The sequence below is a fragment of the Salvia hispanica genome, chromosome 5, assembly GCF_023119035.1.
Source record: "Salvia hispanica cultivar TCC Black 2014 chromosome 5, UniMelb_Shisp_WGS_1.0, whole genome shotgun sequence".
Classification (NCBI taxonomy): Eukaryota; Viridiplantae; Streptophyta; class Magnoliopsida; order Lamiales; family Lamiaceae; genus Salvia; species Salvia hispanica.
The window spans coordinates 27,243,956-27,316,044 of NC_062969.1; the positions used below are offsets into that span (position 1 = coordinate 27,243,956).

The window sequence follows — 72,089 nt, forward strand, 5'->3', positions numbered from 1 at the left end:
GCTCTCCTTGATGATTCTGGCGTCAAGCCCGACCAAGATTTTATCTTTTCGGCTATCTGGGCTTTGAGGGAAGAGTGGAAGCTGGCATTCTTGGTGTTCAAATGGGGTATGAAATGGGATTGTGTGGTTAACAAGATTTGGTGTTTGATGATTTGGTTGTTGGGTAATCACAACAAGTTTAGCACTGCTTGGACTGTTGTACACGAGCTCTATCGGGCTTCGAAGGATGCTCGACAAGCAATCCTGATCATGATCGACAGGTGAATTTTGAAAACACTACTAGTCATTCTCTTATTTTGTGATTTGCAATGCATGGGAATGGTTTACTGGCATCGCTGGATCATCCTTTTGAGTATGACTTAATTTAATGTGTGTTGAGTTAAGATTTCAGAACTGTAAGTTTGAATGGTTTAGGTCTGAAATGTGCATTTTTTATGTTTCTTCCTTGAATTTTGAATTTTTTGTATCTGTAGATTTGTGTAGGTTTCTGTTTTGAGAATTCTTCTGAATATGTAATGAAAGAGATGAAGAGATAAAAAAGGCAAGTATGAATCTAAAGAAAATAGATAGCTAAAATACATAAAAAGTAGAAAAAAACACTATGATACAGTCCCTCAGACCAGGGTGCGTTTGCTTTAACATTTTGCTTGCTGAAGACACGAAGAATATGTTCATCGCGATGGTGCCACTCTTTTAGGTGGTAGGTGGCTTCGTAGCAGGGGTTTCTGGTTGATTAATCCGATGCAAAATCTGAAACGAGAGGAAAAGGAAAAAGAAAATAGGATAGAGTGGAATTAGAAGGGAAATTAAGCACTACTAAGTTATGAAATTTTCTCACTACAAATCTGCCAAATCCATGCGACTATCATCACTCTGCCTTTGAGCTGAATGCACTTGTGTGGCTTTTGGGTTCTCTTAACCCATCAGGATACTTCCCATAATGTCAAAACATCCAATTTTCATATTCTCGAAGGTGTCGTTCGGTTGCCATGACTTATTATCATATGATTATTCATCTAGGATTCAGTTGTGTGATTATTTTAGTTGGAGGTGGTGGCTATGGCTTATCCATCTAGGATTAAGTTGTGATTCAATCTCATGAACCAAACGTAATACATATTTAATCATGTGATAAAATCTTTCAAAACGAACATGCCCTAAGTAAACTATGGGTTCTAGTTGTATAGATTTCTTAGAATGATATGAAATAAACTGACTTCACATCTCTGCACTAGAATTTCACTGTCTTCTTCATGTGAACAAATATTACAAATCAACTCCTATGAATATATTTAACTGAAAGTGTGATTGGTCTGATCATATTGCAATCTGGAAATAAATTGATATTCAGTGTGGAAATCTACTTTCTATGAATTGAAGTGATTTTTGAAGCTAAATTTTCCTTCTATTATAAATTGGCAAATATCTGAAGCTAGCATACTTTATGCCACTTATGCATTCATAATTTATGATTTCACATTTCTGCAAGCATGTTCTTTAGTTTTTATTGTCTTGTTTTGATACTCGACAGGTATGCAGCTGCCAATCATCCCGACAAAGCCATAGAGACGTTCCACTTTATGCAGAAGTTCACTTTTTCTCTTGAACAGAAAACATACTTCACGTTCCTCAACATTCTTTGCACACACGGAAACATTGAAGAGGCTGAAGAGTTCATGTTTCTGAACAAGAAGTTCTTCCCTTTGGAAACAGAGAGCTTCAACATAATTCTCTATGGCTGGTGTAATATAACGGTTGACATATATGAAGCCAAGAGGGTGTGGCGGGAAATGTCCAAATGCTGTATTGAACCAGACAGGACTTCCTATATACACATGATCTCCGGTTATTCCAGGGTACACAATCTATATGATTCATTGAGGTTGTACGATGAGATGAAGAAAAGGGGTTGGGCTCCTGGATTGGAGGTGTATCATTCATTGATTTATGTGCTAACTCATGAAAATTGCCTTACTGAAGCTCTTAAACTCGTAGATAGGATGAAAGAATCAGGTCTGGTGCCTGACTCGACCACTTATAATCTTATCATACGTCCTCTCTGTGAAAATGCTAGATTTGAGGAGGCAAGAAGTGTTTTAGCTAGGATGTTAGGAGATGGCATCAGTCCTACTATTGACACCTATCACGAGCTATTGAAGGGAGAGAACTCAGAAGGGGCTCTGGGAGTGCTGGATCATATGAATAAAGCTGGTTTGGGTCCAAACCACGATACCTTTACTTGTATTCTTGATGAGTATTTCAAATCAGGCGAACCTGATGATGCGTTAAAGATATGGTCAGCTATGAAGGTATATGAAGTAAAGCCAGATCGTGCGTTATATGGCATTATGGTTGAAGGATTGACAAAGTGTGGATTGACTGATAAAGCTCGAGAGTTCTACTCAGAGATGAAGTCTTCAGGACTAGAAGATGATCTATCTCTTAGAAAGCTCGTGGAACAACCCAGTCCTGGTCAGTGTAAAGGAAAGATGAAAGTTGTGAGACGTATCAAGAGATGCAAAGGTCTCAGACATGGTGGAAGTAAAAAGAGAAACCATAATAAGCAATGAGGACATAAGGGAGAAAGTCAAAGTTTGTTTGAAGATCGCTTATTTTATGCTAGTAGGAATCGGTTTGGAAAGCTTCTGATTGTAAAATGGAAGTGACAAATGTCGCAAGCCACAAGATCATGCTCCGACCTGACCTGACCCGACCCGACCCTACCCTACCCAAACTGGTATTGTAGATCATGCTTATACTTCAATTTATTCTCAAACTATATGCTTACTTGATTTGATATTCACTAAAGAGGCTTTAAGAAGCACCAAAAGACGCAAGAAATATGCTAAATGCAAGTTTTTTTTCCATGTAGTCTAAAATATCGAAGAGTCGTATTATTATGCTAAAATGTTGGCTATGGCGGACCTAGGATTATTATGATAATTGTTGCACATTTTCAATGTCAATCACGACAGAAATACTTCTTACTTAAAAAATACATTAGCTGAGACAAAGATGGATAATGAGAGATGAATAACTTTAGAATGAATAGTGATAGTGTCGAAATAATTGAAGAGTATATTTTTAAAAAAGAAAGCATAACTTTAAAATTAAATTTACATGATATATATGTATATTTATGGGGCTAAAGAATTTTTTTATTATTATTCTTAGATTATAGAGAATATTACTTTGTAATTTTATGATAACAATATTTACATAAATGGGAAAATAAAAAAAATACACAAAATTAATAGTGTGAAAAAAAAACAAAATAAATTAATTACTAACTAATGAATTAACTATGAAAATCATAAAAAATGATTAAGATACTAGACAAATGAATAAATCTAGCCACGAGAAAATCTACTAGTATGATAGAAAAATACTATAAATAAATTAATAATGAATTAAGAATCAGATTAGGTGTGAGAAAATCCAAGAAAAACACAAATTAAAACTCCCTCCGTCCACGAAAAATAAATAAGTTTTGTCATTTTAGTCCGTCTAAAAAAAAATAGACTAAAAGGAAAATTTTCAACTAATACTAACTCTACACATCATTTTAAATGTGGACCTCACAATCCAATAACACTTATTTCACTACCTTTTTCCTCCGGTGGCAGACACAGTACGTAGTGGTGAGGGGCTTAAGCCATTCCCAAAAGTTATTTTTTCATATTTTCCTTCTAAAATTTTAAAAATATTCAAAACTTTTCAATAGCCCTTCCTAAGATTTTACCACGAGTAAGTTGCAGGCTCCTAAATGCTCTCTATTTAGTTTTTTTAAAATACTATTCCACTTTAAAATGTGGCGTGACACTTTAAGTTAAATAGACACAGCATATTTTAAATTTATACTACATGTAATAGTAATTTTTTGTTAATGTGACAATATTTTTGTTAGAAATTACTACGAGTATTTTAATCTATATAGATGTGCTTAAAAAAACAATTTCTTCATTATTTTAACATAACAATTTTTAATGGTTCGCTTTTTTCTATATTTTTCTTTCAATTCTATTATTAAAAAAAAATGATTTTTAACAATTATTTATATTTATTTTATTATAAACAATTCACAATAAAAATTAGAGTTTGTAGTTTAAGAATATACTCCATCGTCGCATTCTAGTAGACACATTATTAAAAAGGTAACGTCATTATTTCTATTTTATACCAAATAAAATATGTTCCACTTAAAATAGAATGAAAGGAGTATAAGATTAGTGATTATTAAAATTGATGTTTTCCTATTTAATTTTTATCTTATAGGTTTAATACAACAATTATTTAAACAAAATACTCACTCCGTTCGTGAAATAATATCACATTTTGTAATTTTGATAGGTCCACAATTTAAACTTGATTCACTTTTTTGGATAAGTGAACCCTTCAATTTACTAAATAATTATATTCATATTTTAATATAAACTCTATATACAAAAAAGTAAGACACATACTCCACTTACTTTTTCCATTTATGGGGCGAGAATGAAGTTTACTCTGGAGCCTAGGGGTGGGTCGATACGATATATCGTATCGAAAACGTTGTATCGTGTATCGTATCGAAAATATCGATATGAAATAATTTCATATCGATATCGTATCGAAAGTTTCGATATATCAAATTTCAATATATCGAACTTTCGATATGGATAATATCAATATCATTATCATATCGATATTTCGATATATCGTTAAGAATGATATATCAAAGATCGATACGATATATCGAAATATCGTTATCGTATCGAATACCTATATGTCGAAAAATATAATTTCAAAACTGAAAAATAACAAAAAAATTAATAAAACTTCAACACAATAAAATAAATAGTGTTCTTATTAGGATTTCATATATATATATTTTCTAAATATATTAATAAATTAAATGGATTTATATATATTTATAATTTTAAACTTCAATATGTATTGAATTTCAATATGTTTCGATATATACGATAGAGTCTTATTCTAATGCTTATAAGCACTCTAATCCAAAATCAAGACTAAATCTCCACCCTTGGATTTTAAAATGAGTGGATGAGATTAAAGCTCACAAAATCTCAATAAATAGTAGACAAAATAGCAACAAAAGGGTAATATCGTCATTATGTTATCATATGATAATTTTCATGAGTGTTTTTTTATATCAACATTGTGTATTACAAATATCAACAATATGACATTAGAATATCAACAAAAGGACAAGAAAATATCAACACATTTTTATTGAGATTGGACATGCATAATATTGAGATTTTGCCTACAATATATTGAGATTTTTTGTTTCAATATGTATTGAATTTCAATATGTTTCGATATATACGATAGAGTCTTATTCTAATGCTTATAGCACTCTAATCCAAAATCAAGACTAAATCTCCACCCTTGGATTTTAAAATGAGTGGATGAGATTAAAGCTCACAAAATCTCAATAAATAGTAGACAAAATAGCAACAAAAGGGTAATATCGTCATTATGTTATCATATGATAATTTTCATGAGTGTTTTTTTATATCAACATTGTGTATTACAAATATCAACAATATGACATTAGAATATCAACAAAAGGACAAGAAAATATCAACACATTTTTATTGAGATTGGACATGCATAATATTGAGATTTTGTCTACAATATATTGAGATTTTTTGTTGCATTTGTTGAAAATAGCTGCTTATCAACATGTACGAAAATTGAAATATAATTTATCAAATTTCATCACCCGAACTTCGTCGGATCATATGCAATTGAGATCTCATTGGAATCCTTATTAAATTATCTTTAATTTGATATATTTTTTGCAAAAAAATAATTTAAATTGAGAGAGTTACGTAAATTTAAAGATTTGAGATGATTTTGAGGAGAAAGAAAGTAGTTAGTTATAATTACTACATGACATTAATACCCTTTTAATTTGATTAATAATTATTTAAATTTAAAATATATTACACTTGGGATTATATTAACCACAAGATCTTCTAATCTAATGGTTGAAAATTGGTCTCAATTTGGGATTGGTAATTAGTTAGCAATTGATTACATCCCATATACGATATATATATATCGTATATATATATATATATATATATATATATATATATATATATATATATCGTATATTCGATATAAAACGATATATCAAAAATATCGATATATATCGTATATTCGATATAAAACGATGGGTCATATTCTAATGCTTATAGCACCCTAATCCAAAATCAATACTAAATCTCCACCCTTAGATTTTAAAATGAGTGGATGAGATTAAAGCTCACAAATCTCAATAAATAGTAGACAAAATATCAACAAAAGGGTAATATCGTCATTATGTTATCATATGATAATTTTTATAGGTGTTTTTTTATATCAACATTATGTATTACAAATATCAACAATATGACATTAGAATATCAATACAAGGACAAGAAAATATCAACACATTTTTATTGAGATTGAACATGCATAATATTGAGATTTTGCCTATAATATATTGAGATTTTTTGTTGCATTTGTTGATAAAAGCTGCTTATCAACATGTACGAAAATTGAAATATAATTTATCAAATTTCATCACCCGAACATCGTCGGAACATATGCAATTGAGATCTCGTTGGAATCCTTATTAAATTATCTTTAATTTGATATATTTTTTGCGAAAAAATAATTTAAATTGAGAGAGTTACGTAAATTTAAAGATTTGAGATGATTTTGAGGAGAGATAAAGTAGTTAGTTATAATTACTACATATAGGATTTGACATTAATACCCTTTTAATTTAATTAATAATTATTTAAATTTAAAATATATTACACTTGACATTATATTAACCACAAGATCTTCTAATCTAATGGTTGGAAATTGGTTTCAATTTGGGATTGGTAATTAGTTAGTAATTGATTACATCCCATAAAACGATATATCGCGATATACGGAAATTCATATTGTTATCGTATAAAAAACTTACGATACGATACCGTAACATATCGAAAATTACGATATACCGAAAATTCGATAATTTTTCGATATTTTTCAATACGATATGAGCGATATATCATTTTTTCGATATTTTTCCCCAGCTCTAGTGGAGCCCTGCCAAAAAAAATTCCTGCGTCCACCAATTTTTCCTTTTCTCTTACTCTTTATCTTGCTCTTATTTTACCAATTATACATTAAAAATTCGTGCCATTCACAATTTTGTCTATTTTTCGTGGATGAAGGGAGTAAATAAACAAGTAGTGGGATTTCAAACACCATATCTCCTGGATGCAAGTCGCATTGCCAATCATATGCGCTATGTAATTATGTGAATTATTACATGTATATTGAATAAGCATGACTTGAGGAGAATTGCAGTTCGTGGTAAAAATAAATAAAAAAAGTTCGAAGTTGAGATATTTTCGGCAATTATAAAATGTTTTCCATGATATACATATATTTCCACATCACACATCAACAAGCCTTGTGGACAATTGTAGAGCCGTGTTGGCAATCAGACATCTACGTTGGAATTTAACTCAGAATAGAAAATGTTATCTTGCTCATAAATTAAAGGGGTAAATTGTTGAATAAATTATTAAATTTGGTCAATAGTTTAAAAAATGAAACTATAAATCACAAAGTTTGCAATGATCTATTTTTTCTTAATTTAGGCGAAGTTAACGCTGAATATCGCTGAATATCTATGAGGGCAAGACAACGAGTAGACAAAAGAATGTCGTTCAGTAATACTTTGTCAAATATATCACCAAATTTGGTCAAATTTTGATTGATATAATCATCAATTTGAAAATTACTCAATCATCTCATCTCTCTTATTTAGGGTGAATAAGCGTTGATGTAAATATCATGTGGAAAAATTACAAGAGGCCAAAGCAACGTTGTCCGATGGCACTAAAAATTGATGTTGCATTATAAAAACGTTTTTTTTTTTAATAATCATTTTCCTTTTTCGTTAGAGGCATTTTCTTTTTTCTTTTTTACTCTATCTCTTATGTCTCTCTATCAATCACCCTCACTTTTCTTTCTTCTTTGTTAATATAGGATTGATCCGATCCAATCCAATCCATTCCAATCCAATCGCAAGACTCATCTTTCAAAAGGGTCTGAGAGAGAGTGTGGCAAATGAAACTGTTGTGACATAATAAAGCAATTGTGTAATCGAGACAAACAGAAACATAAAGAGACACGAAATTTACGTGGTTCACCAACGTTGTGTTGACTACGTCCAGGGTAAGAACGGAGAACAAATTGTATTATAACTACGGTGTTTAGATACATAATTATGTGCTCTACTCTCATATATATATATAGACACACATGAGATAGACTGGGCCTAGGAAACATAATCCTATCCCAAATAGGAAACCTAATCCTATATAAATTCAAGGCATAATAACAAATCTCCACCTTGACTTGAATTCTCCCTTCTTCCAAATGCATCATCATAATACTAGACGAACAAACTTCTCCATTCTTACCTCAGATTTGCCCTACACGGGCAACTAACAACTCATGACATTAAGCAAGTCCAAACAATGTTGAAACTTGCTCTGCGGGACTGACTTGGTGAACATATCAGCAGGATTATCAGAAGTGTCAACCTTCTTCACCTCAATTTTCTTCTCATCTCTTAGAAAATGATACCCCACATCAATATGCTTAGTCCTCTCATGATGGACTTGATCCTTGGCTAAACAAATAGCGCTCTGACTGTCACAGAACACAACAACTTGATGTTGATGTAAACCAAGATCACCAACTAGCCCTTGCAACCATATTCCCTCTTTAGCAGCTTCTGTCAACGCCATATACTCTGCTTCAGTAGTAGACAAAGTAACTGCAGCCTTCAAAGTTGCTTTCCAACTAACAACAGAACCACCAAGAGTGAAAACATAACCATTCATAGATCTTCTACCATCGACATCTCGAGCATACTCAGAATCAGAATAACCAGTCACTACACAATGAGTATCACTTCCATAAATGAGACCAACATCAGACGTACCTCTCAAGTAACGAAAGATCCTCTTCACAGCCTGCCAGTGCTCCTTTCCAGGATGTCCCATGAACCTGCTAACAACGCTGACAACATGTGCAATGTCTGGTCTAGTACAAACCATGACGTACATCAAACTCCCTACTGCATTAGAGTACGCGACTCGAGATATGTACTCCTCCTCAACTTCGGATTTCGGTGCATGATCAGATGACAAATGAATGTTTGTGGCACTTGGAGTATCAATAGCCTTAGATGCAGACATGCCAAATCTTGACAAAATCTTCTCAATGTAGCTCTTCTGTGACAGAGAAAGATTCTTCTTTTCTCTATCTCTAGAAATCTCCATGCCCAGAATTTTCTTCGCAACACCCAAATCCTTCATATCAAACTTAACACTAAGATGAGCTTTCACCTTCTGTACTTCAGACTTCGACTTCGCAGCTATGAGCATATCATCCACATACATAACAAGATAGACCATAGAACCATCATCAGCTTTGTTGTGATACACACAGCAATCATACGGACTCCTACTTAATCCCAGCTTGATCATGTAACTGTCAAACCTCTTATACCATTGCCTCAGAGACTGCTTTAGCCCATACAGGGACTTCTTCAACTTGCACACATAATCATCCTTGCCCGGAACCACAAATCCTTCTGGCTAAGTCATGTAGATATCTTCCTCAAGCAATCCTTGTAGAAAAGCCGTCTTCACATCTAGTTGCTCAAGCTCCAAATCATAATGTGCAACTATCGCAAGTAACACTCTGATGGAAGTGTGTCTGACCACTGGTGAGAATATATCATTATAGTCAACTCCCTCCTTCTGCGTGAACCCTCTTGCAACTAGACGAGCCTTGTATCTAATCCCCTCATCTGGTTTAGTCCCTTCCTTCTTACCCAATTTCTTCTTTATCCTTGGACAATCAGCCTTCCAATGCCCTGGTTCCTTACAATATCTGCAGATGTCATCTGGCTTAGGGCCTTTAGGACCTTTTGAACCTTTGAAGTTCTGCTTCTTCTGTCCAAATTTCTTATGTCCTTTACCCGTAACAGATAATCCTGATGTCAAATTTTCTGTGCTGAACTCGTTGCCTGTTGACGACCCTCTCTAATGTGAAGAGCAGATCGAACATCCTCCAACAACAAAGTTTCCTTGCCAGTCATAAAAGACTCAACGAAATTTTCGTATGATTCAGGCAATGACACAAGCAAAATTAAAGCAGCATCCTTATCTTCTACTTTAACTTCAACATTACGCAAATCTAGCAAAATTTTATTCAAATTTTTCCAGATGATCCCGAAGGGGTGTACCTTCCTGCATGCATAACCAAAACAAACGTTGCATCAGAAGCAACTTATGGATTAGAGACTTCGTCATGTATATACTCTCCAACTTCGCCCAAAGCGCAGCAGCCGTCTCCTGATTCGCAACTTCGATGATAACATCGTCAGACAGGCACAACATGATGGTCGAATGGGCCTTTTCGTCTAAGGTTGTCCACTCCTCATCATCCTCATTTGCCTTCTTCGTTTTGAGCGGCGCCCACAAACCCTACTGCTTCAGCAGGGATCGCATCTTGATCTGCCATAAACCAAAACTATTTCTCCCGGTGAATTTGTCAACCTTCACGTTCAGAGCAGACATCTCGATTTACCAGACAAAAACCCTCGCAACGAAATTCAAATCCTAGTCCGAAAACCAGGCTCTAGATACCAGTTTGTTGTGAGCAATTGTATAATCGAGACAAACAGAAACGTAAAGAGACACGAAATTTACGTGGTTCACCAATGTTGTAACGCCCCGTTTTTCAAACCCTAATTTTTGTGACGTGGAAAATTTTGCATTAAATGATTTTAATGCTATGATATATGTGGATTAGATGTCGAGTGATAAATTGCAATATTCTTTGTGACCTAATTGCGATATGGAGTTGAGTTTGAGTTGAATAGTCAAACTTGTTGAATATGTGACGTGGCTATTGAATAGTCAACATGGTGGAAAATATGACGTGGCCGTGGAACGGTCAAAGTCGTTGGAAAATGTGAAGTGGAGGTGAAATTCGAATATGTGGATATTTTAATGTGGCGAGAAATAATAATTGTGGTGAATTATTTTCCTAAGAGATGAGTGAGAATTAAATAGGAGCATTATTTAAGTATGTGGAATTTTCGACCCCTCCTATTTATTGGGAAGAAATCCTATTTTTCTTGGATTTAATTATTGCTTGGGATAATTATCCAAATTAAATCCAAAGTTCGAATATTCCTTATTTATTGATAAAATTTTCGAAACCCTATATTGTCTCGAGGGTGATTTTCGAAAATCCCTTATATTATGGGGGAAGGGATTATTTTTATTATATTATTTGATCCCTTGTTTATTCTCTTCCATAAATAAATTCAAATATCCTAGCATATCTTGCAAAATCTAAGAAGATCTTACCATATCCTATTTAAATTAGGATTTTAATTAATTCCTTGGGGTAGGAATTTGAAAATCACGCCTACTACCATATCTTTGGGAGATTATTATTATTTTCTTGCTCCATGATATTTTATTCTGCTCCGTGAAATATTCAAAGTAAATCATAAGCTAATTAAATAGCCTAAATTTTCGAAAATCCCCTTTCTCCTCAACCAAATTAACGCCAACTACTCTCCCTAAATCTCTCTAAATCTTTAATTTATTTAATTAAAGATATTATATCTTGCACTCTATAAATAAGAGAGAAGACCTAACCCTAGCACATCAGAAAAATCGCCCCCACTCCCAAAATCACGTCTCTCTCTTTCTCCCCACTCTCTCAAATTTTTCTTCTACTTTCTCCATTAATTTTTCATCTTTGGAGAAGAATTGAAGCTGAAATTCAAGTTTTTGTTGAAGAATCAAGATTCTACTTGTTTCCTACCGATTGTTCTCTTGAAAAGGTATTTGTATTTTTGATCTTCTCTTCTTCTACCGATCAATCGGTGTTCTTGAGTCCACATGCATTTAGATCGAGTGAAGGGGGAAATTAATCGGTGAAATTTGGATGCATGTGATAAGTGGGTGTGTGTGTGACCGAGTGCGTGTGTGTGTGCCCGCCTCGGTAGGCGTGCACATGCGTTGTGTGTGTGTGCGTGTGTTGTGTGTGGAAACACTCATGCATGACACGATTTGATGATAAATCTAGAGTTGTTGTGTGAATGAAAACGATATGATAATCGTACTTTGATTTTGATTGGAATATTGAAATTAATCGATGGGAAAGGGAAACGTGAGAACATGCATGATTTTGATCCATGATTGAGACTTATTTGAAATATATGAACTAAAGGTGATAGTTCGCGTTCCCGGTGTGATAACAAGAAGAAGTGCGTTTTTGAACTCGAAGGAAATCGAGGTGGGCTTTATTCTTAAACTCTCTCTTATGTTGCAAATTTATGAAAGTGGAGCAATAAGGGTGGATTAAACTGTTATGCCATGCCTATGATTATTTTGGATATTGTGTGTGCCTGATGCCTAGTTTGCGAGTGCGCTCCATTAGGCTATAGGGCTATATAAACGAATTCGGGTCTGAGTAGGGCCGCAAACCCTATCAGGCTAGTGTAACGGGAGATCGGGAGCCGTCCTTGCTAGTCGGCCGATCTCGTGGGCGAAAGTGTGGCCACACTTCGTCGCACCATATGAAATGATGATTGATGAGAAAATGGGAGGTATTGTTTGACTGGCCAGTCCATGAAATATTTTGTGATACTCGATGCTTATCTTTAAATAAATGCAAAATCTCGAGTTCACTATGGTAAGGGTGGCATAACTATAAAATGATTTGGCATGAGTCCACTGAGTATGTTTAAAATACTCAGCCCTGCATGTGTTTTCCCTATGTGCAGGTTGAGCGGCGACGGGCGGTCGGTGGTGTTGAGACAATTGAATCGAATAATATGGATGGTTGGGATTTTGAGTGTAGTCGTGTCCTCATACATGGCTTCGCTTTCTCTTGGAATGCTTCCGCTGAATATTTTGAAACTTATTATCTTTGGTTGTTGTGAACTTATTTCTTTGATTTGGAATAATGAGAATTTTTGCGTTTTGTTGGAATTATGCTAAACCTTTGACTTTTGAGCCTAGTCTATTAAATCTTGATTCTCGTAAGTTAGCCGTTGACTTCTTGCCTTGACAGTTCATTAAACACTTGGTCAAATCTCTTTAAATGAAACCCTAGTCTACATTTTCGTCGCCTTAAGTTCGCCTAGTTAACAGTCGCCGTATTTATTATACCCTAGAAATGTCGGGCTGTTACAAATGTTGTGTTGGTTACGTCCACGGGCAAGAACAGAGAACAAATTGTACTATGACTGCGGTTTTCAGATACAGAATTATGTGCTCTACTCCCATATATATATAAACACACGTGAGATAGACTGGGTGTAAGAAATATAATTCTATCCTAAATAGGAAACCTCCTATATAAATTCAAGGCATACTAACCTAAACAAATACAAGTATCAATAGTTCTACATCGGTGTTAAGTGAACTGGAATTAGTCTCATGACTATTCATGCCATAACCAATTTAATTAATTTAGGATGGAACCCTATAAATTTTTATAGATTCATATTACATTTACATGTCAGAATTAAGTCCAAACATATTACTCCGTATACATCATTACACAATAATTTGACAAACTATAGCACTCGATTAATCGGATAAGGTAAACAATACTTAATATTTAAACACAAAATTAAGGGTAATAAGGAAAGGCATGTCATGTGAACTAATTTTGGGTGGTGAACGAACATTTGATCGGGCATGATAGGTGTTAAAGCTGAATGCTAACACGTTGATTGATTCTTCGAAACCATTTTTCTAATATTATTTTTTTTATTATGTGTGTATGTGTGTGTAGTTGGGGTTGTTGCACTGAAATCAGCCGAAAGGGCGATAAACTTTCTCTTTCCCAAAGAGAGTAGGGGACCAAATATCACCTTCATTTGCTAATGACACACGTTCATTAACAAATTTTAAATTTTATTCATATACATCAAGATTTGATGGATCAATTATAGATTATATAAATCTTGAAATGAGTGTGTTTGCGCCTGCCTATGTGATATAGTAATAGTACTTTTTTTCTTTTCCATAATCTATTGCGAATCTTTAATTTGTGTATATCCTTACTTATTTTAAAAGTTAATTAATTAATAGATGAATACTGCTATTTTTGTGGCCTTTAATGAATTTTATCAGCAATTCAACATTATTAGTTCCTGGATATTAAAATAACAAAAACTAACGAATAATTCAATATCATTTCAAGTACTTTCTAAATAGTGGATTTATTCCTTGAAAAAAAAAATTAAAGAAAGGCCAAAAATATTAATAATGAAAAATCATTCCTAACGGTGTTATATTAAGAGCATTAGTAATAACAATGTTCATTCCACAGTCCAGCCACAGTTGAACCACAGATACCTCCAGCTACATCATCAAAGTCCTACTAACAACCCTCCCAACAGCCTTCCTAAAAACTCTTCAATTTAATTTTTTTAGTTGTTGTTGTTTATCAAATAGTAAAAAAATAAAATGCAATGAGTTGTACATATATAAAGTAGAAATAAAATAAAATTATGGCTCGGCGCGGGACAGCCTAGCCCGTGCTCTCGAGCGCCCCTCCCCTTCCCCCACGGCTCGGCTCCCACAATAAGGCCCTTCCCAACCGCCGTTCCGCTAGGCGGTGGGACGGGCCCACAAAGGTGAATGTAGAAATGTGCAATTCATCCTAATTAACCTATGATAATTAGTTATTACAACAAACTTTTTGAAAAACTATCTATTCTTGAAAAAGACATATTTTTAAATATACCCCCACCCCAGCTTCCCAATCAACCAAATCTAGTGGATAAGGATAATAAATTGTCAACAGATAGTAAAATTCAACCAAGGAATTGTCCAGATGTTACATGTGGCAATTTGTTTTTGTTTTGCAGTACTAGAAGTAGAAACGGCCGTGTACAAAATCCTAAACTCCTAAGTTATCCATTACTTGGCAGAATTGGAACAAGCTACAACATTATCGTACATTAATTTAAAACAGCACAGTTTATTAATTATGATCAAAGATCGCGTGGGTCAACAAATATAGTCGAAGTAGGAGACTTGTACCAATCCTGATTGACTTTTCCAAATCTCTTTATACACCAAATGTCTTCATCCCACGAGAATTTCTTCCAATGCGGAACAGCTTCTCGAACGGGGTCGTTCTGGCCCACCTCAGCCACCACGACCCTACAATCAGAGTCATTCCGAGCCATATTATGCACCAAATTACATAGCGATTTCATTAGTCTCGGACCGTCTTTACCTTCCATGTGAAGTCCGTACATGAAGTAAAATCCGAAATTCTTGAAAATGTTAGGAATTGATGGGATTTTAAGCCATGGTGCCATAACATCAACAACCCTAGTTCCTAGGCAGGCAGCATGTGTTAGGCTCGACACTCCCTTCACTCTTAACCTAAACACTTCCTTTGTGTCCCAAACACTAAGTATGGCGAAAGCCGCGGGTAATTCACCGGTGTTAGGGTCCCAATTTGGGAGTAATTTGTTTGGTAACGCCATGAAAGTGCCCAAATTGAGTTTGTTACTTAGTAAACGGTCGATGTCTTTAGGGAAGAATTCCGAGCCTGAAAATATGTTCCAATACAATGACTCAGCTAGAGTGTGAGGAACTTGGACGACTGTGATCTCTGATGGCAACGGCTTGTGGTGAAAATGAACAGGCTGCACGAGGACCGTTGGATTTCGGAATTTGACATAGTTGCATTTTTGAATGAACAAGTTCAAGGATGCTTGATTGCTGCATTCTGTAGCCATGTAGACATATTCTGCTCCATTTTTTTTGCACCACTCCTCCAATTCTTGGACAAGTTTTGTTGCAATGCCAAGCCTCCTGAGCCATACAAAAGTATAAGCATAATCCATCAATTCTAGAGTTACTTAGAGCATCTCCAAGGGAGAGGTAAATGGAGAGGTAAACTAATATAACTACCATATTTACCTTTTCTTTATGAAAAAACATTCTCCAGGGGAGAGGTATTTGAGAAGGTATTATACTTTTTTTTTCCATTTTGAAGAGGTATCTTTACCTCTCCATTGATGGAGAGGTAAAATCATATAACCACCATATTTACCTTCTTTTCATAAAAAATCATAAAAAATCATTCTCCAAAGGGAAAGGTATTTGAGAAGGTATTACACTTTATGTTTTTTTAATGTTTGTACTATTATTTTATTTTTTTTAAATGATATATCTTTCTATATACCTTTTATCCTTGGAGTTGATTGATTTTTGGAAAGGTATATTGCAATTTTTGAGAAGGTATAAACATGATATACCCTTTTCATTTACCTTCTACCCTTGGAGTTGCTCTTATGTAAAAAAAATTTTATTAATGATAGCTTGGAAGTATATATCCAAGTCTTATCTGCTACATATATATGTCTAAAATAGTGCACGAATATGTTCATTTTATATAGATTATATATATACAACGAACCAAAAACAGGAGCAGACAGGTTGCATCTACTTATCAGTTTGTGTCTAATGTAAAATAAACCGAATCACATCCTAATTTAGATTTCGGTCACATCATATATGCACACTTTTCGTTTGACATTACAAAACATATGAATTCTTAACTTTCAATATTATAAAATCCTACTGATATTCATGAATCAATAAACAAAGACAAGAACTGAAATTTTTTTGATGACAACTGATATTAATCAATCAGTAAACCAATTTAATTGGTTCTCAGTTTCCATTTTAATAGCGGTATTGGGAAATGTGCATGTTAAATTCATCAAAAAAGAAAATAAGATAAGACAAAAGTATTGCATGGAGGGGAAGAGGTTGACAAATGACAAACCTGTGTGAGGATGAAACCCTTAATCCAAGAATATAAGCCAACTTCACATAAATTGGAGAGCTTGACCTTCTCTTTCCACTTGTCACCGTTTTGATGCACCCTCTTATCACCCCAACTATTTCTTTCCCATCATCGTATTCAGCCACCTAAAAATAAATAAATTTTATTTAGTAAAATATTTACATGCATATATCTATTTTAACATGAGGCTGTGCTATAGGCGGAACTAATTCTTAATGCTGAATCGTCAAACTAAAATATTAGTTCATTATTGGATAACATTGACTAGTTCATTTTAAAATCATTTTAGGCCAGTGACCTTTGAAATTAATTCGACATTGAATACAATCCTTTAAACATGACTATATATATACCAGCATAATGTGGGAGACGAAGTTGCGGACTCTGGCAATAGGGTCTCCCATGAGGTCGGTCACCAGCGAGGGCTTCCCGGGCTGCCCGACCTCACACCGGCGCTCGAGTTCCTCCACGGCCGCCTTGTCTCTCTCTTGCTCGTACGGCCTCACCACCACCAAGCTAGGTACATAGTTCTCCGCAGCTATTTTGGACAAGGGCATGGTTAATTTTGAGAGAGAGTGATAAAATTTGATTGTGTGTTGTTAAAGAGAGAGGGTTATATATAGTGAGTGTTGAGGTGGCCTTCCTTTGCTACTAAGCCATGTCATGAGGCATGCGTGGTCCATTCGCCTACTCACTCACCAAAAATATTATCTCTAATTAAATTGTATTGTTATGATTATGATGTATACATGCATTGTATGTCATGATATCACACCTCATATATTAATCTCATTCTCTAATAATTTCATTCCTCATGTTCTCTATTATTTTATAAGTATATATCTCAATCTTATATTTCTTATTTTTTAAATAAGATGCACTTTTATTACAATGACTATGCTTTTTATACGAATAAATTAATCTTTTCACTATTATGCTTTGTTAGACAAAAGGGAGGATACTATGCTCAATTGGATTACTTTACAATGATATGAAGTGCTAATACTCACTACTTTCCGTCACTCCCTCCATGCACTTGGGTTGATTAAATAATAATGATCCCTATAACTTTTAAAAAGAATAATTCAATCCATAAAATTATTGATCCTAAGGCCACATACTATTGTGATTCTGTAAGCCAGAATAATATGCATGTAAACTTTTATTATTCTACAATTATTTATAAAGTAAATATTGACCAAAGAGTGTTCCAATTATTGCTGGGAAGCTAAAGTAAGGGAGTCTTTATCTTGTAATAGAATGTCATTAGCTCGTTTATGGTTGTGGCGGCGAATATCGAATCTTTTAATTATTATTAAACTTACATCTATTTAGCTTTAAATGTGAATATAGAGTTAATTTATGCAACGGTTCTGTTCCACTCCCTGCCGATTCTCGTTCTCCACAACCACCAAATCTAACTAAAATCATATTTTCACCAAAGATATACTCCTATATAACTCTAGAAATTGATTATGAAAAAGAATTAATTGTTGATTTTAGTACTATATTTCTTAGAATTTGCAATTACAAATTTAATTAATTTTGGGCGGTTTAATCTCTATAATCTATATTTGATTCAATAATAATGCTTTACATACTCTTGTAAGGTAGAAATACATATGCATGATAAATTTGAACTATAGGATCACGATCTCCTAATTTTTGTAATATAATCATTCTCCTAATTTTTCTCCTTATATTTTGAATGTTAGATTTCTTTCCAAAACTCCCTTCAAGTTGAGAAATGAGATTTCTGAAAATTAACTTGACTAATACTTCATGAAAGATCTTCAAGTTCCCTGCCTTTGTTAGAATGTATTTCAGCTAATCTTCAGATTTGACAATAGGAAGTTCTATCACCTATGCTTCAATCTTCTCTTTTTATAAAGTGGTGATCCTCCATTTATTTGGTTTGATCGTGCTGGACTGGATTTTTTGAGATGTAAATGGGAGCCTTATTATCACAGAACAACTTACTCGTAGTTGATGACCCAAGGCCTAGTTCAGTCATTAACTTCTTCAACCATGATATCTCGATTAAACCACTTTTTATACATAGCTTCAGCATGCAAGATTTCCTCTCACAAATGTAAAGTATCATGTTGTGGATTTTCTGTTATTTGGATTTCTAGCTCAGTCAACATCAATATATCCATGTAGTTTAAAAACTGAGCTCAAGGTCCCTTTATATAGTTGGGGATAAGTTGAAGTTGAAAATGCAATAAATACACGTCATTCGGATGAGCCGCAACAATCCAGCGGGTCACAAGGGTGCGATCTCAGTGGTTGCTAGTTGTCTTTTGTTTTATTGAAGCTTTTCAACAGGTTGCTGGCTTTCTATGACTCTTCTGGAAACCTTCGAGCAGGTCGCTCGGTTGGAGAATTGCGAACCCAACGGGTCGCTCAGTTCATTTTGTTCCACATTTGAACTCCAACTTTTGTACTTTTCGTATTGAATCTAATTCAACTCTATTATCTGCACAATCTCAATGGAATTGTCAAAAGTACCTAAATAGAGAAATATACACATTATCAAGCTCAATTCAAACAATATATGATCGAAACTAAGCGATTCTAACCCCTAAAAATAGCAAAATTCGTACGTATTACATGTATCAGACATGCAAAAATAATGAAAAGAAAATTCCTCTTCCAAATAGGAATAGGAGAGATGGATAAAAGAGGCACCTTGAAATCAAAGGTGAGAATAATAAGAATATTTTATTTCTTCATTCTTCTTTCTTGTCATTTATATCGCACATACTTATAGTACTTCCTCCGTCTCAAGTTAGTTGAATCATATTCTATTTTGGGTTGTCTCAAGTTACTTGAGTCATTTCTCTTTTTAACTAAAAACAAAACATCTAATTTCACTTACGTTATTACTTTTTTTTACTTTACTCTCTCATACTTTATTTTCTCTTCTATTTTATTTTATTTTATTTTATTTTTAACTCATTAAACATTAATTATCTTTTTTTCCGAAAAGAAACGCCTCAAATAACGTGGAGTGGAGGGAGTATACTAAAGGACTGTTCGGTTTGCAAGATTGTATCTCAGGATTAAATAAATAGTGTGATTGAGTCATGAGATTGGATCTCACAGTTCAATCATAAATGGATAATCATGTGATAGTAATTAGTCATAACGCCCTTCAACTAAAAGAATCTCACAATTCAATCATAGATTATATATTGATAATTTTATCTTGGAAACCAAACGCCACCTACGAAGACATAAATAGTTATCTTTTAAGATTAAATTCTAATAATATATAGAAATAAATGACGAGGGTATTAAAGATAGTGTAGTTATTTAATTTATTTGTAATTTACATGTTTTGGGGCACATTTACAAAAAGTTAAAACTTTTAGAATATAAAATTAGATTTACTCAAAATAACAGAGATGGTGATCAAGTGCACAATAAAATTTGTTGTTTTCCTAATGTGGTCCACACACACCTTACTAGAAAGATTAAATACTTTTTCCACGCCGCTATTGGCTCTTTTTAAATGTAAGTGACCACTCATATTTATTTAATGCAACTAACAAAGCAGATTAAGACATTCAATATAAGATATGATCGCGATTTAATTAAAAATCCAATTCTAAAGTATCAATTGCAGATTTAATTTGTTCCAAAGTTCTCACGGATGACTGGAGATTGATATGTTTAAGAATATAATTTTTATTAGAATTTTATTTCCCTAACTTCTGGTGTGAATTGACAATGAAGTTGCCTAAGATTTAAAGCAGATGGCCAAAATAAAACAACTCCCAATCTTGCGTAAAATTAATGTTACCAAGTTAATTAAAAAGTCTATACACTAGGATAAAAAGATGAAATTAATATTGTTTTTGGTTAGAATGTGTTTACTTTGGTGGAAAATGGTGGAATATATGCATATATTTCACTTATTTTCACAGGTTTCTACCAGTGTAAACAACACATGATATATAGAAAAATGGTGACCGCTACAATATAATTAAATCTTTTCATATTTTCTTAGTATTCTTTATGATGAATTTGTAATCAAAGAAAATATAGAGTATATCTTTAGCTTAATTGTCGAATTTGAAATTAAGTTTCGGAGTTTAGAAATTGGAAAGGTTTTAGAGGCAATAATTAATACGTTTGGTTGCAATTATTTGCTCTTAAATAATTATTTTATTTGTTCACTACAATCTGAACATAATCGTAATTATATTATTCCCTCTGTCCTATCTATAATAGATGTCACACTTTCTATTTTAGTTTGTCTCACAAATAATGTCACATTTCTTCTTTTGAAAAAGGTTCCCCCTCACATCAATTATAAAATTATATTTTCTCTTACCACTTAACACACAAAATAACAATCTCCTAAAATTCTGTGTTATTTTCTAAGTGTGACATCTACTATAGATGGAGGGAGTATAACACATGAATTTGTTGGTTTAATTAATAACGCTTTCACATGGGTTTGGTTTATTATTTTAAGGCTGAAACTACTAGCTAGTTGGCAAATTGAACTGTTAAAAGGATTTGAATATTTATTTAACCAATGCCATGCTTGAGACTTTACATTTGAGGCCGACAAAATAAATATGAATTTCACGATGCCTAAAGATAATTGATATAAAAACGATTCATAGAAAAAGAGGAAATAAAGTAGGGATCATGGCATGCTAATTATTTCCACATCCTACGTATTACAGAGGTCATTAAACAAGTCGAGATTAATTATATTAATGGCGAAGATTAGTTATAAGGTGGGGTTGGTTTGTGAGAATGAAATGATGCACATAAAAGCTTGTTAATTGGTTAACATGTAGATGAGTTTAATATTTATGATGGATTTACAATTATGCGGTGATGATCACATTCACATACATGATATCTGCAATTATTTATGCTTGAATGATTTTTTTTTAGTTTGCTTATGCCTTTGATGGAAAAGAATAGTTATGATATAATATGGGGGGAGGTCTTGGATTGGATGGCAAACAAAGTTTTGCCCTTTTTAGATTTTTAAAGTAGGAAATTTAATAAAACACAGGTTGATGTGTCTAATTGCTCTTGGAGTGGTAAAGATGAATTGACTAAGCACAATGACTTGTCTGTCCATAGGGCAATATCAATAGGTTAGAACATCCAGCACTGTGGATGATTCATGTTTTCTCTTATCCATATTTTCTCTTATACCACTTCATCCGTTCATGCTAATTGAGCCATTTTTTCATTTTAGAATTTTCAATTTAATTGACTCATTTTTTTAACTCATAAATTTCACTGCCCCTTCCCAACTTAAACAAAAGAGAAAACGAAAAATAACTCAAAACTTCATATTACAAGTTCAAAAAACATTCCAAAATTTAATGGATGCTCCAAAAATACTAGTAAAAAAATCCCACATAATGCCTAGTGGGCTGTGGACAAAGCTCCCAACTCTCAAAGGCAAGAAAGTTATCTTTTATTTGATAATTGAAATATACATATATAATATATTATCTATGATGAACTCTTGATAAAAGCAGCTGTTGCAGATTCTTAAATGTAAGAAAATGAATTTGGCATGTTAGAATTTAGTTATGCAATAGCCAAAGGCAAGCTGAAAATCTGAACTGCATTCTTAACGGCTTCAACATCTATATCCACAAGTTTTCCTGTCTTCGACGATATAACCGCGCACTTCTTCTCTTCCGCGTTGGGCACGAACACCTTAGCCTTGTCTTCCGAGCAAAACAATGCGATACTGCACCCACACAAGCACCGTTAGGGTTTTTACTTTCGGTGGTATTCTACTGACTCATTATGCTCACATTCTATAAGTATGATATTTATCACCTTGGTTTTTCGCGCGCATTTGCAAGTTGTACAGCAGCTGTGTTGGTGCATATCACACCCGCCGAATCATTAATCAAAGCAGCGAGCTAATCAACTCAAGTTACATGTTTTTACATTAGACAATCATCTTAATTTTAGATAATAATTTGAATATTAATGCATATGAAAATTTAGGCTAACCTGCCCTGGGGTGGTAATGAACACTATACTAGCATCATCTCCAACAACATATTCAACATTTTCCCGCTCTTTCTCGTGTGGGATCACGAACAATGGAGTGAGTCCACTGTCACAGTGTTGATCAAATAAAGCAGATAGTTAATTAATTATTGTCATGGAAAATTTGATCAATTGTGAAAAATTAAGATATGTACCTTATGGCACTAGCTATGTCATCCCATATCTCAATAGGCAGCAAGCTATCAGTATCTCCCTTGCTCTGCATTGAGGCCTTTGAATCTGATTTGATGCCATGGATCACGATGTACCTCCCCTTGACCGCCCCCGCGCTCGTGTACTTGGCCTCGACCACCTCCTTCACCTTCCTTGAAATCGACACCTTCAGCGGAGGCAACGCCTGCCTTGGAACACTACGAAACGGCCTCCCTAGCCAATCTATCATCTCGCGATACCTAAAACACCACAACATTTTCATATACACCATATACTCTGTTTCCCCTGTTTTTCCAAGTATGAATGATTTTTTTTACCAATGAATGAACAAACAAACACCACAATATTTTCATATACACCATGTACTCTGTTTCCCCTGTTTTGTTTCAAGAATGAATGATTTTTTTTTCCATTGATGAACAAACAAACACCACAACATTTTCATATGCACCATATACTCTGTTTCCCCTGTTTTGTTCCAAGAATGAATGATTTTTTTTTACCATTGATGAACAAACAAGCACCACAACATTTTCATATACATCACATACTCTGTTTCCCCTGTTTTTTTTTCAAGAATGAATAATTCTTTTCCCATTGATGAACAAACAAACATACATACATGTGGTAACCGCCGTCAGCCAGATTGGTGGTGGCGGGAGTGAATGTCTCCGACAAGAAGAGCCCTGCTCCGGCAGCATTGACGTTAGGGTAAACATAGCTAACCACGTCCCTCGCACTAGCCATAAACAAGAATGCACCGTGGCCTATCCCGGCCAGCTTAGTCGACAAGATCATATCATAGTACCTGTTCTGCAAAAATCGACAACAATTTGTCAACGAAAATCATAAGATCCAGTTTGATAGGACAGATAACTCATCCATGTTCAGAAAATAAAATGTGCATTCTTATCATGTTTTATCTTATCTATCTTCCCTACCTTAAGCTGGCCGATCATGTCAGTATAGTCGGCCGGCTCAGGAAAAGGATCGTCGACGTCGTACACATCAGCAAACCTGACATTCTTGTTGATCTCATAAACCTGTTTTCCCCTGGCAGTCGTGACGACGTCGACCTGGACGCCGGGGTAGCGGTCCTTGATCATCTGGATGGCGGGGAAGAAGAGGAGGTTGTCGTAGACGCCGCCAGAGACGACGCAGCAGCATCGCCTGACGTCGCCCCTGATCTTGAGGCCGAGGGAGGCGACCTCGACGGCGTAGCCCTGGGGGAACTTGAGGAAGCCGTAGGGGTTGCCGGGGTTGTCGGGAGGGCGGGGGTCCTCGTCCTGCTTGCCGTCGGAGAAGAGCTGGCCGTACTCCATCTCGGGGTCGTCGCCCTGGTCGAAGGGGTCAAGCCAGGGGTTCTTCTTCTTGGCATTGGGTATGAAGAGTGGGGCCGCTTTTCGGGGGAAGAAGGAGAGGGTGGTGGTGGATTGGAGGGGGGGAGTTGAGGGAGGAAGTGTGAGGCATGGTGGGATTGGTTTTGGGGAAAGGGCAGCAGCCATTGTTGGTGAGGAGAGTAGATAAGCTGTGTGGCATTTTGTTAACGTTGGATTTGAACGTGTGAAGATAGTTGGGATAAGAAATTGCTCCATTCCCCTTTACCCGCCATATGTTTTTATTTTTTTAATACTTGCTTGTCACACTGCCTGATTTATTATTTGCTAAGGTAGATAGAGCTTGGGCTTTGCAACTGAAATTTTACTAAAATATTATTCAACTCATTGAAATATTAAGTACTTTTTATTAATATGAAAATTAATATTGAACACTTTCAAGTTGATGCCATAATTACATGTAGTCTGGGGCAATCTTTTAATTAATTATTTCTTCGTATTTTAGATATTATTCATTAATTAATTAAATTTATTGCTGATATAATTTTATTAACGTAATTTATAAAAGAGTTCTCTAATTTAAGACACCTATTTATTTTGCTGAAACTAAATTTAAATGGGGCAGAGTTTGTATAACAAAATCTTTGTCTTAAATTAACATTGATTTAAGTCATGACTCGATTTTATGCAATATTAGTCCTGTAACCTCCATGTAGGGATATGTGTGGGGAAGTAAATTGGAAATCAACGTATAAGTAAGGTATCATGGAGCAAATTAAAGCGGCCCTTGGGTTTTGACCCGTGCATTTTCGCCTCTAGGTGCACCTTCCTTGAAGTTGGTCCGCAACTCTTGGGCTATGATGAGCGAAGCGCAAAGCTAATTTGGGCGTTAGAGACATGTATGTAATAGAGTTCAGTTCCGGAATCATCGTTGGATCACAACTTTAGATGATCCCTTATCAGTAGTTTCTATGCATCGTATTCCGTCCACTTGCTTTATAAACCTATGCATTTTTTTATTAATGGCTCAGGATGGGAGTGGTCTAAGTTCCAACAGCCAGAAGATGTGATAAATTTTATAGCAGCTATTATGCCCCTAAGATAAGCACTTGGGAAAGATTGTGTACTGAGGGCCTTCGTTGTCGAACACATTTTCTATTAAATTAGCTTATGATGAGCTGATAAAGGCCTTTTTCTGCCTTCTTCTTTAACAATGGAGTCTTGATAAATGAGGAACGAGCTAGGGGGCGAATTTCGTAAATAGATTCATGTTGTCTGTGTAGTGATAGAGTGGAGAGTTGTTTACATATACAATGGGATTTGTCTTGATGCAATGAGAAACTAGAATGGTATCTTGAGATACTAATAAGGATCTTGAAGGATTAGATCCATGTAATTATCCAAGATTATGCCACAAGTGTAGATCTATCAATAAAACACAAAAAATAAACAAAGATAGAGAGCATCTAGCCACAAAAACTAGATCCAAAATAGAGATCCATGGAAGATAAGAAGTGAAAGAATCTGTATAAGATGAGGAATTGAGATTACAACCATAGGACCTGACCAAAATAATGGAAAAAACCCTAGGCAACTTTCATCAACCCTAATCACCGACTGCTCCACTACTCAATGGATACACCCATTGATGCATACCTATACTTGAATCTATCTAGGAAAGAAACAAGCAACCTTCAATGAAGGAATTAGATACAATCCTCAAAGAGGAAAAACTCACAAGGGAGATATCTTAATTCAACAAAAGCTGTCCCAAAAAGATACAAAAGAGTATTATAGTTAGGGCTTCATTCCCAAGAAAAATGGCCCACAAAATCTAGAAAATAAAGAAAAAGGACAAAACGATCGGTCGGGCGTTCGGACAACGATAAATCGCCCGACCAAGGCGAAAGCTTCTGGAACTCGCAAGGCAAACGCCCAGTTGCCGGTCGGGCATTTGGCAGTATTATTTCGCCCGACCTGGCAAAAACCTTTTGTATCTCCCACGGCTTAGCTCCAGCGCCCGGTCGGGTAGAGCTCTCATTCGCCAGACCGGGCAAACCCTCCGCATCCCTTTGAGCGGCTAAAAGCGTGGTCTTCGCAGCAAGCTCAACCCCAGACTTTGACGACTCTTCATGCAACAACCTTTGGACGAGATTGGAGACCCCACCTTGGAGATGCCTTGTTTTTGCTCTTGTCACGGGTCCCCCTTGCATCTTCAACGAGGTGCGCTCCTCCCCCTGGGTCGTATTAGATACAGTGGGCAGAAGAATTTTTAGGATTCTTCATTGAGCTTTGTCAGATTGGTTGATCTGGAATATTAGCTCTAACCGCTTGATGGGTAGTGTCTCATATTGGTTGATCTGGAATATCGACTCTAACCGCTTGATGGGTAGTGGTCTCAAATGGAGTTCTTTTTTTAGAATAAGATGTTGGCATTACCTGGAAAAGGAGATGTTGGTTTATTTCTAAGGGGGTTAGGGTAGGTCCAGAAGGGGTGGTTATATCTCAAATCTTTAGTATGGAAAAATGCAGTATGAGAGGCTCGTGTTTTGGATGATATTGGCCTACGAGCAATTAAAGCGCTTATTTTGGTGGCTTGGAGACTGCCAATGATGGATACTATCAAGCTTAATACGAATGCTTCTTTGGATGCGACCGAGGCGAGCTTTTGGTGGAGGCCTATTTCGTGATGTGTTTGGAGCATGGAGGTCGGTTTTGTGGTTAATATTGGGATTTGTTCCACTTTAACTGCTGAAATTTGGTGCATATTTTATGGGCTTCAGCTAGCTAATGAGTAGGGATTTCATAAGGTACAGGTGGAAAGTGATAGCTTAGTGGGTGTTTCTATGATCAAAGAGCAATATGACATCTCTGTCAATTGTCGTTCCATAGTGCATAAAGTCCGCAGGTTATTCCAAGATTTTGGCTCAACAACGATTCATTAAGTGCACAAAAAAGTTAATTAGTCTGTAGATTTTGGCTCAATTTTCAACTTTTCGTAGAAGAGTTCATGTTTTAGAGCATCGTCGCTGAAGCTTAGTAGTTGGTTGATCCATGACAGATTAGGTGTTTCTTATATTCGTTAATTGATTTGTATTCGGCTTTAGCCGCTTTCTTTTACCAAAAACCTCCTTCTTCTCATATAACTGGAAAATAAAATTATGAGCAGCTCAAAGCATGTTTTCAGTATCAACCCTAATAGTGTGTGTGCATACAATGTATGAATTGTGTGTATACTATGTGTATACTGTGTGTATTTATAAATTTGTGTGTGTGAGTGTGTAAAGTGTACGTGTGTGCACATTGTGTTGGTGTGTGTATGTGCGCGCGCGGTGTGTTGTTGTTGTGTGTAATGTATGAGTGTGCAATTGTGCAAGTGCTCTATGTGTGTGTAGTTTGTGTGTGCATAAAGTGCATGTTTGGAACCTACTTAATATACTATGTGTATTTATACCGTGAGTCGGGGTACATTGAATTTTTGGCATGGCCAATTTTAATTCGATACCATACCACTTTTCAATATGCTCATACCGAATTCCAGTACACTATATAGCATATATTGATATCAATATATCGTAAATACTGTTATTATAGCAAAATCTTTCTATAAGCTATTATATCCCACATATATTTAAGATAGTCTATAAATTAAAATTCAAATACAATCAAATTTTATTGGCCTACCGGTGGATACCTTTGATAATTAAAAATAAATAAATTACAAAATAAATTTGACCCATTTTAGCTTGATATCAATAGTAATTTTTTTTTTCAACTAAATCGGCCAAAATAGTGATATTATACAAAGATAAAAGAAAATGGCATACATGACCAAAAGAACCATAAAAAACATTATAGAATGGTCCAAATATTCTATACTCCATATGTACTTTAAATTTACTTTATACTAATATGAATATGATTATGTGCTTAATAGTTACTTTAGGCAAGAATATGCCGATCATCATAATTAAGCCCTTTTAACTTATTTATTTCATTCGTCAGAATTTTCATGTCATCTCAAAGGACTTTTGGTTATGATGCTATGGAATTTTCTTAGGCGATTATTATATTAGAATACAAATATACACTAAAAAGGGAAAGAAATAGAAAAATCCACACTAGCTTGTCGAATAAAAGCATTCTGCGACTGAATGGAATAACGTAATTGTAAATTTGTAATGATGACCAAATCATCTTAATTAATTAATTGTAATAATCTATCTCCAAAAAAGTTCTAGAGATATATTATTCTCATTGTAGATCAATATTTTAAAATTTGTTTATATTACTCCAGAGCTGCTCGGAGCTCACCTAATTGGCTGCTAGGAAAATAATTAACGAATCTAACTAGTAGTTACAACTTACAATATCATTGACGGGCATATTCGATCAATTTTCTATGTGAACGGAACCTTCAAAGGTTAGTAAAAAAGTTGTCATATAGGAGTAATACTCCAATTTTTTATGTAATCTTGTCCGCGTGGACATGAATGATGAATTAAAGAAGATACTAAAATAAGTTACTCCCTCCGTTCCATAATAATGGAGGGAAAACTTTTCGGCACGGAGATTAAGAAAAATTCTGTTAGATGAGTTAAGTAAAGAGAGAATAAAGTGAAAAATGAAAAAGGTAGAGAGATGAAGATAAAAAAAAGTAAGAGAGAGTAAAGTAGGTGTGGAAAAATGTGTTGACTTTTACTAAAAAGGGAAATGACTCTATTACTGTGGAACAAACGGAAATGGAAAAACGCCCCTATTACTATAGAACGGAGGGAGTACTAATTTAAATTATGGTTGGCTAAGGCTTGCGATAGATGCAACAACAAATAGAGGTAGGAAATATTGTAATAGGATTAATTGACATGATTCGAATGCATTATTGGCTTGGCGTTGAGTTTATACAAAACAACAATAATGATCCTTCATGTAATATATTAATTACTACTATCTTAGTAGTATTATATTAGATGCAGGGATTTATTGGTTAAATGAAAAACGTTATACCAAATAATGTACCTCTTAGTCTTAAATCATCTTCAATAATATACTAAAACTTAAAATTATATAGCTCCAGTGATAAAATCAATCTCTTTTCTGGTTTTTAATAAAAAATATCTATTTTTAGGTTTACATTAAACCTAAACTAAAATAAAAAACTTTTTCAAATTTTATAAGTATAAAATGTATAATATAAAGAATATTTTTTTAAGTTTGAATTTAGTGTAAATAATTAGAGTAAAATCATATTAGATGTGACATTTACACTAAAATAAATTTGAATTTTAGTGTAAATGGTTGAAGATGCTCTTACCAACTAATTTAAGATTCATTATCGGTTTGGCGCCTCACGTTTCTTCTGATTTCCTTTTTATTTTGCTGCAGTCTTCTCTTATTTAATTACAAACTTTTCAACTAAAATTGATTATATATATACATATATATATATATATGTATGATGAGGAGTGTTATATTGCTAACTCAATGCTTAATTGTTAACTATAATTTAATAATAGCCATTAGATATTCAAATTAAAGGCCTAGATCATCAACCACAAAATGTCAATACGATCAACAAAAAACGTCAATAAGGCTATAGGATTAATTCCAATAAAAATCAATAGGGGTATTAATGTCAAGTTAGTTATAACTAACTTTTAAAAGAAATCCCAAAACTTTAAATTCATATAACATATATCAAATTAAAGATAATTTTATAAGGATTCCAACGATATACTACATGCATATGTTCCGACGTCAAAATTTGAAAAAAAAAATCTAGAATTTTCGTATTTTTCGTACACAGGTTAATGTCAATGCAGCTAAGATAATATGTCAATATAAAGCATATAAAATGTCAATCCTAAATTTGTATTGATATTCTCAAAGCATTGTGTTGATATTTTCGAAACACTATATTGACATTTTCATCCAAAACCTTAATTTGGCGTTTTTTATCTTTTTCGATTTAATTAATAAAAATGAAAATTACACGTGGCAAATTGTAGACCACACGCTTTTTAAAATCATGTGGCGCTTAAATTAGTTGTAGTTAGCAATTGATCACTCCCCTATGTATGATATAGGGGATATATATATATATATATATATATATATATATATATATATATATATGATATAGGGAGTGTTATATTGCTAACTCATAACTTAATTGCTAACTATAATTAAATAATAGTTATTAGATATTCAAGTTAAGGGCTTAGATCATTAATCCCTAAATGTCAATACGATCAACGAAAAACGTCAATAAGGCCATAGGATTAATTCTTAAAAATATCAATAGGGGTATTAATGTCAATTACCTACATGTTTAGTTATAACTAACTTTTAAAAGAAATCCTAAAACTTTAAATTCATATAATATATATCAAATTAAAGATAATTTCAGAAGGATTTCAACGATATCATACATGCATATGTTCCAACGTCAAAATTTGAAAAAAAAATCGAAAATTTTTAATTTTTTCGTACAAGCAGAAATGTCAACATACTATATAAAATATGCCAATATAATACATGTAGAATGTCAATATAAGCAATGAGTTAACATTCTTAAAGCATTGTGTTGAAATTTTCAAACCATTGAGTTGATATTTTCGGACACTATATTGACATTTTCATCCAAAACCCTAATTTGGAGTTTTTTTTTATCTTTTTTTATTTAATTAATAAAAACGAAAATTACACGTGGCAAATTGTAGACCACACGTTTTCTAAAATCCTATGGCCTTAAATTAGTTGTAGTTAGCAATTAAATGATGAGTTAGCAATTGATCACTCCCCGTATGATATATCCATAGATTCCGGGGAGTGATCAATTGCTAACTCATAATTTAATTGCTAACTCATAATTTAATTGCTAACTACAACTAATTTAAGGCCATAGGATTTGGATGAAAATGTCAATATAGTGTTCCGAAAATATCAACACAATGCTTTGAGAATGTCAACACAATGCTTTAAGAATGTTAACCCATTGCTTATATTGACATTCTACATGTATTATATTGACATATTTTATATAGTATTTTGACATATCTGCTGTACGCAAAAATTAAATATTTTCGAAGTTTTTTTCAAATTTTGACGTCGGAACATATGCATATAGGATATCGTTGAAATCCTCATAAAATTATCTTTAATTTGATATATTTTATATGAATTTAAAGTTTTGGGATTTCTTTTAAAAGTTAGTTATAACTAATTTTGTAGTTAATTGACATTAATACCCTTATTGATATTTTTTGGAATTAATTCTATAGCCTTATTGACATTTTTTGTTGATCGTATTAACATTTCGAGATTGATGATTTACGCCTTTAATTTAAATATCTAATAGCTATTATTTTGTTGTAATTAGCAATTAAATATTAAGTTAACAGTATAACACTCCCCGTCTAATGAATTAACTCAAAATGCTGCTTCCGCTGGCCCCAAAATCAGCCACATTTTGCAGCTGATTTTTTCTTTTTTAACTACCACTCTATTTTTTATTAAATTTAATATGGTGTTGGGCTTACCTTCTATTATTATTTGGGCATACTTGTAACTAATTGATGTGGGCTTGCTCATCTAACTTTGAGTTTAGTATTAATTAATTCTAAATAATGAAATCTCGTAATTTAGTTAATCTCAAGTAATTAAATTTTAATTTAATTAATTTTTAGTGATTAAATCTTCTAATTTAATTAAGTTCCTAATTTAACCAATATCAAAGTGATTAAATCTCCTAGTATAATTGAGTCTCAATAATTAAATCCCCTTTTATATTTAGTGTCAAAGTAATTACTACTATTTAATTATACCAAAAGTAATTAAATCTCGTTATATGATTAGTACGAAGGAATAGCAGAAGCCTCCTAATTGAGGCTTAGAATTAAGATGAATATCTCTAGTAGGATAGGGGCATATCTTACTCGGAATTAGTTTTCTTTAAGCTAAATAGCTTATTTTCCTTTTTGTATTCGTTGGTTGAACGCAAGAGGAAAGCTAGACCCAATTAAAAAAAAAAAAAAAAAGCTAGACCCAAGTCGGGTAAAAACGTTTGTCTGAAGAATAGGAAACACATTAGGTGGATTTTACGTCCAACACGTTTAGTGTGGAAACAAGATTGAATAACTGAAATTCTTTGATTACATGTTTTATTCAAAACCCAAATACAAGTTCGTTTTCAAGTTATTGTGTAACCATGAATGTATCGTTTTATGTGAAGCATATCTCTAGATATTCCAAAGTTGACAATCAAATTTGGGGTAGTATATACGAGGACCAACGTCATCCTTCGAATTGGTCGGTCAATGTGTTAAAGAAAATTGGAAGGCGACCACCTTCTCCACACTAAAATTTTTAGATGTAGTAAATCACAAAAAGAAGTTTGATTATATAATCGAAACAAAACGTAAAAAGAATTTAGTAGCTCATGCTTTTAATATAGTCTCATGCTTTTAGTATGGTCACTAAGTTAATTCATAAAACTATTTGGAGGGAACTATTTGAAGGGATAGCTTTTAGTATGGTCACTAAGTTAATTCATAAAACTATTTGAAGGGATAGCTTTTAGTATGGTCACTAAGTTAATTGATAAAACTATTTGAAGTGAATATATCCCTATAGAGTATGTATATATAAAGCTAAATCCATGTTTGTGTAATCAAGAAAAAGGTCAATATTCGCCGCCACGGCCATAAACGCACTAAATGCCATTCTACTACAAGATAGAGACTCCCTAACTTGAGCTTGTCTAGCAATTAATTTATTCTTATATATTTATAAAAAAAAAAGTGACATGCATATTATGCTTGGTTATAGAATATGTCACAGCACATAATATATTGCTTTGAGATCAGTCATTTTTTGTGACTTCATTTTCCCCCTAGAAAGTGAATTAAAAGTTATGAGATGAGGAATCACTATTTTTTAATTAACCCAAATGCACGTCATATCATTGTAAAGTATTTGATTTAAGCACAATATCCTTTATTTCATGTCTCAGTGAATTGAATTAAAAATGAGGTTGAGATACACAATAACCAACAGAGAATCAAGAATGAAATTATTTAGCTTTTGAGTGTCGATTGCGATATGATTAAATACATATATAACATAAAATAGAATTTATTTGAGATGATTTTTGGAGTGTGTGGAGTAAGAGTGAGTAGGAGTGTGGACCACTCATGCCTAATGACATGGCTTGGTGGCAGAGGAACTCCACCTCAACAAATCCATCCTCTATACTATATATAACCACTGTCTGCACATGAGACAAATCAAATATATAGTTTCTCTCTCCTATCTCTATCACACGTTAAGCAATCCTTCCAATCATGCCCTTCTCTAAAATAGCAGCCGAGAATTATGTACCTAGCTCGGCCAAGAAGCCTCGGGTGGCCGTGAGGCCGTACGATGAAGGGAGAGACAAGGCGGCCGTGGAGGAGCTCGAGCAGCGGTGTGAGGTTGGCCAGCCCGGGAAGCCCTCACTCGTGACCGACCTCATGGGAGATCCTATTGCTAGAGTCCGCAACTTCGTCTCCCACATTATGCTGGTAATTATACTTCATCTATCCGCCATTACTAGTCAATACTTGTCACACTACTTTTTACTACTTTTGGTAATTGACCATGCATTTCACTAACTCATTCACACTCACATTTTATTAGTATAAAACTAATACATAAAAACAGGATTCTTACTTCACTAATATTTTTAATTCACTTGCTATTATATTTTGTTTAAATTTATGGTTGGCCAAAATTGAAAATTTTTCATTATATTTAGTGGTCCCTTTTTTATCTCACGTTCTCTAGGAAAAAGTACTATCACATTAATACCTAGTCATAATTTTATCATGAATGAAAATGAAAAGAAGAAAAATATAACCAACATGGTCTACGTGATGGTTCAGAACATCGTTTGGCATTGGAAAAACAAAAAAAAAAAAAAAAAAAAAAGAAAAATATATGAAAATAGAAAAGGTAATGTTGATTAAATATATGTTTTATATAGGTGGCAGAATATGGTGATGGGAGGGAAATAGTTGGGGTGATAAGAGGGTGCATAAAAACGGCGACGAGTGGAAAGAAAAGCTCATCTCCAATCTATGTGAAATTGGCTTACATTCTTGGATTAAGGGTTTCATCCACGCACAGGTCTGTCAACCTCTTTTCCCCCATGCAAATTATAATTTATTTATCTACAAATTAAGATAATTATTGTGTGATCTCATTTTATTTTGTATTTAATGATAATTGTATGTGCCCCATGCATTTGTTAGTACTATTTTATTTTCTTCTTTTGTTTTATTTTGATGAATGCACGTACATGATTTTACGGAAATCTAAATATGTAATCTGCATGTTTTAATTAATTTTTGCATTATCCAATTAATTACATATAAATCCAAATATATTTAAACATATTCCTGCACTACTTTAGGTTTAGATGTGACATGACTTGCATATGTACTTCCAAATTTCATAAAGTTTTACTATTACATAACGACATCTGAATTATTAATTCAATACCTTGTCCTCTTCTTTTGTTTCTCATCTAATTAAATTATTTTTAATGTGCAATTAATTATACTTAAATATTTTGTATGGCTCAGGAGACTTGGCATTGCCATAAAACTAGTCCAAGAATTGGAAGAGTGGTGCAAGAAAAATGGAGCAGAATATGCCTATATGGCTACAGAATGCAGCAATCAAGCATCTTTGAATTTGTTCACTCAAAAATGCAATTATATGAAATTTCGAAATCCAACGGTCCTCGTGCAGCCAGTTCATCTTCACCACAAGCCGTTACCATCAGATATCACAATCATTCGAGTACCTCCTAATCTGGCTGAATCTATGTATCAGAAATTGTTTTCAATCTCCGAATTCTTCCCTAAAGACATCGATCATTTACTAAGTAACAAACTCAATTTGGGCACATTCATGGCATTGCCAAATAAATTACTCCCAAATTGGGACCCTAACAATGGCGAATTACCGGCTTCTTTCGCCTTACTTAGTGTTTGGGACACAAAGGAAGTGTTCAGGTTAAGAGTGAAGGGAGTGTCGAGCCTAACACATGCTGCCTGCCTAGGAACTAGGGTTGTTGATGCTATGGCACCATGGCTTAAAATTCCATCAATTCCTAACATTTTTAAGAATTTTGGATTTTACTTCATGTACGGACTTCATATGGAGGGTCAGGATGGTCCCAGATTATTGAAAGCTTTGTGCAAAATGGCGCATAATATGGCCAGAAATGACTCTCGTTGTAGGGTCGTGGTGGCTGAGGTGGGCCAAAACGACCCTGTACGAGAGGCCATTCCACATTGGAAGAAATTTTCATGGGATGAAGATATTTGGTGCATAAAGAGATTTGGACAGATCAATCAGGACTACTATGAGTTTCCAGTGTCGTCTACTTCTCCTATATTTGTTGATCCACGTGATTTATAGATTTAATGTTGGGGATGTATAGGTGTGTCTTAATCTTTTTTTTTTCTTATTCTTTTTGTTTCAAATTGTACACAAGCAATCATATCAAGTTCAATTAAATGAAAATAAGAATAAATTAAGCTAAGTATTAGTTATATTTCATAAAATTAATAAAATGTCAATAACAAATTTTGAGATATTAAAACCAAAATAAAGTTTGATTTACATCAAGAGATACATCCACCAAAAATATTCATGATCGAAGAACAAAAACTGGTTTAATATATATACTACATTCGTCCCACAGTAGGATTCACATTATGTGTGGACACAGATTTTAAGAAATGTAAAGAAAAGTGAGTTGAATAAGTTAGTGGACTATGAGTCCCACTTTATATATTTTTTAATAAAATATGAGTGAAATAAGTTGATAAAATATGAGATCTACTTACCATTTATGATAAAAGTGAAATGTGTCTATTGTGGAACTGACTGGAATAGAAAAATATTACTCTTATTGCGGGACGAAGATAGTACCATAATTTAATTTGTTTAGATCACACGAAGATCATCCCTCCAAAATAGATCCTAGTTCAATTCCTACACTGCAAATTTTTTTTATATAAATCACTTTCTATATCCGAGTATGTAAAATTGCTGACTAGTTCAAAATGAGAATATGAGATGAACATATGAGTACGATATGATATATCACATCATTCAATAATGAAATGGTATGCGAGGAGGGTCTTCATGTCGAAGAACCTCTAAGATTTGTATAATGATTTTTAATGTGATCATGTGATCGATAGTGATTCCGTACCAATACAAATCGAAAGATGATTCTTGAAAAATAATTCTAAAAAACACATCATTTAATAGCATATGTACATATATATCGGTCCTAAATGGTGACTATTAGTGTGGTCCGGTCTTTGTCCAACATATTAAGGACAAAATATTAAATATAGGGTCATTTCATAACAAGCAGATGTAACTTGTTGAGGAAAAAGTATCCACATGATTTCTTCTTATCATCAAATCCTCAAATTGGGATCTTGTCTCTCAATTAAACTTTGTCCCTCTGCATGATTTTCATTACTAGCTAACTATAAAAAAAATGAAGTACTACTATATTACTCACTACACCATCCAGCTTCTTGGAAGAATGCCACGTACACACAAACAACCCTTTTATAATTTCAAGATAAATTGCTCATCTTGATTTCATCTAAATTTGGCTACGCCACAATTTAGTTAAGTTTAATTTCCAAAATTACATATCTATAAGAAAACTTATCAGCTAGGAAATTGTATATTGTGCATGCATGTGTCTCTGTCAGTGCGTCTCTGGTTTATGAAACGATGGCTACACTTAGCTTTTTTAATATTCTATTAGAACTGAGGCTGTGTAAATATACCGAAATATTGCAATACCGCACTTACTATACCGAAATTATACCGAATTTGCGGTACAGTATGATACTTTACCGATAGAATTCGGTGAGATAAAGGTATAGATTTCCGTATACCGCAGTATATCGCACATTCGGTATATACCGAAAATGAGGTATATACCATTATTAATTTATACCGAACATATGGTATATATCAAAAAATGAGGTATTTATCGATTATATGTATTTATATATTTCAATTATATACTCCCTCCGTCCCACATTAGGAGTCCCAGTTGAGTTCGGCACGAGTTTTAAGAAATGTAAAGGAAAGTTGGTGAAAAAAGATAGTGGAATGTGTGTCCTACTTTTTTATATTAGTTTTATAATAAAATATAAGTGGAAAAAGGTTAGTGGAATGTGGGGCCTAATACCATTTATTGAATATTCCAACCGGGACTTCTAAAGTGGGACGAAGGAAGTATTAATATAAATAATGCTTAAAATTAACATTAATTTAAGAAATAGAATACCCTAAATCTCATATTGGGGTCATTGCAAAAAGAGAAATCATTGCGATATGCAGTTTAAAATTAATTTCCATGGAGAAACCTCCTCTAACTCTTAAAAAGAGAAGCGGTAACCCATATTGGGATCATTACAAAAAAGTAAGAACGAAAATGGGTGATGACAGTTTAAAACTAGTTGCAATATGAAATTACTGCACAATTGAAATACTATGTAGCTATGACAGTACAAGTGGATTGTGAAATCATTTAGTGAATCGATGCAAATCAAGTCCACTCTATGGATTTGATGGTTGAAGTTTTGTTGATTTGAATCTTATGAACAAGATTTGATTTTGATGGAGTTTTAATGTTTTGAACATTATTTAAATAGGTGAAATTTTATTTTAAATATTTGGTTATAAAATAGGATTTTTTTGGTATGAACCACATGTATTATGATATGTCATACCTTATTTAGGTATACCTTAAAAGTACGGTATACCGAAATCCAATATGGAATACCGCATAAACGGTATGGTAACGGTATCGGAAATTGTCATACCGAATTTTTGGTATAACGCAATGCGGTATACCGAAAAATTCGATAAAGTATAGGTATGACTTTTATCATACCGCAATTTGAGGTACGATATGTGGTATGACATTCTTGATGTGGTATATCGTACCATGCCACCCTAATTAGAACATCCACATTGCAGTTGTAATATATCAGCCATAGCGACTTTCAAATAAGTTACTTTTTTTTTATTTTTTTTATTTTATTTCTGCGCCTTAACATCTGTATAATTGATCTCATTCAAAACTCAATATCAATTATGTATTCATTTTCACCGCTATTACCTCCGTCCCACTTTACCAGTCCCAGTTTATTATTTTTGAGTGTTCTAGTTTATTATTTTTGAGTGTCCCATTTTAAGAGTCTAGGAGTTGCAATATTCTATAAATGATAATAGGCCTCACATTCCACTAACCTTTTTTCACTCACATTTTATTATAAAACTAATACACACTCACATTCCACTATTTATTTTCACTAACATTCTTTTACATTTTAAAATATGCGTCGAACTCAAATGAAACTCTTAAAGTGGGATGGAAGAAGTATTATTTTTTTTAAAAGGAGAGAAATTACTCTATACTATTACTTTAATATAGAACATCACAACAATATAAATCTACCCTAATATAGCATGGGATAGAGACATTAATCTTACAAAATTCATAGTAATTTTGTAAAATTCCTCTGTAGGAGAATTCAAAATTTCGCTTTCATTATAAAGATGAATTAAATTTTATTCAACTAGAGTTGAAGTTCTTCTCTTTTTTTTGTCGATTCTGATATTATTTGATGAGTTTTAACCAAACAAAGGTTAAACAACGATTACAGGAAAAGGAAATAAATCAGAAGATCTTGATAGAGTATTGTTCTGATTTTTAGGATGTGATTTAAATTCACAGAACAAGTTTTAATTTCTTAAAAATATTATTTCTTCAAGTAGATGTGCAATGTACGAAGGATATCGAATCCATATGGAGGAAATTCAAGGTTTGGACAAACGACTCAAGCAAATAGATCGAAAAAGTAAACTTGAGATTAACACCAAAAGTGGAAGAACTACTCATAATTTGGTTTGGATTGATTTTTCACATGACTCTTATTTCATAATAACTTTTCTCGTTCTTTTAGGGATCGTGTTAATTTTACACTCGCTCAGAGTTGATTACTGATCGAGGACCTATACACCTATGATAGGCTAATAACATCTCCTAGACTCTACTCACTAACCTATCACCCTTATAATACCATTACTCAGGCCTCTGGCCTTGCCACATCATCTAATTTTCTCCATGATCTGGAATATATCATTTAGTTTATTTATATTATTTGAAATAGTTAGCCATATTTTTATGGTGTTAGAATTTGATTCGATTTAATTTGTTTTGATTTATTTTCATATCTTTTTATAGGGTTTTGATCTATGAAAACTAGATTTAAATACAGAAACGCAGAGCAAAATTATACGTAGGGCATTTTTAGGTCATAGTTTAGTTTATTTTTAGGTCATGCTAACAAAGCATGACCTAAAATTATCTTAACATGACATTAAACTCAAATCTTATAATATGACCTAAAACTGCTTAATTATGACCTTTCGTGTTTTTGGTTAATTATTGACCATTAGATCATTTAATCCTAGAGCCAAGATTTGGGCTGCATTTCTGGATTTAAATGCATTCTTGTTTTGATTATCTCCCTCTTTTTTATCTTCATATATTTAAATATGTGTGAAATATTTTATTATGATTAGAGAACTGAGTGCTCATCCCTCAATTCCTGTGTTGATTGGAGATTCCTCTTGGGTTTGAACGGTTGTGTTCGAATCAGTTTGATTGGATGAAGATCTTCGGTTGATTTCTCAGATCTGTGAGAATCTGGTGTTCTTGAAGCCTTGTGGTTGTGGTTGTGAGACTTTTTGGTCCTTGTGTGTTGAGGTGGCTTATGTGTAGTAGTAATCGGAGTATCCCTAGGGTTTTGGGGTCCGATTTTGTCACGGTGCTCCCTTGAGACTTGTTGGTGAAGATTGAGGAGATCCTTGGCCCTGTGTAGTCGTGTGTGTGTGACCTGAGCCATATCCTAAATCTCCTGATCTTTGTAGTTCCTTTCCGATTAGATCCAAAAGGATCACTTTCTTGTGTTACTAACAGTTTTACTTAGTGTGCAGGGTTCTTAATCTGTGCTAGCTTGGATTCCAGATCAGGTTTTGATATGTGACAGTGCTTAGATTATAACGTACACTTGTAATAGTTAGTTAGTTCAGTAGGTTACTTGTAATCTTGTAATTCTCTTTGTATCTTGGCTTGTAACTCAGAGATTAGCCATATCAGACCAATTCCAATAAAAGAGGTCCCGGTAATTAGTGAATTCCGAGTGATCTTATCCCTACAATTATCATTCTCACCATTCTCTCTCTTCCAACACGCCAATTTCTCTTTCTTCTTAATTATCTCTCTCAAATATTTCTCCAATACCCTCTGATCCTCAGTAGCGTCTCCGTGGAAGAGAAACGAAGAAACCGATAAATTATACTCCCTCCGTCCCATAAAAGTTGAGTCGTATTCCTTTTTAGTCCGTCCCAACAAAATTGAGTCATTTCCTTTTTTAACAAAAAAACAAAACATCTAATCACTCTTACTTTATTCCATCATTTATTTTACTCTCTCTTATCTTTCCTACTTTTTTTATCTCTCCTATTTATTTAATATAAATTCTTAATCTCCGTGCCCAAAAGTTTTGTCTCGACTTTTATGGGACGGAGGGAGTATTAATAGTATTAAAGAAGGGGAGAGAAATACGTATAAATTATTGTTGTTTATAAAAAATGGAGAAGACTTCGATAAGAAATTTGGAATAAAATTTGAACTTCAATAAAAGTTTTGGGCTTCAATAATTGGTTGGGATTTAATTTGGGCTTCAATAAATGAGTTTTTTAAAATATTTTAAATTATTGTTTTTCTCTTTTTGCAAAAATTCACAGATTATTAAGCTATATAAATTATTCTCATGCAATTTTTATTTTATTATTTTGAAAAATTTGATGTCACAGAAATCCTATCTATTTCCTATCTCATATTAAGTCGTCTTATAAAAAGTACTACTACTAAAAATGACAATATATATGATTCATATATGTTTACATATAACATAGGAAAAACGTAATTATATTAATATTAAAATAGGCACATAAGATGATGCTGGTAATAGAAGAAAAATATGTAGAAAAGAAACTGGAAAAAAGGGGCATTCCGAGAATTAAACTCGGAACCTCTCGCACCCTGAGCGAGAATCATACCACTAGACCGAATGCCCACACCGACCAAAATTCCTTTTATTTTAATATATATTAATGTTTAACCAATATATTTTGTTATGCTGACCAGTTCGTCTGCTTACTACATTCAATCTATTTTCTTAGTTTTATGTATTGAATCAGCCTTTGTGTTAAATTTTGAATTTAATGTGTGTTTGTGTGTTGATACTTGTTATTAAATTATGCGAAGATTTTTCGTTCTCATTTATATGCAGCTTAATTTGAGGCAAATAATCATATCAATGAATTATTATCATGTGAACATACAAAAGCTTATACTATAATTATTTTCATAATAAACTAATAATCAGTACGTGCGTATATAATCACTTACATCCACTGATTATGAGTCATGACCCGCAACTTCTGTTTTTTGTGAGTTGTAAGCATGTATGAGTGACTAATGTATTTATCACTTTCAAAATTATTGAGTAAATGTTTTAGATAGTGTTTTGTATTGTAATCGAGCAGGAGTTGGTTTTATTCTAAGCTTAAGCGACTAAAAGATTTATCATTTTCTAACTCTTTGATGTTACTTCGATTATTTAAGGGGTAATATAATATGAGAAATATAATTCACTAGGCTATGATCACTTCTTCTCCAGAGCTTACAATGAAATCTTTTTTTCTTATCTAAAAGATGTACTGTATTTAATTGGCAAAAAGATATTTGGCTCTCTCCAATATCAATATACACTTGGCATTTGGTCATGCTTCTTAAACTGTGTAAAGGTTTGCAGATAAAGGCAAAAAAATTTTTTGTCAATTCCTATACTGTTATTATTGAGGAACCCAAATGATGGTCATGTGAGTATAATTAAATTTTATTTGTGATTTTTTTAATTGATAGATGATGGTGCTACTTTGAAAACCATTATCTGAAACATGGATTCATTTTTATGAACCATGAGAATGGAGTTCCTATTTTGTAGTATTATATATATACATTATTAGAAAATGATTGTCTAAAACACATATTTATAAGTTTCATTGTAGTATGTAATCCTATACTTAGATAATTCCTATACATATTTAAAGTGTGTTTTGACTTTGCAAAATATTTGAATTTTCTTACTATAGTACTTCAATAACTATAAATCGCATCGTCTAACTATGATTGCTTTTATATCAATACACACATTTTGAAATAAATACTATACGTCGCCCATCACATAAGTGAAATACTAATAGTTATTACTAATGAAAAGAATAAATTTTATGCATATGTAGAGGAGATAAAAGGGCTAATTTCTCATTTTAAAAGAGTGTATTCTTTAACGGCCATGAATTATACATTTGTAAGTAGTAAAGAGTTAAGAATGAGAATTCTTGAGGTGAACTGATACGTGTGTAATAATGGAGTCAGGAGAGGAACATATCTATACATCTATGCATATATAAAACAAGTTTTGAGAAAAATAATAAGAATGACATTGTAAATTTTTAATACAATTAAAGAAATGAAAAAATAATAAGAGAGAGTGTGACATTCCTAACCCAAAATCATATATTATTTTGCATATTAGCATATTATATTGTCATTTTTACCGTAGTATATTAAGTGTGTGTCATAGATATATTTAGTGTTACGATCGATCAGTATAGTCGAATAAATAAATAGTTTTGATTCATGAGAATTTTTATATAAATGTACATAATATATAATAAGTATTGATTATTTTGTTTATATTAAATAATTAATATAAATGCGTATGCATGTGTTGTAACGTGTGCATATGTAAATGGGATTATAGTACTATTCATGTATGTAATTTACATATATACATATTTATAATTTTAGTTTGTGGATAGACTAAGATTACATACACTAAATAAATAAATGTGTGTACGTGGCATAGCAAATGCATTTTTATGTATCATTTGGTTGTCTAAATTTTTACAAAGATACACGTTTCTAAATTCTCGAAAATACGTGTTTTTAGTATAAATACAAAGTATAATACTAAGTGACTCACCTAGTTTTGCAGCTTACACGTATTAGGACTATATAGTATATTCTATTTTCATGAGAATGGAAAAGAGAAGATTGGAGGAAGCTACTGTATTAGAAAGGGGCGAAAGTTAGGAGAAAAACAAAAAAGAGAAGGACAGCAGAAGTAGAAAATAATAAGAAGAAGAATATTTAGGATTTAGGAGTAACAACTATATATAATATGAGAGTGGTAAACGAAGAGAAGGGATCGAGCTTTTGAGTTGTTTATCCATCGTGATCAGGTGTGTATAAATCACACTTTTAGTTTTACATGGTTTATGTGATTAATTGCTATGTGTTAAATTGGAGTAAATATTTGAATTATATGATGTGAGCTTGAAATGGTTATGTGTTATTTGATATTGATGGTGAAATGTGATGTGGATATGTGGTTTGTGCAAAATATATGTTTATCTATAGTATTAGAATTAATTGATGGAATATATGGTTATGTAATTGATGCAATGGATATGTTTGATGTATCATATTGGAATCATTTGAATCATGGGATTAAAGAAGATATGTGACACTCTTCCTCTGGATCTGATATACAATGGCAAAAGACCTATGGGTCATATACAATGATAATAGACCTACGGGTCAATACAAAGAGCAAAGAGGGACCTTCGTGGAAATGTCAAATCAAAGAGGGGCCTTCGTGGAAAGGTCAAAATATGCAAAGAGGGGCCTTCGTAGAAAGGTCAAATCAAAGAGGGACCTTCGTGGAAAGGTCAAATAAATATAAGGGACCTACGGGTCGTATACAATGGAAATCCCGGGCAGATACCAGGCTTGATGTGTCACAGAATAATAAAAAGAATGGAGAGACATATGCATATGAATGTTAAATTGTTTATGATATTTATTACTTCCGGTGATATATGTTGGTAAATGAATGTATTTGATATTTGTACGTGGAATTAAAGGTAAGGTTTATATGCACTGAGTTGTGGCTCATATAAACCACTAATATTTTTCAGGAATAAGATATGAGTGAAGTATTTGGTTGAGATGAGTCGTAGGAATTGCACATGTTATCAGGGTTGGCGGCTGGCGCATTTTGGCAACCTTCTCCTCCTCATCATTTTTGCATGTAGATAAATGTTTAGTATATAGAGTGGTGAGATGGTCCCACTACTTTTTAGAATGTTTGAAATATGTACTTGATAAATAGTGGTTATTTGTTTTAAATATTTGAATTTATTTATAGTAAGTGCATACGTAATAAGGGTTGAGGTGTGACAGAGAGTACATCTTTTTAGCATGTGAAAGGTCTCATGAAGTTATTTAACGTTTTATGGAATTTAAAAGGGTTTAAAGTTAGGACTAGGGGTGGGTGGATACGATATATCGTATCGAAAACGTTGTATCGTGTATCGTATCGAAAATATCGATATGAAAGAATTTCATATCGTTATCGTATCGAAAGTTTCGATATATCGAATTTCGATATATCGAACTTTCGATATAAAAAAATTTCATATCGTTATCGTATCGATATTTCGATATATCGTACCAAAATTCGATATATATCGAAAATAAAATATCGATATATATCGAAAATATCGATATATCGAAAATTTTCGATATATATCGTATTTTCGATATAAAACGATATATCGCAATATAAGGAAATTCATATCGTTATCGTATCGAAAACTTACGATACGATATCGTATCGTATCGAAAATTAAGATATATCGAAAATTTGATAATTTTTCGATATTTTTCAATACGATACGAGCGATATATCATTTTTTCGGTATTTTTCCCCGGCCCTAGTTAGAACATATCTAAATAGGATTGAAATATAAGAATAAATTAAGCATCGCATGAAATATAAGAATCACATTTAAAAAATAAGATTTTCAATAGTGGAATGATGATTCCATAATTTTAAAATAAAATAAAATACATTAGTTTTTTTTCAAAAGGACACTCATTAAAATAATATTTTAATAATAAAAAAAATACACAATACATAAATCCAAAAATAAAAAATAACAAGCCAAATGGCATTTTTATATTTTATTTTACAAGTTGCATAATTTTATTGAATAAATTATATATTTATTGATAACTATAAAAAAAATAAAATGAATCGTGCATATCGCATATCGCATGGTGTGATACTAGTTATAATAATGTGTAGGGTTTTATACAAAATAAATTTAATAAATTTATGATATTTCATTTTTGTAAAATTTCAACGTAGCATTGATTTGCTAGACCCTTTCAGCAAATTAATGAGCCTAGTTTACTAGTTCCATTCATTTAAGCTGTAGGATACACAATAAATTCATAACAGGAAACTAAATATAAGCCAACAATTTCGTTTTTGGTTAAAAATCGTCCAGGTAAAACATATGCATGCCACTTCTTGTAGAACCATATAATTATAATACAAATAATCGAATCAAACCAAACCGAAACTCTGCGATTTTTATACATATGGCTTCCGAATAAATTGGGAATTACATTTCATCAAGAAACTATAAAATACTTTTTAATTAATACTACTATTATGAAAATGGTGACATAAAAAATTATGAAAGTGAATTCAATACAAAAATTAAAGAGGGGAAATCCAACATGATACAATTAGCTAGGATATCAATTACCCACCAATTTAATTCAATAAAATATTATCGATTTTTAATGTTTCAAAAAAATTTCTTCATGTGAATATGAGCCGCCATTTTTCTTCTTTTCCTTTCATTTTGTTCAGTTTTTGCTCTTTTTTGTCTGTTTTCGCTTGTTTTTTTTGCTTTTTTAAATATTAGTTTATGAGTTTAAGTTGTATTTTAATTTTAAAAACTTCAATATATTTTGTTACTTAATTTAATTTCTAAAGAAATTTATATCTTAATCAAATAAATACTTTATCCGTCCACGTAAAATTATCTCATTTAAGGATTGCACCAGTTATAATACACAATTGGTAAATTGGTAAATTGTAACAGGAAAAAGAAAGATGTTGAAAAGTTGGAGGGAGAAATAGAAAAAATGGATAAACTATGAGAGGTGGAGAAAAATTGGTTAGAATGTTTCCACAAATAGAAATGAGAATATGTTGATGGACGAAACAAAATGAGAAAAATGGGTACTACTTAATTCTTGGATAAAGAAACATTTAATTCATTTAAAAGGCATAATAAATTAAATGAATTTTTTTTAAAAAAAACTTAGAAGTAAGACTTATAAATATTTAAGAGAATGAATAGTGGGTTGTGAGTACTGTCCTCTTATGTAACGGAGGTGATAAAAAGTGCTGAGATACACAAATAGACTGAATAGTTAAGAAAATGACCAAATTTAGTGATGGAGTTGGGGATTGCCTTACTTGCTTTTAGGAGGTCTATACTGTCTAATTCTCAATTAAATGAAATTAGGCGCATTAACATGCTTAAAACTTGAAAGTCAGCTTAAGCTACAGAGCTAAGAATTCATAAAAAAAATGTACCCAAATACACAAAAAAGGAAATTTGACCAATAACAATTTACTAATTACACGAGTTTATAAAGATGTGGTAGTAGCATTAGGGTTGGCAAATAAATAGATGAGTTTCTAGACATTTAATTTTGGAGGAAAATTTAATATTTCACCATTTTTTCTTACATTTGTCGAAAAAACAACTTTCCAACATCAGTGAAGCACCTCTATAAAAAGAGACTTCTATCAATGCTCAAACAAGCTAGCATTCATCATTTGCATTCACTAATCATTCCAAATGGCTTCCAATGCAATTTTATTTATCACATTAGCATTGATCAATTCAATTTGCATTTCCTTGGCCTTCGACCCTCTTCCTCTTCAAGATTTCTGCGTCACAAATCCTTTGGGAATCGGTATATATATATATCTACCTTCTTATTTATATAGAATACATTTTACTTGTACAAATTTCTCAAATTTTTTAGTACTACTAATATTCAGCAGGAAAATGCAAGGACCCTAGATTTGTTACCGCCAACGACTTCTTCATGAGCGGTCTAGATCGGCCCGGGCCCTTTAACTCGTACGGTGTTGCCCCCGTCTTTGCATCCGCAACCACAACACCCGGGTTTAACACTATGGGGCAGACATTTCTACGCTCGGAGTTTGCACCGAATGGGTTCTTGCCGCCCCACACGCACCCTAGAGCCTCGGAGGTCATATACGTCGTGGAAGGTTCGATGGAAGTCGGATTCGTAACCTCGTACCCGGACTACAAATATTACAGCAAAGTCCTTAACAAAGGTGACGTCACCATCATCCCCTTCGGCCTCGTCCACACCGTGCGGAACGTGGCCGGAGGGAAGAGTGTCATAACGGCCTCCTTCAATAGCCAGAATCCGGGATTTATTTTCGTCCCCGACTCTGTTTTCGCGGCCAAGCCGGCCATCAACAGCACTTATCTAGCCGGAGCGTTTAAGCTGGACGAAAAAACTGTCAAAGATTTGCAGACTAAAATGTGGTATATGTAATCCTTGTATGTTACTTCACCATGTATGGTGATAAACAGCTTCAATTTCTCAACCAGCACAATAATAAATAAATAATACTAATAATAATTCTCTTTGGAGTAAAACGATATTCCTTTATAAGTATCATTTTCGTAAAACTTTTATATAGACAAAGGAAATACTATAATACTATGATTTAAAATTGCTATTACAATGCAAAAGTAGCTAAAAATATGGATCAAATCAATGCAACAAATTTCAAGCATCAGAAACATACATGTAATTATTCACACTGTAGATTAATTAAAGCCAATACCCAAAGTTTTGCTCGATGTGTAGCATGTTGGTAAGAAGATGCATATATTTAATTGACCATTTTAAATGAAGAAATGTTATCAAATTTTAATTAGTCTTATAAAATTTGAAACAAAATAGTAGTATTAATTTTTTTTAAAATTCGTTGCTATTATTCTATGAAATTAAAATTAATTTTTTAAAAAAAATAAAGATTGATAATAAGATAAAGAAAATAAAACGGCCATAAATCTTTAAATTTAAGAAAATAATTTTCAAATCATCACCCTTGTCTTTGTCTAAAGACTTTGCTAGCCCATCCTGAGGCACCTCAAATTTTATTATCTAGCACTGTTCGATTGGGTCGAAAATATTGGAGAAGTGCAAGACCATTTCATCCGAAATTGCTTGTTTATTGAAAAATTCAAAATAAATTCTCAATCAATTGTCGTTAAGTGAGAATATATAAACTCAGTTATGTTGTTATTGTCAAGCTATTAACATAAAATACATAAAGATGCATTATTGCATAAAGTTGTATTCTTTCTGTCGTAGTTAATTAGACTGAATGCTCCTTATGGGCTTGAGGCTATTTTCAAGCAAAATAATAGTTCAAAATGATATCAAATCAGATTAAAAGACCTCTAGTGATATTTTAAAATTTTAGTACTTAATTTGATATTAATTTATAGTTGAATGACAAAAAAAAATGTTCACTCTAAAATATAATGCTACATCTGCCATCTTAAGCAACTCGTTTTATTTTTATGACATGTTGCCTAAAGTGGGTTATTTCTTTTTTGGTAAAAATATTACACAATAACTCAATCTTAACTATTCGCTATCCTACTATATTCTCTCTTCACAAATTTTTATTTTATTCTCTCTCCTACTTTATTCTATCTTCATTTAACTTTTAAAAAATCATATTTATTAAATCTCGTGCTAAAAAGAAATATTTTACTTATGAAAGGATGGGGGAGTATTATTTATATTTTTTAAAAATTTCTCCTTAAGTGAATATTCTATAAAATAATATAGTAATCAGATAAACTTGACCAAAAATAAATAATAATGTACTCCCTCCGTCCCAAGGAAGATGACCCATTTCTTGGGCGGCACGAGATTTTATGCAACTTTATTTTGTGTGTTAAATGGAGAGAGTAAAGTAAGAGAGAGGGGATAAAGTAGAGATAAAGGGGTTTCCATTTTAAGTAATGAGTCATCTTGGTTGGGACAAACCAAAAAGGAAAGTGGGCCATCTTTAATGGGACGGAGATTTTATGTAATTTAAAATTATCTGGGCTTACTAAATTTAAAAGCACATTTTATGTAATATTTTATGTAAATTTGAATATATATGAACTATAAGCGAAATTTAAAATAAATCATATAAATAGATTAATCTTAAAATGTGACAATTTTTTTATTTTTTAGATTCAATAATGAAATATAAAAATGCCTTAGAAACGCAATCTAGTCTAGGTCACTTACTAAATGAGCTTGAGCTTAACTTAGTCTGAATTTATGTAAAAAAGAGCATCCATCCACACTAAGGCGGACGTCCCAATAGCCTAGCACTAGGACTAACCAAAAACATCTTCTGTCACGTCACTAGGACTAACCACTGCACTGCCACATCACTAGGACTAACTAGTGCACAATAATAGCCTAGCACTAGGACTAACCAACAGCCTAGCCAATAAAACAAATTCACAAATACGGACTTAAAAATACATAGTTCAACCCAAAAAAAAACTATCCCAAAGCTTCGACACACGCGGCCACCGTCTCACTCCTCGTCGTCACCTTGGCCAGTCCCGGCAGCATCGGAAGTCCCAGAGGCTCCCCCAGCAGCACCCCCGACGGGGGGTGGGTTCCCCAAAGCACGCCTCATATCATAGATGAGGCTCTCTAGCATCTCCTTGTGTAAGGGGTCCGTTGCCGCTTTCCACTCCTGTGAGTTTAGTTGTTATATTCAAAGGTCAAAGTTGCCCTTCTCATTTAAAATTATGGGAAGAGGGAGGGATTAATTTCAGTCACGTGATTGGAAAAGATGTGTGGTCCAGATTTGGTTATAGGGTTATTATGTGATTTATGGGTTATTATATGATCACATCCCTATTCACACTTCACAGATTTTATAAAACACACACATTGTATCATCAATTTTTATTAGGGGAACTAAATGAATTAACAAAAATGGTAGTACAAGGTTTTAATAGCTGTGAATAATGGAATAATTACAAACATGGTCAAATTCATTGATATTTTGGTTGATTTGTAAAGTTGAACTTAAATAATGACAATTTGACCAGAAGATAATGACACAAGTACCCTTTGTGTGAGTGCCTCAATTGGAACTTAAAATTAGTCTGCAAAGTAAATGGAAAGCCTAATTTAATTCATAGTTTAGCCGTAAAGAAAAACAAACTGTTAGGACAGTAAAATTCATTCATCAATCATTTACTCCATATGATTAAGGAAATAACAAATGGAAACAAAAATGATTTTTTCACTCAGTTAAGGCAAGCTCAACAGGATTCAAAATTATTTCCTAAGGAATATGTTCATGTCGTTTATCATAACAAAAGAATATCATTCTATATCCACCATTACCAAGTGAAATTAAATCATGCACATAAGAATATCATATCAGTCCAAGGCATGTCAGATCATTTCCATATAAGACACCCTAACATGACAAATTAAAGTTGATATGCTTCGTAGAGAGCTTATATTGACAGAGTATATTCTATACAACTGACCAAGAACAAACACACAAATGATTTAACAGAGTATATCCCAGACCACTAACCAAGAACAAATTCAGTCCATCACCAATGACACCTCTTTTCACACGTATATGTGGCTGCAAAATGAAGGTACACTCTTAACCTTAATTAATCAAGATAATATCTCAACCATATTATCTGCAAGCACCATAGTTCACAAAATCATAATAGGATGAAATGAAACATGGCCCGGCTGATACGACTTGAGAAAAATGAAGCAATACATACAAGACTTAGGTGAGAGTAGCTCTAAAATGATTTTGATTCATCCATCTAGGGTTCGTGAATGCAAACCAACATTTAGCAGAAGAGGGTATGAGTGGAAATTTGCTCTATAGTCGTGGTGGTGTTTTCCAATCCAGAAATGGTATCTTACCTCCCTACTAACACCATCCACAAAAACATTACGATAGATGGAATGCCAATCCACAACATGTTACAATCATAAATTAACAACACAAAATTAAATCATTATAAAAATGGCATACAAATAACAAATTTCACTTCAATCAAACTGTCACATTTTCTAGTCTTGCTTGAAGTTGAACCAGAAGCGTCAGCGGAACTCCAAGTACCCACATACGGTCAACTGAATCTTGCAAGATTCTGCCGTACCCTTTGTAACCCCACTTGCGGCCCCATGACTAAGTTGGATGAGATCATCCACCCCCTGAAGATTGTCTATATTGGCAGGAAAAATATTCAGTTTGCTGAACGCGACAACCTATAGCAAGAAGTATGCTAAACTCTTTCAGTCGGATTCATCATAAATACTGTAAATTTAAGAGGAATACTCCCTCCGTCCGTCATTAGGAGTCCCATTTGTGGGCGACACGGGTTTTAAGAAATGTTAAGAAAAGTGGGTGGAAAAAAGTTAGTGGAATAGGGGTCCCACTTGTATATATTAGTTTAAAATGAAATGTGAGTTGAATGAGTTAGTGGAAGGTGGGACCCTATTATCATTTATGGTAAAAGTGAACCGGGACTCTTATTCGCAGACAGATTAAAATGGAAAAACGGGACTCCTATTCGCGGACAGAGGGAGTACGAACTAACAATTTCGTTTGTAAGATGGACCTAGGCTTCATCGACTTAAGTAGATTTTAATTCTCCTGATTCCCATTGGTCATTTTGTAGCCGACACCAAACAAGAAGTTTCTGATATAAGTTTGGAACAATCGGCTATTAATCAGATCTATGTAGGACAACAAAATGTTAATATACGCAGATCTAGAGTTTACTAAAACCTTCATACTAAGCTAAAGTTTGTACATCAACTTACCTAAGCTAAAAATTTCAGTGCCAGAAGTATAAATCTATAAACCCCATCAAACAAAAAATAACATGGCATGCATAGAGGCACAACTGGGAATGATAGTTTGAGGGTGTAAACTAGGACTGACAATTTTTGGCACGACACGATAACACGACACGAACACGCACGAAAATAATTGGTATGTGTCAAAGCTTATTGGGTTCATGTCCTTATCATGTCGACACAATAACAACACAAAAATTTCGTGTCGTGTTCGTGTTACACGTTTGTTCTTGGTCAGTTGTGTACAAAAATTAAAAAAAATTAAATAAACATTCTCAAAGCTACTCCATATTAACACTGATAAAACATACCGAGTATTTTGCTTGCTGGAACTTCCAGCCAGGTTCGGAGTCTGTTGCTGGCTTTTATCCGGGGTCTTTTTCTTGACTTCAACCATGTACTTATGATAGGCAGACACAGCCTCCCTCCCTAAACAAGACAGGAAGGAATTCTATAACAATTTCATGGATGGCTGCATCTATCTTTGTGGTGTATATCTTCTTGCCCGTTTTAAACTTCATCTGTAAGTTATACAAAGTAAATATTAAAGTATAAATTATTTAAATTTGCTCTATAGTCGTGGTGGTGTGGTGTTAAGTTACTTATTAAGGTAATATCACTTAATTTGCCAGTGCATCAAAATCAAACCAATGTATGGCTGTAGATTGTTTTTTGTGTTTATTGGCGTGCAAATTTTCAGTCATGCCATCTTCTGCTAAATGTTGTGCAAGTTTCCATTCACAAACCCTAAATGGATGAATCAAAATCATTTTCGAGCTGGTCTCACCAAAGTCTTGTCAGGATTGCTTCATTTTTCTCATATCATATCAGCCGGGTTATGTTTCATTTCATCCTATTATGATTTTGTGAATTATGGTGCTTGCAGATAATGTGGTCAAGATGTTATCTTTATGAATTAAGGTTAAGTGTAACTTCATTTTTCAACCACATATGTGTGTGAAAAATTGGTGATGGACTGAATTTGTTCTTGGTCAGTGGTCTGGGATATACTCAGTCAACTCATTTGTGTGTTTGTTCTTGGTCAGTTGTCTAGGACAATTTTTGACATGACACGATAACACGAGACGAACCTGCACGAAAATAATTGGTATGTGTCAAAGCTTATTGGGTTCATGTCCATATCGTGTCGACACAATAACAACACGAAAATTTCGTGTCGTGTTCGTGTTACACGTTTGTTCTTGGTCAGTTGTGTACAAAAAATAAAAAAAATTAAATAAACATTCTCAAAGCTACTCCATATTAACACTGATAAAACATACCGAGTATTTTGCTTGCTGGAACTTCCAGCCAGGTTCGGAGTCTGTTGCTGGCTTTTATCCGGGGTCTTTTTCTTGACTTCAACCATGTACTTATGATAGGCAGACACAGCCTCCCTAAACAAGACAGGAAGGAATTCTATAACAATTTCATGGATGGCTGCATCTATCTTTGTGGTGTATATCTTCTTGCCCGTTTTAAACTTCATCTGTAAGTTATACAAAGTAAATATTAAAGTATAAATTATTTAAATTTGCTCTATAGTCGTGGTGGTGTGGTGTTAAGTTACTTATTAAGGTAACATCACTTAATTTGCTAGTGCATCAAAATTCAAACCAATGTATGGCTGTAGATTGTTTTTTGTGTTTATTGGCGTGCAAATTTCCAGTCATGCCATCTTCTGCTAAATGTTGTGCAAGTTTCCATTCACAAACCCTAAATGGATGAATCAAAATCATTTTCGAGCTGGTCTCACCAAAGTCTTGTCAGGATTGCTTCATTTTTCTCATGTCATATCAGCCGGGTTATGTTTCATTTCATCCTATTATGATTTTGTGAATTATGGTGCTTGCAGATAATATGGTCAAGATGTTATCTTTATGAATTAAGGTTAAGTGTAACTTCATTTTTCAACCACATATGTGTGTGAAAAATTGGTGATGGACTGAATTTGTTCTTGGTCAGTGGTCTGGGATATACTCAGTCAACTCATTTGTGTGTTTGTTCTTGGTCAGTTGTCTAGGACAAATTTTGACACGAGAAGAACCCGCACGAAAATAATTGGTATGTGTCAAAGCTTATTGGGTTCATGTCCTTATCGTGTCGACACAATAACAACACAAAAATTTCGTGTCGTGTTCATGTTACACGTTTGTTCTTGGTCAGTTGTGTACAAAAAATAAAAAAAAATTAAATAAACATTCTCAAAGCTACTCCATATTAACACTGATAAAACATACCGAGTATTTTGCTTGCTGGAACTTCCAGCCAGGTTCGGAGTCTGTTGCTGGCTTTTATCTGGGGTCTTTTTCTTGACTTCAACCATGTACTTATGATAGGCAGAAACAGCCTCCCTAAACAAGTCAGGAAGGAATTCTATAACAATTTCATGGATGGCTACATCTATATATGTGGTGTATATCTTCTTGCCCGTTTTAAACTTCATCTGTAAGTTATACAAAGTAAATATTAAAGTATAAATTATTTAAATTTGCTCTATAGTCGTGGTGGTGTTAAGTTACTTATTAAGGTAACATCACTTAATTTGCTAGTGCATCAAAATTCAAACCAATGTATGGCTATAGATTGTTTTTTGTGTTTATTGGCGTGCAAATTTCCAGTCATGCCATCTTCTGCTAAATGTTGTGCAAGTTTCCATTCACAAACCCTAAATGGATGAATCAAAATCATTTTCGAGCTGGTCTCACCAAATTCTTGTCAGGATTGCTTCATTTTTCTCATGTCATATCAGCCGGGTTATGTTTCATTTCATCCTATTATGATTTTGTGAATTATGGTGCTTGCAGATAATGTGGTCAAGATGTTATCTTTATGAATTAAGGTTAAGTGTAACTTCATTTTTCAACCAGATATGTATGTGAAAAATTGGTGATGGACTGAATTTGTTCTTGGTCAGTGGTCTGGGATATACTCAGTCAACTCATTTGTGTGTTTGTTCTTGGTCAGTTGTCTAGGACAATTTTTGACACAACACGATAACACGAGACGAACCCGCACGAAAATAATTGGTATGTGTCAAAGCTTATTGGGTTCATGTCCATATCGTGTCGACACAATAACAACACGAAAATTTCGTGTCGTGTTCGTGTTACACGTTTGTTCTTGGTCAGTTGTGTACAAAAAATAAAAAATATTAAATAAACATTCTCAAAGCTACTCCATATTAACACTGATAAAACATACCGAGTATTTTGCTTGCTGGAACTTCCAGCCAGGTTCGGAGTCTGTTGCTGGCTTTTATCCGGGGTCTTTTTCTTGACTTCAACCATGTACTTATGATAGGCAGACACAGCCTCCCTAAACAAGTCAGGAAGGAATTCTATAACAATTTCATGGATGGCTGCATCTATCTTTGTGGTGTATATCTTCTTGCCCGTTTTAAACTTCATCTGTAAGTTATACAAAGTAAATATTAAATTATAAATTATTTAAATTTGCTCTATAGTCGTGGTGGTGTGGTGTTAAGTTACTTATTAAGGTAACATCACTTAATTTGCTAGTGCATCAAAATTTAAACCAATGTATGGTTGTAGATTGTTTTTTGTGTTTTTGTTGTGCAAATTTCCAGTCATGCCCTTTTTCTGCTAAATGTTGTGCAGGTTTCCATTCGCGAAACCTAAATGGTTGAATCAAAATCGTTTTCGAGTTGCTTTCACCAAAGTCTTGTATGGATTGTTTCATTTTTATCATGTCATATCAGCCTGGCCATGTTTCATTTCATCCTATTATAATTTTGCGAACTATGGTGCTTGCAGATAATATGGTTGAGATATTATCTTGATTAATTAAGGTTAAGAGTGTACCTTCATTTTGTAGCCCCATATATGTGTGAAATGAGGTGTCATTGGTGATGGACTGAATTTGTTTTTGGTTAGTAGTTTGGGATATACTCTGTCAACTCATTTGTGTGTTTGTTCTTGGTCAGTTGTGTGGGATATACTCTGTCAATATAAGCCCTCTACGAAGCATATCGACTTTAATTTGTCTTGTTAGGGTGTCTTATATGGAAATGATTTGTCATGCCTTGGACTGATATGATACTCTTATGTGCATGATTTAATTTCACTTGGTAATGGTAGATATGATGGGGTTAGGAGCCCCTTGCACAGCGGAAGACTTGTACAAAACAAATAAATCAGACACGGATCTATTTGACCGATTATGCGATTAATCAATTCACATGTTAAACAGATAATTGCATGCTAGAACGCAAATAATTCATGCTTAGAAAAAGTAAATCCTAAACATGAATTCTATGGTTTAGAGTTACCGATTTGATTCTCCAAAGAATCATCGATTGCTCGCGCCTTCTCCACGTGATGATCTTCAATACTAGACCACAGATCTTCTGACTGGTTCCCGAACTGTATCTCGATATCAAGGTGGGCTGATCTTATCAAAATACTAGGACTCGAATAAAGAAGACAGAAATTCCTCACGGAGGAGGAGCTGAAATTCTCACGGAGGAGAAAATCAAATAAAAAATTTCGTCCTCCTTTAGAGAAAAGGAATGAAAATTATATTATGAGAATAATAATCATTCTGTCTCATTTATTCTCCTATTTATATTAAGTTCATATTGGCCCAGTCAGGGATCTATGGAAGGTTTTGGATATGGGCTCCCCCAATTAGCTTTTTACTAATTAAATTAAACCCACAATTTAATACAAGCTTATATTGGAATATTACGAGCAACCACTACAGAAGTAATATTGCACTCCCCATCCAAATCCGAAATTATAAATAATCCGGGCTTCCGTTTTGTTTATTATTTATTTCCCGCGCTTAAGATATAAATGTCCATTAATTAATTAATGTCTGCTGTGGACTTAATTAATTAACATCTTATTGATTCCAAGAGTGGACTTAGCAAGAAACACTTATTTATTATTCATAGAGCGATAAAACTCCAACTGGCCAGTTTTCTGAATAATAAAACCTTGTTCGAGCTCCTCTTGAGGACATTATCAAACGAGACTCACCTCGCGCACGATTCAACATAATCGCAATCCTACCACCACTAGATATTAATCACCACTACCCAATATATCATGATTATTGGGTTGCGAAAAACCCGCACCATTTGATAAGTCAAAGTAGTGCATAATCAATACCGTATGCTCAATTCTAACGTATGTAGATTAAGAAATAGTTATTTATCAAGACCTAGTCTTTCAGGTAGATAGCATAAAGACACGTCTTGCTGTTAGATCCATTCAGTGCTATACCACACCAACGTCATCTTATTTCGGTAAGGCTTAGAAATAATCGGACTGACATTGCAACCTTTCACGATAGGTAGTCTAAGCCTATCTGGGTAGTGAAATTCTTCTTTTTCTTTTGCAAAGCATTGCATAGAACCGACCGTGTTACCTTAAAGTGGACGACGCCCACAACCAGTCTACTAAGCAAAAGACTTAGACTTTGTTTGCTTCTTATACATTTAAATGTTTATAAAACATCTTATAAATGCACAAGCAAACACAATGTAATAATATACTGATTCTATTCGTGCGAAACTGCTCGAATAATACTGAATCGGGTTAAAAGTGGATTATAGAGTTTTACGTATACAAGCAAGATTCTATTCGAGCGAAACTTGCTCGAAACATGCTTTTCAGTATACCAAACCTAACAAGATATGGAATGATATTATTTTATTATGATAAACGACATGAACGTATTCCTTAGGAAATAATTGAGAATCCTGTTGAGCTTGCCTTAACTGAGTAAAAAAATAATTTTTGTTTCCATTTGTTATTTCCTTAATCATATGGAGTAAATGATTGATGAATGAATTTTACTGTCCTAATAGTTTGTTTTTCTTTATGACTAAACTATGAATTGAATTAGGTTTTCCGTTTACCTTGCAGACTAATTTTAAGTTCCAATTGATGCACTCGCACAAAGGGTACTTGTGTCATTATCTTCTGGTCAAATTGTCATTTTTTAAGTTCAACTTTAGAAATCAACCAAAATATCAATGAATTTGACCATGTTTTTAATTATTCCATTATTCATAGCTATTAAAACCTTGTACTACCATTTTTGCTATTTCATTTTGTTCCCCTTATAAAAATTGATGATACAATGTGTGTGTTTTATGAAATTTGGGAAGTGTGAATAGGGATGTGATCATATGATAACCCATAAATCACATAATAACTCTATAACCAAATCTGGACCACACATCTTTTCCATTCATATGGCTGAAATTAATCCCTCCCTTTTCCCTTAATTTTAAATGAGAAGGGCAACTTTGACCTTTGAATATAACAACTAAACTCACGGTTATACTATTTTTAAATCTTATATGGAACTCACTTTGACCTTTGAATATAACAATTAATCTCTCCCTTTTCCCTTAATTTTTGGTGCAAAAAATGATACTTTTGGTGCATAAAAGCATAAAATAATACTTTTGGTATATAAAATGATACATTTGGTGTATAAAATGATATTTTTGGTGCATAAAAGTATAAAATGGTATAACAACTAAACTCACGGTTATACCTAGGGCTGGGGAAAAATACCGAAAAAATGATATATCGCTCGTATCGTATTGAAAAATATCAAAAAATTATCGAATTTTCGGTATATCGTAAATTTTTAATACGATACGGTATCATATCGTAAGTTTTCGATACGATAACAATATGAATTTCCTTATATCACGATATATCGTTTTATATCGAATATACGATATATATCGATATTTTCGATATATCGTTTTATATCGAATATATGATATATATCGTATATATCGAAGCATATTGAAATCAATACATATTGAAGTTTAATATTATAAATATATAAATCCATTTAATTCATTATATATGAAACCCTAATAAGAACACTATTTATTTTACTGTGTTGAAGTTTTATTGATTTTTGTGTTATTTTTCAGTTTTGAAATTATATTTTTCAATATACAGGTATTCGATACGATAACGATATTTTGATATATCGTATCGATCTTACGATATATCGAAATATCGATACGATAACGATATTGATATTATCCATATCGAAAGTTCGATATATCGAAACTATCGATACGATAACGATATGAAATTTTTTCATTTTCGATACGAAACACGATACAACGTTTTCTATACGATATATCGTATCGACCCACCCCTAGTTATACCATTTTAAATCTTATATGGAACCCACTTGGACCTTTGAATATAACAATCAATCCCTCCCTATTCCCTTAATTTTTGGTGCCAAAAATGATATTTTGGTGCATAAAAGCATAAAATGATAGATTCGGTATTTGCAAAAAATGATACTTTTGGTGTATAAATGATACTTTTGGTACATAAAAACATAAAATCATACTTTTGACGTATAAAATGATACTTTTGGTGCATAAAATGATACTTTTGGTGAAGAAGACAAAATGTATGATTGGTAAGTAAAGTATGGAATGTGATCACGGGTTTGCTGTTACAAACACATCAATACTACTGTAGTACTTGTAACAATAAAGTCAATGGAGTTAATATATAGTAGTACTTTCTTTATTTCTATTACAAAAAGGAAACGATTGAAGATCAACAATAAAAATAATGAACAAAAAAATTAGCCTCTCGATTTCACTAACATCAACAACACCCAGAGGTCCGATAGACATTGTCCCTAGGCGATTGAGGGACCCCCACTCTGCTTCCCCCGCAGCGGCAGAGATGCCCTGCATCATCCCGCTCCCCATCCCGGGCATCATCATCTCGCTCATCCCTGCCATCCCGGGCATCATTTCCCCCATCCCGGCCGCCACCCCGGGCATCATCCCGCCCATCATCCTGGCCGCCATCCCCATCATTGCGACACTCATCCCGGGCATTTGGGGCATCATCCCACCCATCCCTGCCATCCAAGGGTACATATTATAGTACATGGGCATCATCCCGACCATCCCTGCAGTTCCGCCGCCGTTTCCCCTACCTCCAACGGGGAACGTCGCCGTTTGTGACTCGCTCGTGGCGGGAGAATCACTGCCGTGCTCCATTTATCTTCAATAAGAAATGAGAGTAGAGAGAGTGAAACTCGTTAATACAAGTGGTGCAAATAAAATGAAGTGCAACGAGCCCTATATATAGAGTTTTGAAAAAAAAAATATGTGGTCGTTCGTCCGCTCGTTCGTCGCGTCACCACAATAGCGGTCGAACGGACGGACGAGCGACCGGCTAACGCTAGCCCACCACGAATGACCGCTTGTCCGTCGCCCACTCGCCGACTACAATAGTGGACGAACGCGACGGACGAGCTGCTAGCCGGTCGTTCGTCCTAGTGGACGTCCGCTATTGTGGATGCTCTTAGTGACTTGTATATTACTAATTATTATGATTTTACTGTCATTTTTTATTCGGTCCAACCTAAAATTTAAGCACAAATAAATAAGCACAATTAAATAATAAATACCCTTAAAATACTTTTAATTAAATTGTAAGATAAAAACGTTAGAAATAGTAATTACGGGTTGAACTCACAAGGAGATGGTTTGGATGGAAAACTTCTAAAAAGAAACTAAAAAGCGATAAAAACACATACTATAAGGTAGAAAGACAAAATATAATAGAATAAAAACAATAAAAACAAGAGAAAAGGAATAAGAGTCACTCCTAATATCATATGTTCCCGTATCTTGGACTTGTCGCTGTGCCTTCGAGATTGATAGACAACAACCGTCTGTGGAGTGCATTGTTTAGGTTGATAGTAACAAATAACTCAATTTGACCCGACTGAATATATGTTGCAAACATATCCCTCATATATGTTTTGCAATGTCAAATACCCACAAAGTTAGTATCAGATTACCCACTTGAATTGCACGCTTCCAAGTCTAAGTAATTCTATACTCATTAATATTGATTCCGATACAATCACAAATTATGTTAAACAACTCATCATACAAAACAAAGTTATCTAACATAAGGTATGCATTTGCCATGGGTGGCTAATAAGAGAAACCAATTCCACCAATATGTACTCCCTCCGTTCCACTTTAGGAGTCCCCATTGGAATATTCCATAATTGGTATAAGGCCTCACATTCCACTAACCTTTTCTCCACTCACATTTTATAATAAAACTAATATAAAAAAGTAGGACCCACGTTTCACTATTTTTTTTCACCAACTTTCATTTACATTTCTTAAAATCCGTGCCGAACTCAACTGGGACTCCTAAAGTGGGACGGAGGAAGTACTATTCTTCCATCCCAATACAAATGGACGACAAACATATTCTGTATCCTATAACCATGCAATATGTACACATATTATCTCAATATTTGAATAATTAAAAATAACTATATACCAAATCCTAGATATTAACAATCAAAAACACTACATACCAAATCCTAGTAGCTAATAACACACATTGAACATAAAATTACCAAATCCTAGTAGTTAATAACACACACTGGACATAAAATTATACCAACAACAACTGAAAGTTGAATTTTAATGCTAAATTACGAACAAAACATGTCAAGTTTAACTACAAGCCTTAAAAACATAATTTTCACCCTATGAATTTAATGTTGAATTATAAAGAAATCATGTAAATTACCTTCAGGGAGTAACAATTGTACGAATTTGGCCGATTTTGCAAGAATTAGACAAAAAGGTGGATTTTTTTTCGGATGGTTTCACAAAAATGGGGAGTACATATGTTAAAACACGTTGCTGCTGTGCTTTATTTGATTCAAGTGAGTTATGCATTTTGAGAATGCGTAACTAGACACGCATTTTGCGAATGTGTATTTAGTTACGAATTCTGCGAATGCATGATACCCAAAGATAGAACACAAAAAAGTGGCTCATTCATGAAAGACAATATTTAGATGGGCCTATTTATAGAATTTTTTTATAAAAAAGTGGATGAATTCTTTACTAGACAAGAAATGAGATATCACAGGATAGTTATAATGAGATAGAGTTTTCGGGCCGGGGTAAAGATAATGTAAGATAGTGTAAAAGGTTGGATATTTATAGGGTTGTTTGGTTTACAAAGCATCTTTGGTTTAGTAATTTAGTAGTACTGGTTAATATACAATTCTATTTATATATTTTAATTAGCTACATTAATACACGATTCAAATGTTTTAGTTAATTTAGCTTAGTTCATTCATTACAAACTATGACATTTGTCTTGAAAAAAATGCAAGCTCAAGAACTCAACGGATATTAGCCCAAACAAATTAAACAAGAAGTTGATGGGGCAAAAAGTCTAACAAATTGATCGAACACTGAAACACAAAGAACATTTTTTTTTGCAAAAAACATATGAATTGAAGAATGGTGATGAAAGAAGGAGGCTCATATAAAATTTAGTTATCTTCATTATTTCAATTTACACAAAATTAAGGCCTATTCTACATTGATCCTAAGAGCATCCGCAGCGGTTTGAAAATCTCGTCCGTCCGTCCGTGCCGCTGAGCACGAGCTCGTCCGTCCGCCGATGAGAGTTGTCCGTCCGTGCCAGCGGCACGGCGCTGCTCTTAGCTAAGAGCACGTCCGTGCCGCTGAGCAGCCATACGTGGCGTCTTCTTATTGGCCAACGCTTATCCTTGAAGCGGTCGCCGACTACCGCCTATGGATTTGGCATGCATATTTCGGTGTTGCCGGATCCAACAACGACTTGAACGTGTTATATTCTTCACCACTCTTCGATGATGTTTTGAATGGTGTAGCACCGGCGATCGACTTCACCGTCAACGGAAATGCATACCACATGGGTTACTATCTCGCCGATGGTATCTACCTAAAGTGGTCGACTTTTGTGAAGTCGTTCAGCAATTCACAAGAGCAAAGACGGATTCTTTTTGCGCAGCGTCAAGAGTCTGCTCGGAAAGACGTCGAAAGAGCTTTTGGTGTCCTTCAAGGCCGATTCAACATTGTGAAGTCCCCTTCTCGGCTTTGGTACGTTAAGAATATTGCCGACATCATGTACACGTGTATTATCTTGCACAACATGATTATAGCTGACGAAGGACCGATGGCGGGTAACTTTTACGACGAGGATGAAGCCGGAAGCTCAACCGCGAGGTCTCCCCCACGCTGAGGTGTGCATACGACGGTGAACGAGAGGATGGAAAGAAGACACACCATGCGCGATACAAGAGCCCACACTGAGCTACAAAAAAATCTAATCAATCACATTTGGGCGAAATTCGGCAACGAGTAGTGTAATTTTTAATTTTTAGGATTTTATTTGTGTAATTTTTAATTTTTAGGATTTTAATTATGTAATTTTTAATTATTTTATAATTTGTAATAGTATTTCGGATATTTTAATGCATTTTAATATTGTGGAAATGTTTTTATTTAAATTGAATAATAGCATCCCCATCCGTGCTATTAGCTAAGAGCACGGAGGTGGGTCCGGACCCACTTTTACTCCTTGTCCTTAGCTAAGAGCACAACACCCACATCCGTGCTCTTAGCTAAGGACAAGCTCAAGGGTCCCACCATTCTATTATTCAATTTAAATACTCCAATTATTAAAAACATTTCTACATTATAAAAATATATTAAAAAATAAAAATTACATAATTAAAATCCTAAAAAATAAAAATTACATGATTAAAATACTAAAAAATAAAAATACATAATTAAAATCCTAGAAAATAAAAAAATACTTAATTAAAATCCTACAAATTAAAAATTACACACGTGGAAGACTACTCCTCTAACCCCAATTGCCTCTTGAGACCCCGAATCATTTGCTCATGTGTTGCAAATTGCTCTTGAGTCATCTTAGACGTATCGTTCAAATAGAGTTGGCCCAAGAAGTTCCACAACGAGTTGTTCGGGGGTGGAGGAGGCACAAAGGGAGCGAGAGCGGGAGCGGGAGCGAGGGCGGATGGAGTCGAGGCGCGGTGGCGGGTGGTCGTCGTCTTCTTCTTTCCGACCGGCCGTTGGGAACTGCTCGGGCCAGCGTCGGCTACCCAAGTTAGCTCCGGCAAGCTGGGTAGCCACATCATCGGAGGCGCCGTCGGATAGGGCTACCGACCTGGACCGTTTGCTGGAGGAGGATGCTACTATGCCGCCCCTATACTTCGGATGTAGGCGCCCCTCCTGCCAACAATCGAGGTACTTGAACGGTTCGAACTCCTCCCGTTGGTAGGTCGCCAAGGCGGCAGTGATGATGTCGAGCTCGCTTCGTGCCGCTCCCCGCCGACCGCTCTTCCTGGGAAGTAAATCTCCTGGAACTTCCCGATTGCCTCGTTGCATCTGAAGATGCAATTGCGAACCATACTATCATTGCATAGATGGTTCCCCCCGGCCAGGTTTCATTGTAAAGACGAGTGATGCGCCACCAATACGTTTTCCCGGTGTGGTTCGTGCCAACTTCCGGATCTTCGGAGACTGCCAAGTAGGCTTTGAACATCGCCATCATCTCACCCGGAGTGTACGGGGTGCGGGTGCCACGAACAGGAGGAGTAGGAACAGAAGTAGGAGTAGGAGTAGAGCTGCTGCTCCCTCCCGATCCGGGTTCGGGTGCCCACCCGAACCGGAGGCGTATAGGTCGTGCACCGGGTAAGGACGGTAGCCACCAGGAGCTTGCGAACCTTGGGTTTGAGGAGGGGCCGTAAATTGCGTTTCCGGACTAAATCCGGCCTCAAGAGTCGAACCAATCGTGGTTCCAACCGCGATTGCCGGAGGGGTGATCGCCGGAGCCGGACATTGTGTAGTGTGGTGGGAATTTAGATGAGAGAGTATGAGGAAAAAAGATGAGAGAATATAGATGATAATAGAATAGATGAGAATGTAATTTTTTTGTGTTGAAGTGGGGGTATTTATAGATGAAAATGTGAATTTTGGGGAAAAAAATTGAAAAATAAATTAAAAGTGGGTAGAAAACGGATATAATTTTTTGGGAAGTGGGAATTTTTTTTTTTTTAAAAACGTTTTTTTAAATAAATTTCAAATTTAAAAAAAAAAAACAAAAAAACGAATTTCAGCGGCACGGACGGACGACACCGTGCTCAGCGGCACGGACGGACGAGCAACGTCCTCTTCACCGCTGCGGATGCTCTAATTAAAACCTCACAAAATTATCCCAATCTAAGAAGTCAAGAACAATTACACAAGAACATAGGAAAAACTTTGGCTCAGATTCGATTGGGAATCATCACAGCCCACAGCCACCACCCACTCGAATCAGAATATCCAACAACCGAATTAGCCTACAGCAACCATGGAGCCACTACCACCAGCAGCATCCACTGCCGCTGCACGGTGGAGAAAATGACGATTGTCATCAGTTGATGGCACCATCAGAAAAATACGTTGCGAGATGAGAGGACTGACAAAGTAGAGAGGGAAAGGCCGGTGAAGTTGGGAAGGGAGAGAGGAGAATGGAAGGCAAACAATCGAGAGGGGGAGAGAAGGGCACACAAAATTGAGGATGAGAGAGAAGTGGAATATAGAGAGGAGGATATAATGGAGAGAGAAAATTTAATACAACTAAACTAGCTTTATCAGAGGGGGAGGCAGAGATTAATAACTAGGCTATACAGTGACACTGTTTGAGCAATATAAATTGCATGTAACTTGAGAAAACCTATTAACCAAACGACTCATAAGGTTTTATGCTTGACGAATTCCAAGATTGAAGAAAGGTAAAACGATACAGAAGATGAAATACGAATTATGAGGCAAAAAAAATCCTTTTATACGTATGGAGAAGGCTGAGATATGATATGATATGCTTTGAAATTATGTAAAGTATTATAGTGAAGAAAAGATTGCATTTAAAAAGGCCAAAAATCTCGTAAGGGGTCGCCGGATCAAGTCAACGGACCACGAGAACAATATGTTGTCAATGTCAGCGGGTCGTTGGTATCGAATTTCAACAGTTCTATGGTTTTGCGCAGCGACGCACAATTTATGTGAAACAGTCATACTTTCCCGGCTAGACTTTGATTGAGGTGTGCAAGATACTTACGCGAAGCTATTTCGAAAATAAAAACATTAGTTGGCCGGCGATGATCGGGGAAGAGAGAGATAAAAGAGAAGATGTTAAAATAATTCTATAATATAAAAAAAAACAAAAAAATAAAATTAACATTAAAATTAATCTCTTATTTAAAATATCACCATAATGATGCCATTTGAAGCTACATCTTGCACAAAACATCATTTCATTTCACTTAAAAATCAACCCAACAACAAAAAAAGAGGATATATAATCTGAGAGAATCCACGGATTTGATACCCTAGAATTAGCAGAAATTGATGGAATGAACCAAAATCCGCTCTGCCTGTGTGCATGCACAACATTTGCAACAAAATACCCCCTTTTTGGCAAATGTAATTAATTGAAGTGTATTTCAGGTGGGTTGTTTTCTGTCGCGTGTGTGTTTGTGCTAGCTGGTTTCTGGTTTTTATGATCTTATCTGTTTGAATTTTACAGGGAACGGTGAAATGGGGTCTACTGGTATTGATGATTTGTCGCAGAAAGCGATTGAGCCGGAGTTGGTTGATATTGGGAATAAACTTCTCCGGCGCCCTTCATCAACTGTTGAGCTACTCATGCTACTCGATGTATGTAGGTTAATGCGTGTCTTGTGTGTGGGGTGATTCCTATTTTACATAGATATATTTGGGCTATTTGTCCCAGGTTTTGAGAGTCTTGAACTATGCCACTGTAGAGAAACTGTTTGTGCAAATGCCTGTTCAATCTTTGAAGTCTTAATTTGTGTGTCAGAGTAAAAATCGATTTTTTCTTCTATTGTTTGAATTCCTACTGTTCCTAGGTATCACAAATCACAATTCTGCCACATATTTGGGAAATGCCATTTATGTGTAAATTTTACATGCGCATTCGTTGTTTTGCTTTAGTTTCTGTGGCACATTCTGTGATTGTAGAGGATCAATGTGTGTGAACATTTTTGTTTGGTCTTTCATATGCCTTTAGTCTTTATTAAGCAAGTGTCTCAAACTGGTGGATTAGACACATTTTGAGGGTTGGGTCCAATGCATGCTATAAAACATAGTGCTTTGCATAAACTACAACGTCTTCACAAGTATGTCATTTCTTTAATTTAACTTTTCATAGCCACTCTGTCAGCTCCAGTAAGATGGGGGTTAGCTCAGAAGCTCAGTATTACTTGACAACCCTTTTCTTTTATTCAGTGATTTTTAATGAGAGTGTTTGATGAATGCAGAAGCTAAGAATGTGAATCCCAGAAATAGCATCTCCATAGAGTATGCAATTTGGATAGGAGGTTACGGCCATGCTAAGAAACAGATGTGACTTCTACTTTTATTTGTTTATATTTGATTTGATTTTTTTTTTTTTTTTTTTTTTTGGGGGGGGCTGGTAATGGAAACATTAGATCTTAAAGATTGTGTCGTGGTGGATTTGAATATGAGACCTTTGGCCTCTCACATTTACCACTCTACTGCTAGGCCAACACACAATATGCATTTTTTTCTTTTGGCAATTAAGAACATTAAACTTAAAAACCGCACCACAATGGTCCTCTACCGAGACTAAAACCTTTGGCCTTTGGCAGTAATCAGTCTACCACTTGGCCAACACACACAAACAAGTGCAATTTTATTGATTACCATGGTCATAAGTTCAATAAATTATTTGCAAAACCATTACTAATATCTTCACTTAAAATTAGATCATTCTGTTATATGGCACACTGCAGTTGCATACTAACCCTAGCGTGATTGATTAGTTGACTAATTCACCTTTGCTATTTTTCATTTATGGAAATTCTAAGATGTGCAACGAGCTACCTGTTTTACAGTTCAAACTAGTACTTTTGGTTATATGTAGGCGGAAAAAGAATTTTTTGCTGATTTCACCCCTCATTCCCCTTGTATTTTTCTATGCAATATGTTCCACTGATTTTACTTTCACCCTTGACAACACTATCTCTCCTTCCGTGCCTTTTCTAGCGAGGCTGATGTTAATGACAGTCTATGTGTAATTGACTAATTTCAGGAAGCAGAAAGCCTTTTAGCCAAGGTATGGCAACAGCCTCCCACGTCTACGTGCATAGCGCTTGTTCAGACAATGAAGGCACTTATCACTGATGAATTATTGCACAACGATGATTTTAATGTCCAAGTTGCAGTTGCATCTTGCTGTAATGAGCTCACCAGAATAACTGCTCTAGATTTCCCTTATGAAGATGACCCAATGAGGGTATGCAGATGCAATCAGTTATTCCGTGTCTAAATAGATACTCAATATCATGTCCTCTTATCGCATCCTTCTGTTTACATTGCACAAGCACCCCATGGCCCATGCACTTATTCTGTGTTTGCTGGTGACAGGAAATTTTCCAACTATTTATGATTGCTTTTGAGCAATTGTCTTGTGAGTCAGGCCGCAATTGCTATAGGTCTGTGCATATTGTTGGAACTGTTGCAAAAGTAAGATCGTCGCTGATGTTACTGGATGTAGATACTGATGGGCTGGTTGTCGAGATGTTCCGACTTTTTCTTAACAACACTGGGTAAGTTTGTGGGAAGTTTCATTTTGGTATACTTGATCTTTGGAGGACTGAGGTTTTCCAATTCTAATTATGTCATTACTGAAGTTATAGACTGTGTCTAGGAATAATTCTCATTTTTTTAGTCTCATATTTATTTTGGCGGTGTTCAATAAAGATTCTGATTATGTTGAAGGTCCAACAACCCTTCCGAGGGCTTCAAATACATGGAAATGATCATGACTATGGTGATAGAAGAAAGTGATAAGATATCATTTAATCTCCTAAGGCCCCTTCTAGCTAGTGTTAAAATGAAAAATAGGGTAATGATTCTCTCATTGATTATATATGCTATGATTATCTCAATCCTTTCTGAAAAAATGTACTTGTGCTCCAGGATATTTCGCCTATTTCATGGGAATTGGGGAAAAAAGTCTTGGAAAATTGTGAAACTATACTCCGGAGTTATCTCAGAGAAGCAGCAAAGGCAATGAATCTGGAATTTGATGATTATGCTGAAATAGTTGCTTACATATGCCATGAAACATCCAATAATAATAATAAGGTTTGCTCTTGTGATCTCTGAATTAAACATGTCTCATAGACTGATACATTATTTTGTGTTGACTGGAACCAAAGCCAGCCTTTCCTCTGGTTTGAGCCAGACAAGCATTGTTTGACTCAGCTGATGTGACATGTGGAAAACACATTGCGTGATGGATGAAATGTTGATGGCTGACGAACGTGATGATTAATCGGCCCTTACTTGGCCTCTGCTCCTAAAATTAATCATTACTTTTCCTTCTTAGAGCCAAGTTTACTGTGTCATGCTAGAGTAATTTCTCTGAACTATAAGCCCTATACTATTTTTAATAATGTATTCATGCTAAGTAACCTTGCAACAGAAATATTGTGTGGTTTACAGTTTTTTTTTATAACATTGTATTGGCCTTCTATTTTGATTCTGGATATCTTATACATTATTAATACATGGCCCAGTTATTTAGTTAAAGGTTTATGGACCAGGGTTTAGTGGAATTTCTCCATTTATTTTGTTGGAGACTAGAAAGGAATAAAATAATGGTAGAAAAATGCAAGATTCATAATGGATTAAATGCTTTCTTTATATGTACCTATGTCTCAAAATTTCTTTTCATAACTTTTTCTTTTGTTACTTACCAGAATCTCTATTCCTTAGAGAAGAGTATTTTGTTGGAGTATTTTGAAATTCATTACCTGATCAAACTTGAATGTGATGACTGATACAAAGAACTTGTTACACTCACTTCGGCATGAATAACTGGAGGAAGTTGGGTAATTGGAAAAATGCTATTCCATTTCTCAATCAGTGTGTCTTCACTCTTGAGAAGTTGTATATAGCATGAAATACAGCTTTGGCTGGGGATATTTAAGTCACTTGTGCTATAAGTTTGAAGATAGTTAATTAGAAGAATGTTCTTTGAATGAAAGCAGTACGAAGTCAATTGGATGAGAAAGAGTAGCTTTCAGAAAATTGGATATGAGAAGAAACTTCCAGTGATCCTATAGGTGTGATGTTTATTTGATCATTGACTTCAGGTCACAGTTTTTCAAAGATCACCTCTAAATTTTTAATTTCTGTGTATAACCTTTATTCAGACCTAAGTTTACAAAAATAAATGAAATACTCAGGAACATCTAAAATTACACTGAGAGTGCCATTACAAAAGTATTCTCAGTTTATTTTGTTAAATGAATTTGTTACTGTTCTGTAAATCATATGAACCTTACCTTTTCTCATTTTCAAAACGGATTCATCTATAATTTGGTTAATGTTTTGTTTGTCAATTAGGTATCAAAGGAAGTCTCACCTGCTGCTGCTGCTGCTGGTGTGTTAATCCAAACAGATCGAATTTCAAAGTCACAGATCGAATTTCAAAGTCTGTTCATGAAATTTTCTCTCTGCAAACTGATGATGGTAATGTAACTAAGCTGGGTAGTGAAAATATATCGGAAGCAGTAAAAGACTCCATCAGATTGTACTATCAGAAGCAGATAAAGGTGCTTTTCAAAAGAGAAGGAAGAGGAAACCTAGTTCTGCAGTAAGAACCAAGGAGGATAAACATACTATGAAAATTGGAGATAGGTATTCCCATGAAGGATCCCGTGGCAATAATGTGGAGAAAAATAACTTAGCTTTGACGTCAGAGCAGGTAAACCCGAGCATGTTAAGCAATTCACTGCGAAAAAAGATCGATTCGTTTAGTGATGTCAGTCTTGCAAAATATTGTCAGTCAGAGAAGAAAAAGAGCATGATTAATCAAGCACAAGGAGGACCTTGAATTTTCATTGACATTAAAAAGGAAAATCTTGAAAATGAAGGAGAGAGGGCACAATGCTCCCAAGAAGAGAGGTAAAACAGTTATTGCTGGATCAGGTAACGTGAGAGTGGAAAAGGAAAGAGGGGTGATTGGCGACACAAACAAAGAAGAAGAACATCAGCTTTCGCCTCTGGAACTGTTTGAGAGGAAAGAAAGTATTTCTCATAAATATGTACAGAAAGATGCTGCTCAAAAGGTTGTTATGTCTTTCTTATGTTTGATGGAATTTTCTCATACATGTACGCGTAACTGTTTTAAAATAATTTGTGCAGGTGGGGGAATTTCCTATGTCTAAACCTTCAAAAGCCAATTTAGAAAAGGATAAGGTACCGTCCTGTTCTGTCTTAGAATTTGGTGTTATTTCAAAATATCCTTGGAGATGCATAATTTCTTTAATATATTTGCAATAGATATCCGTTAAGAAGAAGTCGAGAAGGCCCCGAGTCGATTTCGGGGAACAGTTAGTCAATTTAAGGATACAAGTCTGGTGGCCAATGGATGAAATGTGAGTATGCCACGTTAAGCTATATCTTTATGGTAGTTCATTTCATTGAGTTGTTGCTTCAGATGAAATGAACACTGTTTTAAGTTATTCAGGGTTGGCCTTAAAATGTAACCACATTTCTTGCGACCTAAGTA

General features: G+C 34.2%; 7 protein-coding genes and 1 long non-coding RNA gene across 10 annotated transcripts in view; 6 read left to right on the forward strand and 2 right to left on the reverse strand.

Annotated features, from left to right (window-relative positions):
* LOC125187506 (pentatricopeptide repeat-containing protein At1g80880, mitochondrial) overlaps nt 1-2,865 on the forward strand; it is a 3,272-nt gene extending 407 nt beyond the window's left edge. Inside the window, exons 1-2 of the mRNA XM_048084106.1 lie at nt 1-260; nt 1,532-2,865. The exon at nt 1-260 is cut by the window's left edge and continues 407 nt beyond it. Of these exons, the coding sequence (XP_047940063.1) occupies nt 1-260; nt 1,532-2,570 (1,299 nt within the window). The 3' untranslated portion in view covers nt 2,571-2,865. The remainder of the gene's footprint in view (nt 261-1,531) is intronic.
* A 12,144-nt stretch (nt 2,866-15,009) lies between these two features.
* LOC125187847 (probable N-acetyltransferase HLS1) lies at nt 15,010-17,597 on the reverse strand. Of its 2 annotated transcripts, XM_048084496.1 has the most exons (4): nt 17,301-17,597; nt 16,927-17,072; nt 15,361-15,947; nt 15,010-15,284 (listed from the first exon to the last, which is right to left on the reverse strand). In XM_048084496.1, exons 1-4 carry the CDS (start codon nt 17,502-17,504, stop codon nt 15,190-15,192), a joined length of 1,032 nt encoding a protein of 343 aa, XP_047940453.1. In that variant the 5' UTR covers nt 17,505-17,597; the 3' UTR covers nt 15,010-15,189. The 2 variants fall into 2 exon arrangements, with proteins under 2 accessions (XP_047940453.1, XP_047940452.1); XM_048084495.1 differs by having other exon boundaries at nt 15,010-15,947; nt 17,301-17,584.
* A 4,786-nt stretch (nt 17,598-22,383) lies between these two features.
* On the reverse strand, nt 22,384-24,692 carry LOC125187233 (photosynthetic NDH subunit of subcomplex B 1, chloroplastic). Its single transcript, XM_048083783.1, has 6 exons — nt 24,114-24,692; nt 23,795-23,985; nt 23,154-23,411; nt 22,960-23,065; nt 22,780-22,865; nt 22,384-22,687 (listed from the first exon to the last, which is right to left on the reverse strand). Exons 1-6 carry the CDS (start codon nt 24,675-24,677, stop codon nt 22,522-22,524), a joined length of 1,371 nt encoding a protein of 456 aa, XP_047939740.1. The 5' UTR covers nt 24,678-24,692; the 3' UTR covers nt 22,384-22,521.
* A 9,125-nt stretch (nt 24,693-33,817) lies between these two features.
* LOC125190784 (probable N-acetyltransferase HLS1) lies at nt 33,818-36,093 on the forward strand. The gene is made up of 3 exons (XM_048088184.1): nt 33,818-34,072; nt 34,534-34,676; nt 35,135-36,093. Exons 1-3 carry the CDS (start codon nt 33,854-33,856, stop codon nt 35,976-35,978), a joined length of 1,206 nt encoding a protein of 401 aa, XP_047944141.1. The 5' UTR covers nt 33,818-33,853; the 3' UTR covers nt 35,979-36,093.
* Nucleotides 36,094-43,805: 7,712 nt separating this feature from the next.
* Nucleotides 43,806-44,936, forward strand: LOC125186355. Its single transcript, XR_007170418.1, has 2 exons — nt 43,806-43,988; nt 44,727-44,936. It is a non-coding gene; the product is annotated as an uncharacterized LOC125186355 (long non-coding RNA).
* A 2,520-nt stretch (nt 44,937-47,456) lies between these two features.
* On the forward strand, nt 47,457-48,322 carry LOC125191129 (germin-like protein subfamily 1 member 11). 2 transcript variants are annotated; one of them, XM_048088600.1, is made up of 2 exons: nt 47,457-47,595; nt 47,684-48,322. In XM_048088600.1, the coding sequence occupies exons 1-2, from the start codon at nt 47,478-47,480 to the stop codon at nt 48,211-48,213; spliced, it is 648 nt and encodes a 215-aa protein (XP_047944557.1). In that variant the 5' UTR covers nt 47,457-47,477; the 3' UTR covers nt 48,214-48,322. The 2 variants fall into 2 exon arrangements, with proteins under 2 accessions (XP_047944557.1, XP_047944558.1); XM_048088601.1 differs by having other exon boundaries at nt 47,687-48,322.
* An 18,482-nt stretch (nt 48,323-66,804) lies between these two features.
* Nucleotides 66,805-71,066, forward strand: LOC125186560 (sister chromatid cohesion protein PDS5 homolog C-like). Its single transcript, XM_048082939.1, has 7 exons — nt 66,805-66,970; nt 67,050-67,180; nt 68,598-68,801; nt 68,933-69,114; nt 69,287-69,413; nt 69,488-69,655; nt 70,922-71,066. The coding sequence occupies exons 2-7, from the start codon at nt 67,061-67,063 to the stop codon at nt 71,054-71,056; spliced, it is 936 nt and encodes a 311-aa protein (XP_047938896.1). The 5' UTR covers nt 66,805-66,970; nt 67,050-67,060; the 3' UTR covers nt 71,057-71,066.
* An 81-nt stretch (nt 71,067-71,147) lies between these two features.
* The window catches only part of LOC125186561 (sister chromatid cohesion protein PDS5 homolog A-like), a 6,462-nt gene continuing 5,520 nt past the window's right edge, over nt 71,148-72,089 (forward strand). Inside the window, exons 1-4 of the mRNA XM_048082941.1 lie at nt 71,148-71,282; nt 71,364-71,646; nt 71,723-71,776; nt 71,861-71,955. Of these exons, the coding sequence (XP_047938898.1) occupies nt 71,446-71,646; nt 71,723-71,776; nt 71,861-71,955 (350 nt within the window). The 5' untranslated portion in view covers nt 71,148-71,282; nt 71,364-71,445. The remainder of the gene's footprint in view (nt 71,283-71,363; nt 71,647-71,722; nt 71,777-71,860; nt 71,956-72,089) is intronic.

Excerpts from the sequence above, each read along its gene's own strand:
- LOC125186560 (XM_048082939.1), top strand. The coding sequence starts at position 67,061 with ATGGGGTCTACTGGTATTGATGATTTGTCGCAGAAAGCGATTGAGCCG. Across the intron at positions 67,181-68,597 it reads AGCTACTCATGCTACTCGAT|GAAGCAGAAAGCCTTTTAGC; the intron begins GTATGTAGGTTA and ends GACTAATTTCAG. Across the intron at positions 68,802-68,932 it reads ATGAAGATGACCCAATGAGG|GAAATTTTCCAACTATTTAT; the intron begins GTATGCAGATGC and ends TGCTGGTGACAG.
- LOC125187233 (XM_048083783.1), bottom strand. The coding sequence starts at position 24,677 with ATGGCTGCTGCCCTTTCCCCAAAACCAATCCCACCATGCCTCACACTT. Across the intron at positions 23,412-23,794 it reads GCTGACGGCGGTTACCACAT|GTATCGCGAGATGATAGATT; the intron begins GTATGTATGTTT and ends GTGGTGTTTTAG. Across the intron at positions 23,066-23,153 it reads GACATAGCTAGTGCCATAAG|TGGACTCACTCCATTGTTCG; the intron begins GTACATATCTTA and ends ACACTGTGACAG.
- LOC125190784 (XM_048088184.1), top strand. The coding sequence starts at position 33,854 with ATGCCCTTCTCTAAAATAGCAGCCGAGAATTATGTACCTAGCTCGGCC. Across the intron at positions 34,073-34,533 it reads TCGTCTCCCACATTATGCTG|GTGGCAGAATATGGTGATGG; the intron begins GTAATTATACTT and ends TGTTTTATATAG. Across the intron at positions 34,677-35,134 it reads AGGGTTTCATCCACGCACAG|GAGACTTGGCATTGCCATAA; the intron begins GTCTGTCAACCT and ends TGTATGGCTCAG.
- LOC125191129 (XM_048088600.1), top strand. The coding sequence starts at position 47,478 with ATGGCTTCCAATGCAATTTTATTTATCACATTAGCATTGATCAATTCA. Across the intron at positions 47,596-47,683 it reads CACAAATCCTTTGGGAATCG|CAGGAAAATGCAAGGACCCT; the intron begins GTATATATATAT and ends ACTAATATTCAG.
- LOC125187847 (XM_048084495.1), bottom strand. The coding sequence starts at position 17,504 with ATGCCCTTGTCCAAAATAGCTGCGGAGAACTATGTACCTAGCTTGGTG. Across the intron at positions 17,073-17,300 it reads TCGTCTCCCACATTATGCTG|GTGGCTGAATACGATGATGG; the intron begins GTATATATATAG and ends ATTTATTTTTAG. Across the intron at positions 15,948-16,926 it reads AGGGTTTCATCCTCACACAG|GAGGCTTGGCATTGCAACAA; the intron begins GTTTGTCATTTG and ends TGTATGGCTCAG.